General features: G+C 36.6%; 3 protein-coding genes across 3 annotated transcripts; 2 read left to right on the top strand and 1 right to left on the bottom strand.

Annotated features, from left to right (window-relative positions):
• The first annotated feature begins 1,751 nt into the window (after positions 1-1,751).
• On the top strand, positions 1,752-3,089 carry LOC121299947 (neuropeptide Y receptor type 5-like). The gene has a single exon (XM_041228258.1). The coding sequence runs from the start codon at positions 1,758-1,760 to the stop codon at positions 3,087-3,089; it is 1,332 nt and encodes a 443-aa protein (XP_041084192.1). The 5' UTR covers positions 1,752-1,757.
• A 13,623-nt stretch (positions 3,090-16,712) lies between these two features.
• On the top strand, positions 16,713-30,976 carry tma16 (translation machinery associated 16 homolog). Its single transcript, XM_041263272.1, has 7 exons — positions 16,713-16,812; positions 17,384-17,493; positions 21,822-21,859; positions 21,975-22,059; positions 24,937-25,085; positions 28,726-28,768; positions 29,725-30,976. Exons 1-7 carry the CDS (start codon positions 16,810-16,812, stop codon positions 29,927-29,929), a joined length of 633 nt encoding a protein of 210 aa, XP_041119206.1. The 5' UTR covers positions 16,713-16,809; the 3' UTR covers positions 29,930-30,976.
• A 2,146-nt stretch (positions 30,977-33,122) lies between these two features.
• Positions 33,123-62,754, bottom strand: LOC121322847 (E3 ubiquitin-protein ligase MARCHF1-like). Its single transcript, XM_041263257.1, has 6 exons — positions 62,589-62,754; positions 51,075-51,125; positions 46,777-46,856; positions 43,824-44,004; positions 35,786-35,933; positions 33,123-34,155 (listed from the first exon to the last, which is right to left on the bottom strand). Exons 1-6 carry the CDS (start codon positions 62,712-62,714, stop codon positions 33,854-33,856), a joined length of 888 nt encoding a protein of 295 aa, XP_041119191.1. The 5' UTR covers positions 62,715-62,754; the 3' UTR covers positions 33,123-33,853.
• Between the last annotated feature and the right edge of the window lie 4,605 nt (positions 62,755-67,359).

Here is a 67,359-nt window from a genome sequence, read left to right as displayed (position 1 = left end):
ATGAGAAAACCCACACAAATGATTAAAAAGGTAACTGTTAATCCCCATAAGGTCATACATGTAACACTTGGATGAAGGAACTAGATAATTGCAGCGCAAGATGAGACACTGGTTTGACAAGAGATTAGAGTTATGCTGAAAATAATTTACAATGACAAACAGGGAACCAAAATAACTAGGGTAGTTTGTAAGGTTAGCAAGAGACCCTTTATTTGAAAAGGACATTAATATTATGAGACAGATGAAGGTCAGAAGAGAAATGAATATACGCTTCACATGACATGATTTAAAGATAGAGAAGCATGCACTGCTTCATCAGCCAATGTATAACACATTAAGCTTAGTGAGGCACAGGGAATTAGTTGAACTGTTAGACTAGGACCAAAGATAAAATTGAGCCTAGAGAAAACTGAAAACTAGAACAGTGGTGTATCAGTGACATGGAAGAGAGTGAAAGAGAAACACATCATTTAAAATAAATAATTAATAAATAAAGATTTTATTGTGAGAAGCCTGTATTCTGGCTACAACATGCCTACAATTACTTTCATGATGCAGGCATCTGGTACGCTGATCGGATAAATATATACAAATAGAAGGAGAGTACATTTCTAAATACAATTATATGCTCTCTGCCATCTGCCATGTTGTGTCTTGCAACATACCATTAATTTCATGTATAACTTAGTAACTAAATACTAACAACGACATGTTTTTAACACAAACTGCACAATTGACTCTATGGGTTCCATTTAAAACATTTCTGATTAAAACATGATTTTTTTTTTTTTTGCAGACCTTATCACATTGCATTTTTATTGTATGTTCAAATGATATTAAGGGGCTGTGGCAAAGTGGTTACAGCGCACAGGTGACGGGGTGATGAAGTCCTCAAGACAATGACAGACAACAAAGTACTGGTGAAATGGATGTTTATTTTGTAATCCAAAGTCTAATGAGAAACAGTAATCAACAGCATACATACACAGCATTTGTGTATTGCTCTGTTTAGTCCACGGATTGACCCCGAAATAATAGTCATACTATGTAAACACCCACAGTTAACACAAACATGATCACAGTCCACAGTGAGTGCTAAAGTGCTTGTGGTGCAAATACAGTTTAATTGTAGCACAAGCACAGTGTTGTCCGGGTTTGGTGCTGGCCTTTAGCAACAGCTTCAGATTATGTTAGCCGTCTAATAACAACAAACAAACAGTTTTTAGACACAACAGAAACAAACAAAACACTCAAGATTAGAATACGGGTCTCCTTCCGGTTTAGCGTTAACCATAACAAAGGAACAGATCAGTTCGCTACGTCTCCTTATATACCGTCAATCATGACCCCTTGGTTAATGATTGCAATCACTCCTTCAATCCCTTCTGGGTTGATGATTTAGATTGCCGACTTCCGCCTAACCCTGGGAATTAATTGGTTCTAGTCCAGGGGGATCGGTTCCCTTTAGACAGCATCCTTACAGGTCGGGAGGGAGATCTATCACCAAGAATCATTCTATCTCTGTCACAGGCTCAAAAAATCACCCCTGGTGGGAAAATACCATCAGTATTAACATAGACTTAAAGAGTGGTGATATAAAGATCTGCCACTATTTAGATGATTTAAAAAAAATCTAACAACACATTAATGGATGTCAGTATTACTACATATAATATTAATTAAAAAAAAAAAAATCCTTTAAGATATTATTGACAATCTGCTATCTCGTTGACAGGAATCTCTGCAGGCAATCCAAAATGGATTTGGTGTACAGAAACAGAAGTGATGTGATGTCAGTGAATGAAAGCTCAGCTTTGTACAGATCAGATTTTCCTTCTTGGGAAGACTTCAACAGCAGTGTAGATGACATACGTTATTTTGTGATAGGGGTCTATACATTTGTAAGTCTTCTTGGGCTACTTGGAAATGTCCTCATATTAATGGCCTTGATCAGAAAATGGAAAGAGAAGACGTTCATGAACTTTCTGGTTGGTTACCTGGCCTTCTCAGACATTCTGGTTGTGTTGTTTTGTTCACCATTTACACTGACTTGTGTGTTACTGGACCACTGGATTTTTGGAGATATCATGTGCCATATTGTTCCGTTTCTTCAGTGTGTATCTGTTATGGTTTCAACACTTATGTTGATGTCAATTGCCATGGTTAGGCATCACATGATAAGCCACCCTTTGTCTAGACATTTAACAGTGAATACTGGATACCTGCTGCTTGGAATTATTTGGGCACTGAGCCTCTCCATTTGCTCTCCTTTATCTGTTTTTCACAAAACCATAGAGCTGAAGGAAACCTTTCACTTGGATTCTTTGAAAAACAAGTTCCTGTGCATTGAATCATGGCCGTCGGCTTCATACAGAATTGCGTTCACAATCAGCTTGCTATTTGTTCAGTATATTTTGCCAATAGTTTGCCTCATAGTTAGCCATGTAAGTGTTTGCAGAAGAGTCAGTTCCAGCATTCCAAACCAACAAGTCCAACCAGAAGAAAACAAGATCATTGATTTGACTCTCAATCAGTCAGACCGGCAGAGCCGCTCCCCGCCCCAGCTCTCCAACTCTGAAAGATGGAGGCTATCTATTGCAAGAAAGCAAAGGAAAAGATACAGCAGAAAGTGCACCAGTGTGATGCCAATCATGTATAACCATAATAATGACTCTGGAGAGCTCCTGCATCCAAAAAGCATGTATCAACATACACCATCCCCCAACATATGCCTGTCCAGTGTCCCTGTATGCTTTGAGATGAAAGCAGAGGAGAATACAGAATTGCAGAAAATGCTCCCAATTTCTAAATCTATTTCAAGAATGAAGAAGAGATCCAAAAGTGTTTTTTACAAGTTGACTATTGTGATCTTGGCTTTTGCCATCAGCTGGATGCCCCTTCACATTTTCCACCTTATCACCGACTTTGGTGCCAACCTCATCTCCAGCAAACATTTTAAGCTGGTGTATTGCATTTGCCATTTGCTAGGGATGCTGTCTTGCTGTTTAAATCCAATTCTGTATGGGTTCTTAAATAATGGGATCAAAGCTGATTTGATATCTTTGATTAAATGTTTTTACATATCTTGAATGTCATTAAGCAATGTTACATGCAAAGGTTGTGACTCAGCATTAACCTGCAGGCAGTCATATAAAAATTGATATAATCAAGGACAAAATGAGGAAGTAGGCACATCGTGTGCTCTAGACTTCAATGGACCTTTTAACTGACCATACAAGTATGGTTTTCTCAGTTTTGATTTTATTTAAATACTTTTGCTCACTGGGATACATACACTGTATATTGTTTCCAAGAGTGTCTAACATTTATAAATACACTTTGAAACCACATAAACCCATATAAAATGTACTTACTAATCTCAGTTATGTAATGATATATTGTGCAATATCAGAACTATTATTATGTATATATTGTTGTATTTAGACAGCAACCACAGTACACAACAAAAAATGAAATACTATTTAATTTGTGTATGTATATTGTTTGTCACACTTTTAAGGGTAACTGTCTTTCTTATTTCTGTACCACACATTACAAAAAAAAAAAAAAAAAAACTCTAGTGCATGAATAATAGGTGGATTTAAATTTAATTCCTTTCAATGTGTCAAGCTGTGTAAATAAAACCTAAATAAAGTCACCTGGTACTAAAAATCTTATAACAGGGTGTCTATAAAAAAAAAAAAAAAAAAGGTTTTAATGCAGTTGCTTCATATTTTTGCCTCTTTTCAATAATACATTTATATTATTTTCAAAAGATCAGTTATTCTTTTACAATTCTTTACTCTGTGTTACATTTATAATGATTTATTTGTACAGTGGACATAATTTGCATGTCTACCAGATTTATTCATGCAAAAACACTTGAACAACACCATAAAGTATATAATTGTGTCAGTGGTCTGTGTAATAATTGTACAATCATGTTTTTCTTTTATAAAAATGCCAATTTTTGTTTCTAAATCTATAGGTTTTTGGGGGACTGTAACAGGGGGGGAGATCTGTGCTGACTCTTCTGGTGCATTCATAGGCGATATGACACAGGCCACAATTTTTTGGGATGGAACCACATAATGTCTTGCATTTTGATTGGTCCATGTCTGTGTGGCAAAGTGCCCCGCCCCTTTGTGTATTTTGTGTAGTATGTTTTGTGTTAATGTTGGTGTATAGTCATTGGTACACGGAATATAAACGAGTCTGTGTAACACAAGTGTTTAAAATGTATATTTGTATTTAGGCACGAGGATTGCACAGCACTTCACTTGCAAGTAAAATGTAATAATATGTGAGCACGGGGAATTGCACTTTATTAAATAATGTGCAGTTCTACCGCGACTGATTGATTGATTAGCAATCGAGTCTTGGTACAGCTGCATAAAAGCAGCATGTTTTCACTCAGTTGGGGTTGAGTGTTCGGGAGTGGAGAACAGGGGAGAGAGAGAGGAGAAGCGTAATTATAAATATAAATTGCTACGAGTGCTGGAAGCACCAGCACCGTACTTGTTTTGTGTAGCGTTCATCCACCCTGTTTTGTTAGTGTCTACTCGTTTTGTTTGTCTATTTATTTTGGCCTTACGTGATGTGTGTTGTTTTTGTTATAAACCTTTTATTTTCTGTCTGTTTTATTATTAAACTGCGCATCAGCGCCTTCACCGTTCCAAAACCTGTGTTATGAGTCGGTTCCTGTTTCTGGTCTGACGTCACCCACTGCAGCCGTCTTTGTGACAGTCTGTCACATGACTATGTCGTCACATGAGTGGAAAAGCTTGCAGACATTTTTAACATTGCGATCAGAGGGAGAAAGAGTGAGAGATCTGCTTTCCACAACCTTTCAATAAAATATAATGTTGTATTTTGCTGTACAAATATAAAAAACTATGGGTTTTTACTTTATATGAATTGTAAGAATTGTTTTTTTTTCTGTAGTGGTGTACTTTTTAAAATGTATTTTAAAATCAAATATATACACTATTACAGTTTTGTTACAGGATACATTAGTTTATCTCTAATGTAATCACAGTTTTAAATATAGGCTGCCCCTGTTTGCATTTACATCCCAAGTTTTGGGCCGCTTTGCTTTTGATAATGTCTCAAATTCTGGGCCGATTTGGTTTGCAGATAACGTTCCAAATTCTGGGGTCACTTTGGTTTTTAGATAACATCCCAAATTCTGGGCTACTATAGTTTTCAGATAATGTCCCAAATTCTGGGCCGCTCTGATAATGTCCCAATTTCTGGGCTACTCTGGTTTTTAGATAATGTCCCAAATTCTGTATTTTCGAATTTCACCCAGTTTTTGGGATATTCTGCTTAGCTGACAGCCGAGTTTCTAAGTCATTGTCACAAAACACGGTGAGCTTCTATTTTTAACTATTATTATTACAATTACCTCCGTCTCCAATCCCGTTCTCCACTCACCGAACACACAACCCTGAGTGAGGGAAAACATGCAGCTTTTATGCAGGTGTACCAAGACTCGATTGCTAATCAGTCATTCAATTGGAGTCGCGGTACAACTGCACGTGAATTAATAAAGTGCAATTCCCCGTGCTCATATATTATTACTTTTTAGTTGCACATGAAGTGCTGTGCAATCCTCGTGCCTAAATACAAATATACATTTTAAACACTTGTGTTACACAGACCCATTTATATCCCGTGTACCAATGACTACACACCAACATAGAACACAAAATACACACAGGGGCTGGCACTTTGCCACATATACCCTCCCCTTGTGCAAAGCACACATGGCCGCAATGGTTACCTCCACCCTTAAAATCCCAAAAGTCTCACTCAAAGTCCTGGGCCAAGAACAGGGACTTTAAGGGGTTGATGGGCAGTAGTGGAAATTCTGCTAATGGTGCGGCTGTCAGCAGACATGCTCCCAGACTGACTCCTTCAGCCGGGGCAAGTCCAGCAGCGGAAAAACTGCTTGGGTTGGTGGTCTCCAGACCTCCCCCAAGATCTCCAGCAGTGAAACTGCTGCGGGGGAAGGTGGGTTCCTAACCTCTCCCCCCTTTTTCATAGCCGGTAGCTCCCTCTAGTGGGGCTTCGGCCACACTGACCCCTGCGGCTAAGCAGAGCTGACTGCAACCCCTGGCGAAGAAGTTCCAGCGACCCCAGGCAATGTGGAGCGGCTGGCAACCCCATGCAATGTGGAGCGGCAGGCAACCACGAGCGATGCGGAGCAGTTGGCAACCCCGGGCGATGCGGAGTGGCAGGCAACCCTGGGTGATGAGGAGTGGTAGGCATCCTTGGGTGAAGCGAGGCAGGCATCCTTGGGCGTAGCAAGGCAGGCATCCTTGGGTGAAGCGAGACAGGGAGTCAGGACAAGCTGGGGTGCGAGTTTTAGCCCACTTCTCGGCAACTGCGGCTGGGCGGTTCTACCCAGTGCTTCCCCCAGCAGCCTATGTACGGGCTGCTGAGGACCGCCAGCATCTAGTCCTGGTCCTTCTGGTGAAGGGAGAGGCAGTTCCTGCTCCTCATCCTCTGCTGGTGGGGGAAGTGATACAGCAGACATTCATCCTGTGCTGGTGGAAAGGGACCCTGCAGGCATTCACCCTCTGCTGGCGGACGGGGACCCAGCAGGCATTCACCCTCTGCTGGTGGAGGTGGCGGATGCAGAGGCAGCTCCTGCTGCTCTGCTTCTGGCAATGGAGGTAGCTGAGGCGTGTAGTCTCCTGGTGACGGTAGTGGAAGCGGTGTGTAGTCTCCTGGCAACGGAGGCTCTCCCTCACTTGCTAGGGACTGGTGCGGCTCTCCTTCACTTCCAGGGGACTGGTGCGGCTCTTCCTCACTTGCAGGGGACTGGTGTGTTGGTTCCTCTCCCGCTGGTCCTGGAGACAGCGTCAGGGCTTCTCCTGATGAGACCAGAAGCGGGACCCCTCCCAAGTCAGCAGCTAGGTAGTTGAACACCATGGCTGTGATGTCTCGGAGGGACACTGGGTGGCATTGCTGTTCCCAAGTTTCCCAACGCTCCCCATCTCGGGCCCACAGCAGGTTAATCACCTTCGGGAGGTCTCTTTCCAGGCCACCATCAGGGTCCATCAGCCAGTCCCAGATCTCCCTCGATGGTGGCCCTCGAGCAAGCAGGGCTTCTCCCACCGAAGCTGGAGACAGAACCAGCAGGCACTCTCCCTCTGCTGGTGGAGACAGGCTGTGGACACTCCGACTCCCCCTTTGCGGGCTGTGGTCGCACTGACTCCTTCCTTCTGGGCTGTGGATGTTCTGCCTCCTTCCACGCAGGCTGCAGAGGTGAAACCAGCAGGCATTCTTCCTCTGCTGGTGGAAACGGGCTGTGGATGCTCTGCCTTCCTCGTCCCCTTCTCTGCCTCCTTCTCCTCACCTTCCTCTCCTGGGCCAGTTCCTCCTCTCCCTCTTGGTAGTGGCAGACAACCACCATGTACCCGTACACCCCGCAGGCAAAGCATCAGCCTTGGTCCTCCAGACCACTGAGGAGCTCCTCAAGCTCCGTGCAGCCATCTCGCCAGCCTTCCATTTTTGGTGGGTTTTTTTTTCCAAAAAAAACACTGCGGTTCCCACTATGGTCTGCGTCTAGGAGGCACCAGTAATCCCACAATGACACCACGTGTCACAAAGATGGTTGCAGTGGATGACATCAGACCAGAAACAGGAACCAGGAAATAAATGACAGAGAGGTGGAGTTGGGTGGAGCTGAGCGATTGGTACCACTCAGCATTTAATAAATGAACAGTCAGAAAATAAAAGGTTGCAAGACAAACAAAAACAAAGGACACGGCACTCATCACCAAAACTAAAAGACAAACAAAACAGACTATACAGACAAAACACGATGAGCTTCTATTGTTTTTTAACTATTATTATTATTACAATTACCTCTGTCTCCAATCCCATTCTCCACTCACCGAACACACAACCCCGAGTGAGTGAAAACATGCAGTTTTTATGCAGCTGTACCGAGACTCGATTGCTAATCAATCATTCAATTGGAGTCGCGGTACAACTGCACGTGAATTAATAGAGTGCAATTCCCCGTGCTCACATATCATTATGTTTTACTTGCACGTGAAGTGCTGTGCAATCTTCGTGCCTAAAAAGAAATATACATTTTAAACACTTGTGTTACACAGACCCGTTTATATCCCGTGTACCAATGACTATACACCAACATTAACACACAACATACAACACAAAATACACACAGGGGCGGACACTTTGCCACAGTCATGCATGCACCGTTTATCATAAACTGGATCGTGAATTCATTTGAGAATAACCCTTACTACGTGAATCAGTAATGTATTTTTTACCCTTGTAAGAAAACTTTTTTTTTTTTAATGAAGAAACAGAAATAAAATGGAAATGTTAAAAAAAAAACGTATTTCTTATTATATGAAGAAACTTGAAATAGATATATGAAAATTAATTAAAGCAGTCATTTTCCTTTATAAAAGGCTAACATTAAAACACTTTTGAGAAGGAACATGGTATTCCAAAAAAAAAAAAAAAGAGACATTTCATTTGCTTATGTAATGTCTATCAATATATAATCATGTGTAGGGGTTTATCAGACCTTCTGGGTTTAAGAGACCAGTGTCCTTCAACAACTTCAAATAAATCTTATTGTATTGTATTAGTCAACATTTTCCTTATCTATTCCTGATAGTTTATATTGTAGGCCAGGGGTTTTCAATCTATTTATGAAACTGTATCATGGTGGTGCTTGCGTGCAGGGGGTGCATGGTGGTGTGAGTGTGCAGGGGATGTTTGTTGATGTGTGTTGGGGGAGTGCAGGTTTGGCGCAAAAGAGGGTGTGGGAGGCGAGGGCATATAAGGGGGTGCAGGGAAAAGACTGGGAAGGGTAGGGTAAAAGAAAAACTACTACAATCATTTATTTTCACTTTCGACTCCCAGTTCCCTTTTCTCACTTTATGATTTTATTTTGTGATTATTTAATTATTGTCAAAATAAACAGCTCATGGTTGATCTACTCATGGTTGCAGTCTCATTTCTGTCCCAAAAAGAACCTGAAATGCTACAATGTATTGCTGGACATTACATAAGCAAATGAGATGTCCTTTATTTGGAATATGATGTTCCTTCTGAAAAACATTAGCCTTTAATGAAGAAAAACGACTGCTTTAATTAATTTGCACGTATCTATTTCAGTGCATGTATTGTTTCAATTGTCTTTATAATATGTTTGTTTTTTTTTTAATTTACATTTTATTTCAGTTTTTTCAAAAAAAAGAATGTTTTCTGGGGAGAGTAAGAATACTCTCTTAACTTTTTTATGTCATGAAACGAAGTACATGTTCCCAATGAAAATTTAATTAAGTGTTTATGTCAAACTGTTTGCATGATTTAAAAATTTGGCTGAATTCTTAAGCTTTTAATTGAAACCAAAGGTTTCGCCGTATTTAACCATTATTTGAATAAGCAAAGTCGTTTCCCGAATCTTAAACCCCTGTATGAAACAAGTGTCGTGCACCTGATGTAAAGCCAGCGCGCATAGCAATTGTTAATTAATTCTTTAGTTTCGGTTCTTACTGTCTCGCTCTCTCGTTCCACTTCTGAACACACTAACTAACCCATTGCAGCCAGTTCTGCGGGTTTTTATTAATTAATCAATCTGGAGACGGTCACATTCTGCAAAAGTTTAGCATGGATGGGGAGTTAGATAATAATAATACATACAAATCATAATACAATACCAAATAATACAAAATACACACAGGGGCGGGGTGAACCTCGTCCCAGGGACACGTTTACTATATTTAGATCCATATTTTCTATTGATACCTTTTATCAAATATGTAAAACAGTGAATACTGTGCCAATTTTATTAACCAGCTGTTCAAATGCTTATAGAGAAATTATAGAGCTTAGTCTGGTACTGAATTCTCTGGGAACATCCACACATTGAACAGCATTCTGTTTGGGACAACAATCAGGGGGCAGTTTGCAAAATAAATATTGCATGAAATACATAAAAAATATATAGCCAGTGGCTCTAAGGTAAGCATTAGGTTAAATATTTGGGTATAGTGATTTAATATCAGAATTCGATTTGTGAGCAGATGATCCTAGAAACATTGATATTTGAATTTGTTTTATGGACAAGCAGCAATGCGCATTGTTTGCCAGTAATTGACTGATGCGTTAACCAAACAACATCAATGTTTTCTTTTTATATACGGTAACAGCACACAGTGGAAGGGGCTATTACTGGGTCCCCTTTATGGTTGTTGTGTGTTATAAATAAATCACGTAGAGCTACACAAATATATTTTTGAGATACAGTATACTTTTGTTGATAAATGTATACTGAATAATGTACTAGCAGTGGGAATAAGATGGCTGATGAGCTGTGACAGCTCTCTTGTGGCTTTAAATGGAATCTCAGTCAATTAGCTAGCTGTACCAGCTCTGTGGAACGATTTACCAGCTATTTTTATAATGGCACCAAATTCCCTGGACAGTTTATGTTTCTTACTCTGCCTGATCTTACATTCATTCTGTCAAAAAGACTTATTCGCTAATGTTCTGTCATCTGACCTTTTGGACTGGAATATCCAAATATAATGATATTAATGAGGAAAATTCCACTACACAACATTTTTATTTTAAAACCAAAAGCATCCCAAGCAACCTACCAGAAACAATTTTTCTTTTTTCCCATTAAAGCATTCCACATAAAACATTTTAATTAATCGCTGACTGTTAATTCATTTTTTTACATTGTGACTGTATGTCTAACATGACTTGTATTGCTTGCAAGGAGAGCATTTCTTAATTATATAATGAACATACAACTGCACATAATAAGGCAGTGATTTCATAAAAGGGTTCAGGGGACATGATAAACCATGAGAACAAAGATTGTCACCAGGACCCAGAAATGGAATCGTAGCCTAAATATATCTTTGCAGTAGTTATGTGCTTTAACATAGGGTTATGGGATACTTGTAGAATTACTGAGTCTGACACAAGAGTTATTTTTCAAAAGTAGAGCTTTATTCAGAATTGCATATTGTACTGGTTAACTGCTTTGAAATTAGACTTTTTAAAACAAAAGGATAGTTGGACGGCTTGTGTGCTAGATTGGTGGTTAGTTGAGGTATAACATCAGCTGGTGGATCAACTGATAAATCTTTTTCTTTATTTGTAGCGCACAGTACATAGTAGGTTTCAGTGTACTTATTATATTCTGTTATATGAGTGCTAAACTCCTTTACACATGTACACTCAGTGGCCAAGAGTTTCGTCGCATAATGAAGAACATATCTGAACCAGCAGAAAGGAGCAGCAACTGGCTGTGGTTGAGATGGAAGGATTCTGGATGGGGATCTCAAGCACAATAGAAAGAATCAACGCTGATGTACGGGTAAGTAAGCTGGGCTGACTTGGTTTGGGTACAGAGGGGGGTGATGATGGGTTGCCAGGATCACTGTCGAGCCCTCTTGAGGTGTTGTGAGCTAGTCGACGAAACACAGAGGATGGAAGGTGTTCACTTGAAGACACCGCACATTATTTGGAAACACCGCACAGATGCCCAGTTTTATTTTCTTTTTCAATTACTTATTTTAGCCCACAGAGGGGTAGACAGGACAGGACCACGGAGTTACCAATGTTGGTACACAGTCCAGTACACATACAAGTGCTCAAAAATAATAATGAAAACAAAAGGTGAAAGAAAAGGGGAAAGTAAACAGTAATAAAACTGCGAAATAAAGGTGCTGTACGCGGCAGCGTTACCCCGACCGTCGCTATCCGCACGGCTCGGGTCTCCATCCTATGCTCACCCATTCCCTCAACCTGCTGATACTGTTCAGGATTCTGCCAAGTTTTTCCCTGCTACTAAAAATTCCTGTTCTTTTTAATTAGTTTGTTGTTGTTCTTGTTCTTCTCCGGTCGTGATCGGTCCAGCAGCAGAGCCTCCGCCAGCTGTTTCGTTCTTCTTACAGGGGCAGGCTCAGGGAACAGCAGGACGTTATTTTGTAGGGCTAGCAATCCCACCCCCCACCAGGCCCACCTCTCAGCCATACAGAGAGAGGGAGAGCCCACACACCCTCTCACTCTCCACGTAACTGCCATGACCGACAGGTGGGTATTGTAAGGCTGCTGCCCTCCTGCAGCACTATGAAGGAGGTATGGCACAGGCCTGGTTTTTGGGATGGAACCGCATAACAGTCTGGCGTTTTGATTGGTCCATGTCTGTCACATGAATATGTCGATGTCACATGAGTGGAAAAGCTGGCAGGTATTTTTAACATTGCGATCAGAGAGAGAAAGAGAGCGAGAGATCTGCTTTCTACAACCTTTCAGTTAAAACATAACATATTCTGCTGTACTAATATAACAAACTATGGGTTATTACTTTATATGAATTATCATGTTGTGCACAAATGTAATAGTTGTTTTTTTTTCTGTAGTGGTGTACTTTTTTCTATAATCGCTTGCGCAATGTATTTTGATATCAAATATATACACTATTGCAGTTTTGTTACAGGATACACTGTTGTAATCACAGTTTTAAATATAGACTGCCCCTGTTTTCATTTAGGGGTCGCTTTGTTTTGTGTTTTGTCTGTTTATCTTTGCCAGTGTTTCAAAAGTGTTTTGTTTAAATAAATATTCTGTTTATTATTAAAACACGCGGCAGCACAATCGACCCCAGTACTGTGTGTTCGGTCTCTTCCTTGGCTGATGTCACCCACAAAGCCGTCTCTTTACAATCCCCTACAAATGCTCATCATGCCCAAGTCGATGTATTGTTTGGGTAACCCGAGCAAACATAAATTAAGAATTAAAGTTCAAACACATTTGAATTTGTTTGAAATGAATGTTCTGCATCTCTGCACTATATCATTATGTTTAATGAGGCAACAGAAAATAAATAAATGCTGTCTGAACTTGCAGACATAGTGATTCATCCAATACAAACCATTGGCATATGAAAATTAATACTGGCATGGAGTCATCTGGCGAAACGAGTACAACATTACAATTTGGCTAAAAATGCATAACTTATATTACAGATAAAAAATGAATCTACTTTTCGGTCCTGTATACTTTTCATTTCATTAAATACATAGAATAATCTGGAAATGCTGACAATGTTTATGCTTTACTATTTGCAACAATATAGTTTTGATCACACACTTTTTATGATGCCTGTTATTCGTTTCAGGTAGAAAATTCCTTTCTATTAGCACACCCGACCTAGTGTTATAAAATACACAAACTCTAGAGAATCAAATGATTAAAATAAGGTACATTGTCTCAGTTTAGAAATTGTAAAAAAAATGTTCTATTGTTGATTGCATAAATAGTGAAACTTGTGGCCCTCTGTCCATAGGTTAAACCAGTATTTTTATAATAATGTACTTTACCTCTAGTGCGAAATGTGTAAAAGGTAATATCAGGAAAATAAACACCATCTCCCTTAGAGGATATCACAACAGTTCTCATCTAGCACAGCCCTCAAAAAGTATCATGCTTTGAAGTGCCCAGCCTTGGGATTTCCTGATAATTTGAAAGAAGTCAGGTTGGTTTGCTGCTTATGTCAATCGGATAAAGCTACTAAAAAAGGCTTTCTCTTATTTCCCTTTTGAAACATTTCTGCTCTGTATTATTAGAAGGAATAGTATAATGACAATTTATGTTGCAATCTTATTTAATGATATTGTGCATAGATATGTTCTTTAATTGCCATGAAAAGTCTTCCCAGTTAATGACACCCACAGGCCTTAGACTAGAGACCATGTATAGCAAACCCAAACTTAATTTCCTATTTAGCAATGTGGTAAACAATGCTGTTTTGAAGATTGTATTCAGTCAAAATCTTAGAAAAAAAGAGATATGTCAGTTTTTACAAATCACATGGCTCAACACATTGTGGTTCTTGAGATCTTAATTCTCCCTGCGGCTAAAAAAAACAAAACATGACATCAGGTCCCAAAGAGTAGACATGTTCTTGGGTATATTCACCCTTAAAATGCAGTTGTATTGTAGCACAGGCAATAAAACAGGAATGTCAAGGAGAAGCAAACAAAATATTTTATTTGTGCTTGTCCCCCCCCTCCCCCCCATGTATAACAAGTGCAAAAAAATGTTTATAAAAGATGATGGGTATATCTTTAGTACTTTCCAGGAGTCAATAAACTTAATCACAACACTATTCACATCAAAATAAAATAAAAAGGAAGGAACCCATTTTATTCCTGGTTTAAACGGTTTGTGCTTTTATTCTGCAACAATTGTGATGACAATTGTGAATTGTCTTGAGACCATTTCACATCAATCAACTTTGAATCAATCACATCAATCAAAAATTTTTTTTTTCAAAGTCCAAAATGCTTTTGTTTATTTTTTCATGCTCACATAAAAAAAAAAAAAAAAAAAAAAAAAAAAAAACAGTTTTAACATACTGTTTGTACCAGCTGCCAGATTTGTATTAAACTAACTTTAGCTAACAAAATAATTCCATAAATATTGCTGTGTTAGGGATAGAGTTAAATCTATCCCTGCCTGCAATCACAGGTGTGGTCATTCCCAAACAAGGTAACTGGTGCTAATTCGGGTATAAAAAGGGAGGAAGAAAGGTGTGGGGTGGTGTCTGGAGATGGAAAGTCAGTGAAGAGGTAGCGCAGCCCGTCTTGTGAATGTTTTGTGTTTAATGCTTTATTTCAGCCCTTGTGCTGTATTTGGTTGTTTATTCAGTCTCCTTTCTACAGGTAACAGCTTGGGCCCAATATGTTACTGGCAAGGAGACTCAGAGTCTAGAAAGTTACAGTCTAACCACATGTCTATTAATGCCTTCTTACTGCTTTACTTCCCTATTCATTTCAAAGCCGCTTACTGGCTGAAACCATGTCAGTCAACAGAGGAAGCAGCTGATTTGTTATTAACAGGAAATAAGCCAGTTATTAAAATAATAAACTACACTGTGTCCACTGTATCCATTACATACATATCAGTAGGATTACAGACATAATACAAATCTAAAAGAAGGGTAAAACAGTATCATTCAAATCTAGTTACACACCCTTGAAACTGTTCTGGTGTTATAATTTGTCAATCACATGCTACAGCCAGCTAGTACTTCAAGCCTTTGTTCCTGCTGTTATCACCCTGCTGCATTGCTCAGGAAAAGTAGTATGCATTGTACAAAATCTATTAGGGGCAACACACAGAAAATATAGCGTGCATCAGTAGCACCTTTAATAAATGAACAATCAACTATACATACAGAATTATTCAAGAATACAGCTCTAAAGCTCTAAATGTGATGCTGTGGTGTTTCTAGAACGAGGTTAACCAGCTGTTCAAATCAATATCAATTTAATCTGCCAACCAGAAAACAATGACTCTGTCTCCACAACTTGTCAGTTGTCCAGATAACATCAGGCCAACACGCCAGGCACCTGTTTCCTTTTCAAAATATATGTTATGGCGCACGCACAAACACACACACACACACACACACACACACACACGTCATTAAAACAAATGACATTTTGTTGTGTTTTTTTTTGCATGTACACAAAATAATTAAATGACTGAAAAAATCATGTATTTCAGGATATCTCAGACAAAAGTCTTTTAGTATATAGTGCATTAAGGCAGTTGTTCTCAATCTTTTCTAGCCAATATCCCCTTAGTAGGGACTTGGGTCTGACCTGCAGAAAAGTAATTACCGGTACTAATATATTCTAGTAATACATTGAGATGTAGATTTTTACAGTGTGTATAAACACATGCAAAAACATTTGAAGTTATTGGTCTGAAAGACATTCATACTATTGCACAAATGATTCACTGCATTTGACTGAGCAGGTATTTAAAAAAAAAAAAAAAAAAGTCATCTGGTAATGTATTTGTTTTGCAAATCTGAAACCCCTTGTTTTTGGATCAATCTCTTTCAATCAGCATTTTTGGTGCCTGGTCAAAACAAAAACTTTTTACAACTATTATATAACAATCACTACTTGTGAAATCTTAAGTGTGTGAGTTATCAATTACCTGTAGCCCTACTTATGGATTAATTCCTCAGGATTCTATAGGGGGGGATTGTGACTCTAGAAAAAGCTTTCTGTGGATTTGGAAATCTGTCTACAGTGTTGCTGTTTCTCGACTCTTGTTCTAATCATATGGTCTCGGGTCCTGCTGTGATGTTCACATACCGGCAACAAAATCCACATTAGTTTGAGGTCTGGGGAGCGTAGGGACGGTGGACCTTGCTTTTGATTTAAAAACGGGGGAAAAAATCAATAACAAAAAAAAACTGCTATAGGTAATTTTGTTGTAACAAAATAATCGGCACAATTTCAAAGCAAGTAAGAGTTTGTTGTACCAGCTGAACCATTCAGATTTTGTAGGCTGTATGTATCTGCATATGTAAATATGAAGATGTAGAAAAAAACTAAAAAACGTACGAAAAGTAAATAATCTTGAACTGAAATGGTACATTTTATTACAATATAGACAGGACAATTGCAGTAAAGGTGAAGAAGTTCTAGAGAGAGAATCATATGACACATCCCATGATGGCTTCCCTTATGACTTCCCATGTAATCTTTCCACTTAAAATAAAACCTTCGTTGGTAGAGAAATTAGTTGTATTCCGCTTCAAGTAAATTGTTATTAATGTACGTTTCTTTCGACACTGTGTGCTCTAGATAAGTTATCCGGAACTGTATGTTTTACTATCCCAGTTTGTTGCACGGAACAAAAAAAATACCAGTGCAGCCTTTCCGGTTTGCTGTCTGTGATACGAACACGTGTTTGAGATATTTCCAAAGAATGGTAAGTTTTCTATAAGTTGTTATAGATATTCTTAATTAAAGCTGATAATGGTGAAACAAAAATACATAAATAATGAGTGGCAGTTCGGTTTAATCAAGCTTTAAACGTTTGGGACTCAACCTCCACTCAACGTGCGTTAAAACAGAATTTCTTGCAAGATACATATTGTTGATTCATATTTTCACAGTATGTTTAGTAAAAAATAATTTAAAAACTTATTTTGTTTCTGCTTGTTGACTTACGCCACTTCTGGTTCTGTATTCTGTGATTCTTGCCAAAGAAATTGCGACAACAGAGCGTGTAAACAGAAGCTAAGTTAGATTGCTAGTTGTTTTTATTGTTTACTAAGGAAAATCTGTTATTTACCAATGAAATACGCATGCAATATTATGTTTTACGTCAGTATCCCAAATACATATATATATATATTACAGACTTACCTTGTTGTGGGTGTATGGCACGTGTTGTATGCATTGCAGTTCTTGGTTACAACACGTTTCACCCCAATGCATGCAATGTTTGTTTTATTGCTCTGGATTATTTATTTTCCATGTAACGATTTTCTTCGAAGCCAAAAGCACTCAAAGGTAAAGGGGCGGTGGAGAAGAAAGTTGTGCACCCATACAGTAGAAAAGCTGCTCAGATGGCAAGAGGAGTAACCAAACAGGAAAAAAAAGAAAGGTAAGAAACATCTAGACTCCATTGGAACACGGGCTGTGTAAAGTACATATATTTTTTGCAGTATTTTCTGATTGTATATTGATCCAGTTATCTTGATTTAATTGTAATTCTAAATACACAAGTATTGACACCTTGTGCTGCTTGCACCATTCAAGTTATAATAAGCTTACTACATGTTAACCACTTTTCTGGTAAAACAACAAGCAAATACACAATTTTTAGGAATTTAACAAATCTTTTATTAAAAAAAGCAAACTTTATTTAATTTCAAGTATTAGTTAATGACACAAGTATTGGCATCTCTGCTTTTAGTATTTCATGTGTCCTCCTTTTGCTTTTGTTATGGCTTTCAAATGTTTACGATAATTCATAACCCGTGTGTCACATCTTGATGGTGAAATCTGGGCCCATTCTGTCGTTCAGCTCACAGATTGGACACACGCTTGGCTATAGCTTTTTTCAGCTCTAACATAATTTCTGTTGGATTGAGATCTGGTGATTGCAAAGGCTGTGGCAGAACTTTTGTCTTTGTCTTCAAGAATTCCATAGTTGACTTAGCCGTATGCTTTGGGTCATTGTCGTGTTGGAAGATAAACTGTATGCCAATCGGCCTTCGAGCAGACACTATCATTGTAGTTGTTAGAATGTTTTGATACATGGCTACATTAATTCGATCTTCAAATACATAAATGTCTTCAGTCCCTGAACTGCTGAAACACCCCCATAATCATGATTGAACCACCTCCATGTTTAACTGTAGGTACAAGGTTTTCTTAATTGAAGGCTTTCCCTTTTTATTCCCCCCAAAAATACTGTGTCCATTTTTGAGGAAGAGTTCTATTTTGGTCTCACTGGGCCAGATCATTTTGTTGAAGAATGCTTCAGATTCCTGTTAATATTTCGTGGTAGATTTTAGACTGTGTATGTGCGTACAATTCCTTGCCTTCATTGCCTTGTTACAGTTCTTTCGTACACTGGATTTCTTGTAGCTGCATGAATGATTCTCTTACCTACTGTACATGTAATTGTCTTTGGACATCCACTTATTTCAAGAGTTTGAATTTGTTCTGTAGTACTTGCTGATTATTGCTCAGATTCTGAAATTTGATATTCCATATTCCTTTCTTTGTCCTTTAGCCATTTTCTTTGTTGTAAGATGTTACAAGTGCTTTTCTCAAAAGGGAGTCCAATACTTTGTCTTGACCATCATCTGCTGTGTTACCAAAACATTCTTCAACAGATGTTGGAAATAGTGACCTCTTTTTCTGGGTATTGACTTAATAATGCAGCTTAGTTACTGTGTAATGGTTTTCAATTAATATGTTCGAATTAACGCCTCACTCGGAATCGGTTTTGTAATAGACGCCGCCCTCGAATAAACGTCGCTCTCAAAGAAATGTAAAGGTTTTTTTTTTTCTACCCCTGCTCAAAAGATAAGTAAGGAAATGCGCAACCCTGGCTGTGTACATGTGCCCCCCCCCCCCCCCCCCCCCCCCCCCCAAAGAGACTGCAGCCTCAATCCACCATGTAATACAGACTAATGTGCACACACCTTAGTAAGCACATTTTATTTTATGGTACAGTCCCAACAGACAACCCAAGATGAACTACTTACATCACAGAAGTTCTTCAAGTCGTTTTTTTTTGTTTTTGTGTGCGTCTCAGAAGAGTTCAGTGCCAACACAGCAGGGGATAAAACAAGGGCTCTCTGTTTACCTCATCCTCCACTTGGATGGTGAAAACTTACTAAGAGGAACTAAGCGCGATCCCAAAGCTAGCCGAAGATATCTTCTTATAGGGGGTTTAGTTGTTTTGTTTTTTATTCAGTTGGATTTTCTCAGTCCTATCTATCTGTGTGAATATACACACACACACACACAGTGCCTATAGTAAGTATTCACCCCTTTGGATGTTTTCAGTTTGTTGTGTTACAATCTGAAATCTTAATGCATTTAAAGAAGATCTATTTTCCTTTGATTTACACAATCTACTCAACAAGATAATGTTTTTTATTGTGAAACAACAGTTAATGAAAAATAATTTCATTAGTCAATACTTGGTATAACCACCTTTGGCAGCAATTACAGCTGTGAGTCTTTTGGGCTAAGTCTCTACCAGGTTTGCACATCTGGATCGTGCATTATTTGCCCATTCTTCTGGCGAAATTGTTCAAGTTCTGTCAAGTTGGATGGGGATCGTTGGTGGACAGCAATCTTCAAGTTGTGCCACAGATTCTCAATCAGATTCAAGTCCAGGCTTTGACTGGGCCACTCAAGGACATTCACGTTCTTGTTTTTAAGCCACTGCACATGGACAGTTTCTCCCATTTGAATGCTGTAGGTCCTTCAGAGTTGTCATTGATCTCTTGGTGGCTTCTCTGACCAATGCCGTTCTTACCCGGCTGCTCAGTTTGGGAAGACGGCCTGCTCCAAGAAAATTTTGTGTGGTGCCGTATACCTTCCACTTCTTAATGATTGTCTTGACTGTGCTCCAAGGGATTCAGTGCCTTTTGAAATCTTTTTATACTCCTCCCCTGATCCATGCCATAAATTTCTACAACTTTATCCCTGAGTTGTTTTGAAAGCTCCTTGGTCTTCATGGTAGTATCTTTGCTTTGAATGCACTACCCAATTGTGGGACCTTACGGAGACAGGTGTATTTAATCTGAAATCATGTGAACCACTTTTATTGCACACAGATGGACTCCACTTAACTTATTGTGTGAATTCTGAAGGCAATTGGTTACACCTGAGCGTATTTAGGAGTGTCATAGTAAAGGGGGTGAATACTTATCTACTTTTCTCACACATTGAAACTGTTGAGCAGGTTGTGTAAATCAAAGAGGGGGGAAAAAAATCCCATTTAAATGCATCAAGATTTCAGGTTGTAACACAACAAACTGTGAAAACATCCAAGAGGGGTAATACTTCCTATAGGCACTGTGTGTGTGTGTGTGTGTGTGTGTGTGTGTGTGAATGGGTGTGTATAATATATATATATATATATATATATATATATATATATAAAAAAAACATTAAAAAAAAAAACTTGCTTACTATCAACGAACGAATGATAGTTTTTGTTTTTTTGGTCTTCAGAAATTTTTTGTTTTTTTGTTTTGGTTTCTCTTACAGAGAAATTACTAACAAGCAGGTAAATTACAGTGAGAAAAAAAATAACCTTAGGATATATTTTAGTTTTAACAGAAATCAAACCGATATTCAGAGGTAATATTTACGTTAAGAAAAAGAACTGCATCACACTCAACTACTGTTCTATCTCTTCTTCTTGTCCTGCCCTATAACAACCAATACACACTTCTGATTCGCTGGTACAGTACTCCCCTGACCTCCCAACGCCCACCTACTAGGCTCTCGTTAACTGTCAGTAAATGTACTGTATTCAAGCCCCAGAAACAGACATGAGTATAGTGCTGGAGAGTGGAGCCTCTCACGCGCCGCTCTAAAATGCCTTGTAATAAAATATTGCAGCTTTTGTAAAGCAAAGTATTAGTAATAAAGGACTCCCCCGTTTAAGGGCCGCAGTCATTTTGATATAAATAAACGCCATGGCGCCAAATTGAAGTAATACGGTATATGTGTGTGTGTGTGTCTATGTGTGTGTTACGGTACCGCCAATTAATTAAAATTAATGTAACATGTGTGTGTGTGTGTGTGTATTATATATATATATATATATATATATATATATATATATATATATATATATATATATATATATGTGTGTGTGTGTGTATATATATATATATATACACACACACACACATATATATATATATAGATATATATATCATATATATATATATATATATAGTATAATATATAATTATTATTATAGTAAATGTTTGGTGCTATTCAGCAGACACATTCTGACAAGTCTAAAGAATATGATAATCTTGTTTCAACCCATACATCCCATGTGGACCAGTCCTATTTTTTCAGCTTGAAAGATTTGTGTCCACAAAGTTAGGGTACCCCTGGATTGCTTTCTGCAACAAAATATTCACTTACTATAGTTAGCCCATTCACAGAGTGAGCGACCTGGAAATATTGAATATGTTAATATCTGTGGAAACAGTCACAACATACTGTGCTAAGTGAGCACCTTGACTTGGAGTACATTTTGTTTTCTTATGCTGCCCAGCTGCTTCGCAACTGATAATTTATTTGATGCATGACAGAAAAAAAAAATCATTTTTCACTCTACACATAAAGATAATAAATGTGACAGTGTGTTATGCAATTTTCATAATCGCAAAATATTTTCCATGTTGATTTTTGTGATAAATGCATCTAATTTTTTTGCAGAAAAAAGAATGAGAAAGCTATACGTCTCAGTTCTACAGGTGAGTTAAGGAGACCAGACCCAAATGTATAGGTCCTGACTTTTTATTTACATTTGAACATTAAATATTTGACACAATATTTATATTAACTTTTTTTTGTTTGTTTGTTTAATAGGTGAAAAACTGCTTTGGTTTCAGAACCAACTTGATCCTAGCAAAACTGAGTATAGTAAGAAGGAAGCATGTGCAGTTATAGAAAGGTAAGCATTTAGTCAGTCCCATTTAATACCACTTGAAAAAAATGGAGATAAGCAGAGCTGACTATCACAAATTCATATAACACATATTCCTGCTTTTTTAGGTACTGAATGAAATCAATCACTGCAGTTTACTATATTGTACATGAAATGAGATAACCAATCTGGATTTTGGTTATATTATTCTGAGACATTTCAATGTAATTCTAGCAAGAGGAGGGTGTCATTACCCTGAGAGATATTTAACCATTTTTACTGCATGCTGTGATATAAAGAATAAAAATAGAGAAATTAATGCTTATTTTATCTAAAAAAAAAATCACTGTGAATGCATGCAAAGTACTCCACGTTTAAAGGGTAAGTCGATGTCTCTTAAATTTCTAGCCCTATTCTGCCTCCCACTTTCCATGGATTGGTCAAATTGCACCAGCATATGTTTGCTGTGTTCAGAATAAAAACATGGGAGATATGGCAGGATGTAGTGCAATCACTCTTGAGTTTGCACATTTTTTTTGTTTATCAAAATTGGGCCTCTGATCTTGTAAAATAGATTTGTTCAAACATTATAGCTATTAATTAAATTCTCTTGTAATGTCTAGGGTACCTCAAGTAATAAACTCAGTGGACAATATACCCCCTTTTGCAATTATAATATGTGAGTAACAGCAGGATATTGGCTATTGGTTTTCGAAACATTTGAAAAATACGGAGAAACTATTGGTGAAAAGGTCCAAAGACATCCTTTTGGTTACTATTGTGTTGGATAACGGATCTGGTAAACCATATGAATTGAGCAAAAAATTATAATTTGAGTCGCATTTCCCCCTTTGTCCATCGTTGAGGAGTCTGGGTCTTTTTACAGTATAGTTTCTCATCTTAAAGTGAACAGAGTTGCAGCAAATTGTTGCTCTCTACAATACAATGAAATGTACATTTAAAAATATCCCAAAAGTATACTAATGGATGGATGGGCAACAAACAATGTATCAAAGATTTTTCAAACGAACTTGTTTGATTTATTGTGCAGTTTCACCTTTCCAGTAAGCAAAGGACATTCAAAATGATCTAGACAAGATTCAGAACTGGGCAGACACATGGCAAATGACATTTAATAGAGGAAAGTGTTAGGTACTGCACGCAGGAAATAAAAATGTACATTATAAATATCATATGGGAGATACTGAAATTGGAGAAGAAATCTATGAAAAAGACCTAGGAGTTTTTGTTGACTCAGAAATGTCTTCATCTAGACAATGTGGGGAAGCTATAAAAAAGGCTAACAAGATGCTCGGATACATTGTGAAAAGTGTTGAATTTAAATCAAGGGAAGTAATGTTAAAACTGTACAATGCACTAGTAAGACCTCATCTTGAATATTGTGTGCAGTTCTGGTCACCTTGCTATAAAAAAGATATTGCGGCTCTAGAAAGAGTGCAGAGAAGAGCGACCAGAATTATTCCGGGCTTAAAAGGCATGTCATATGCAGACAGGCTAAAAGAATTGAATCTGTTCAATCTTGAACAAAGAAGACTACGTGGCGACCTAATACAAGCATTCAAAATTCTAAAAGTTATTGACAATGTTGAACCAAGGGACCTTTTCAACCTGAAAAAAGAAACAAGGACCAGGGGTCACAAATGGAGATTAGACAAAGGGGCATTCAGAACAGAAAATAGGAGGCACTTTTTTACACCGAGAATCGTGAGGGTCTGGAATCAACTCCCCAGTAATGTTGTTGAAGCTGACACCCTGGGATCCTTCAAGAAGCTGCTTGATGAGATTTTGGGATCAATAAGCTACTAACAACCAAACGAGCAAGATGGGCCGAATAGCCTCCTCTCGTTTGTAAACTTTCTTATGTTATGTTCTAACAGTTGGATCTGGCTGACGGAAGCATTAATAACACTATGTAACACAATTTTTGTTCCTGGGTAGTAAGTGTTATTTCCTAATTGCTTATGCCTCAAAAAAAAAAAACAACATATGAATGCAAATTAACATGTATTTATACTAAATCTCGAAAAACTACTCGCTTCTAAATCTTTTGTAGTCATTTTTGAATTACTTTAGTATAAATACATGTTAATTTGGATTCATATGTTGTTTTTTTCTGACTTTATGTGAACGAAAAGACACATTTGCCCGTTTTCCCATTGGAAATAGTGATATTTTGAAATATCACTGTCCTGGTCACAAAAGCAAAGTTTGTGGGGAATAATAGCCATTTTCTATACTTTTGAGGCATAAGCAATTAGGAAATAACACTTACTACCCAGGAACAAAAAAAAAAAAAAAAAAAAAAAAATTGTTACACGGTGTAATCAGTATGGAAGTGTGCAGCTTGTTATAACATTATGCTGACCATGTAGAATTATCGACTTGCTTTTCAGAAGAATAAAATGCGATTTAAATGGAATGTACACATTTATTTTATGTTAAGTCTAGTTAAAAGTGTGTATGTGTGTGTATATATATATATATATATATATATATATATATATATATATATATATATATATATATATATATATATATATGTGTGTATATATGTGTATATGTATATATATATATATATGTGTGTGTGTGTCTGTATATATATATATATATATATATATATATATATATATATGTGTATATGTGTGTGTGTGTGTGTATATATGTGTGTGTGTGTGTGTATATATATATATATATATATATATATATATATATATATGTATGTGTGTGTGTGTGTGTGTATATAATATATATATATACATTTTAATTAGACATGATATTTGTGTGACTCATAAACATGTTCCCTTTGAGAGCAAAGTATAAACCATATACATTTCTGCTTCCCATATGTAATTTTCTGTGGTTTTCCTCCTTCCTTTCCCACAGATATTTGCATCGATTTGACAGTGAGCTGGAACAGATAGAACTAGTGAATGGCATTAAAGGCAGGCAAGGAAGACAGCACAGCTCCCGAGAGAATGTCATCAAACAGACCATTGAACGGGAGAGAATGCAGTACGAGGGATATGGAATAGGTTTGACTTTCTTTCCTTCATTAATAATTGTTAGACATTTTAGTAATACTCTGCCTAAATGAAAGCAGGGGCATAAAAAACTTATAGAAACTAGGGAAATAATTTCAGTTCAACCCTTACTTCTCCTTTTGTTCTTTATTTACAATTAAAAATGAATAGTTCAACAGTCTTGATTCCAGGGTTGTTCAGAGAGTCCGAGAATTCTGAAAGGCATAAAATATTGAAACCATACTGCATTGGACAACAGTGAGAATGCACAATAAAAACTAAAGATATTGTAGGTACTACTACACCATGTTTGTTTTATATATATATATATATATATATATATATATATATATATATATATATATATATATATATATATGTGTCTGTCTGTCATCTCTGTTTCTAGAGCCAAACAAAATATTCCAATTGTTAGAATTCCATTTTTGTACCCATCGTTGTACCAGACTGTGTTACTCTAACAGCACTAGCAAAGCTTCTGTTGATGTGTGTGCTGTGGGAGAAATACAAACAAAAAGTGGGAACACCGTTATAGGAGAATTATTGTGGTGCTTTATTATGTATTCACTTCATATTTGGAGCCAAATCCATTATTCTAATGGTCGTTAATGAATGTTGTAGGGTTGATTTAATTAGCTTTACAAGGGTAAATATTGGTGGGGCCAGAAGAGTTGAAAGGTACATGGTTTGGGAGTCAGTCTGTTCAATCCCTGACAGTTGGGATTCTTCAAGCAAGCGCATAGCAAGGTAAAGATCCAGATAAAAATTATTACAAACATCATGCATGTTAAAATAGCATTTGAAGTGATTTACCATTTAAGAGTCAACAAATGTGATTTGAGGGCTTCTAGCATTGTTAAATTCCTTAACATAAGTGCATGTTCTAAAAGGCACATTTCATGAGCTCCATTGTAATAATCATGGTACCAGAAAACTGTGAATACAGTTGAACCAAATTTATTTTCTGGAATTCTTGCTAATTGAAGAAATGTTAAAAATGGTGGTTGAAGTGAATTCCACAGAGCTGAGGACTCATTTGTCATACAGTGTGGGAAGATGTTGTACCTGGAATTTATTTGAATCCATTTCACTGTATTACTGTGTCTCAGTTGTGGCTCTGGATATGACTAAATGCACAGAAGTATAAATATTGGGTGATTCAGGTCAAATAGCAACTGTTTGCTTGTTTATTTTAATGAAGTGACATTCTCACTGGTATTTCAACAATCAGGTAATCTCATCTCACTTAAATCCACGTGATTCTGGAATTGTGGATAAAGATCAACCGTTTCAAACAGTTTTTTTTTTTTCCAGAAATGTGAGAATGGAGGTTATTGGGGGCCCTAAAACACTTTAGTTTTAGTTGATAATGTACAGCTTTTTAATAATGTAAAGTTTTCTGTATAAAAATGCATTTGCTGGATGGATTTAGAATGATCCACACAGGAACTGTAACTTTTTTCCCCAGTGTGTTTGTTTTTTAGGAATATTTAAATGCTACTACTTTTCAGGACAGATTATATATATACACACACACACACACACACACACACACATCTCAAAGTACTGCATATGTTTTAGTATGGTAAAAAAAAAAAAAAAAAAAACTTGTCACGTCAACTTTGTTTTTGCAGTCTAAAGGTTTAAGCTGTCTGATTGTGAACTGTCAAAATAACTACTGTTAAGTGTAACAAGTATACAGTTCATATAAGGAAATCAGTCAATTGAAATAAATTCATTAGGCCCTAATCTATGGATTTCACATGACTGGGAATACAGATATGCATCTGTTGATCACAGATACCTTAGGAAAAAAAAAAAAAGGTAGGGGTGTGGATCAGAAAACCAGTCAGTAGCTGGTGTGACAACCATTTGCCTCATGCAGAGCGACACAGCTCCCAAACATGCTCAATGGGTGACATGTCTGGTGAGTATGCAGGCCATGGAAGAACTGGAACATTTTCAGCTTCCAAGAATTGTGTACAGATCCATGTGACATGGGGCCGTGCATTATCATGCTGAAACATGAGGTGATGGCGGCGGATGAATGGCATGACAATGGGCCTCGGGATCTTGTCACGGTATCTCTGTGCATTCAAATTGCCAACGATAAAATGTAATTGTTCGTTCCGTAGCTTATGCCTGCCCATACCATAACCCCACTGCCACCATGGTGCACTCTGTTCACAGCGTTGACATCAGCAAACTGCTCGCCCACACGACGCATTACACGCTGTCTGCCATCTGCCCGGTACAGTTGAAACCGGGATTCATCCATGAAGAGCACACTTCTCCAGAGTGCCAGTGGCCATCGAAGGTGAGCATTTGCCCACTGAAGTCGGTTATGACGCTGAACTGCAGTCAGGTAAAGAGCCTGGTGAGGACGACGAGCATGCAGATGAGCTTCCCTGAGACGATTTCTGACAGTTTGTGCAGAAATTCTTCGGTTGTGCAAACCCACAGTTTCATCAGTTGTCCGAGTGGCTGGTCTCAGATGATCCAGCTCCTGAAGAAGCCGAATGTGGAGGTCCTGGGCTGGCGTGGTTACACGTGGTCTGCAGTTGTGAGGCCGGTTGGACGTACTGCCAAATTCTCTAAAACGACGTTGGAGGAGGCTTATGGTAGAGAAATGAACATTCAATTCTCTCTCAACAGCTCTGGTGGACATTCCTGCAGTCAGCATGCCAATTGCACGCTCCCTCAAAACTTGAGATATCAGTGGCATTGTGTCGTGTGACAAAATTGCACATTTTAGAGTGATCTTTTATTGTCCCCAGCACAAGGTGTACCTGTGTAATGATCATGCTGTTTAATCAGCTTCTTGATATGCCACACCTGTCGGGTGGATGGATTATCTTGGCAAAGGAGGAATGCTCAATAACAGGGATGTAAACAAATTTGTTCACAAAATTTGAGAGAATTAAGCTTTTTGTTCGTATGGAACATTTCTGGGGTCTTTTATTTCAGCTCATGTAACATGGGACCAACACTTTACATGTTTTATATTTTTGTTCAGTGTATATACACTTGATATACAGGCAACTTTTTTTTAAATCTAACATGTTTGCATAAATACACGATGCAACAAATGTAATGTAAGTAAGCAGTCAAATGCAAGTCTTTCTGGTGTGTGGGTGTTTTTTTTTTTTTCTTTTAAATGTACATGAATGCCCTTTTTGTATGTTGCCAGTATCCTTTGTAGCCAGACTGTTGCCGTTTTTGGTTGTACCCCCCTCCAGGAGATGTATTCATATTTTCTTCAAAATGTGTCACTTGCAGCCATTTTAAAGATAAATTAAACATGCTAACAATTGTTTACAGACCACTCTAAGCCAGTATTGTTTTATGTAGCATCTGTTGGAGTTAGAACCACCTTCTTTTTTTTTTAAATTCATTTTTCTTGTACTGACTGAAATTATTATTTTTATACCTATAGTTCAGACTCTACCAAGTATGATAAATAAGCTAATCAAACTCGCTTGAGAATGAGCTCACGTTAAATTGCTGCCATCAGGCACCGCTGGTGTAGGGCAGTTAAAAAATAGCAAGAGGTATATTGTACTTGCCTGACCAGATGTCTGCGGAGAACCTGGTACTGTTAATATTAAACTTCTCATGCTTTTTTGTTTTACAGAAATTCCAGATATTATGAACGGTAAACATCTTAAAATGTTCAGGTGCGTATTATCTGATCAAATCAGGAGCTGGCCACATGGTTTTATAAGTGTTATACTAGCATAAATAACCATGTCACTGCTTTTAGAAAGATTAGTTCTTCCACAGGATATAATCTGAAAATATATTTTCGCAGTGTAATGTTCTCATTTCAAATACCGTAGAACACTTTCATGAATATTCAGCTTTAACCTCCTCCCTTTGGTTATATACATTTTTCCTATTGTATAGCAGCATATTTAATCAGTCAATGGAAAAGGAACCTGCACTGTGGGTTTATAATCACGATCTCCTGCCCCTTTACCCCCATACTTCTGCATGCAGATTCAGTTCACCTGTACACTCCACTGAGAATTCATAGCTGGGATTTATTGGAACATTTTTACAGGTGGTTGATGAATCCTCCAAGCTGTAAAGGTGTTAGACTAGTTTTTGTTTTTAGTTTTGCAATAAAATTGTTATTCATTTGTCAACTAGAAATAAACCACTTTTATTGAAGTGGATAAATGCTTTTGTAAATCAAGCTGTTTCTTTTTGTAGTTCTTTTATGGTGGATAATGTTGTGCAGCTGTGGTGCTGTGTTTTTTTTTTTTTTTTTTTTTATATTGGTGGTGTGTAGAGGTTTAATTTCTGTGAATCATAACCTGGTGATGTTTTTAACATCATTTTACATATTTATCTTTTATTGTCACACTATCAGCATCTTGTGTTGTTTTGTTTGGGAATGCTGCCAATATGCCAGTCAGTGACCTCAGGTTCAGGTTGAATGCCTGATTGATGGCCACTGTTATCAGACACAGTACAGTAGTTAATACTTTGCTGCTTCCACTAAATCAGTGCACATGTATATACATTACTTGTTTTAATACCCCATCAAAACTGCCTGCTGTACATTACATAATATTTGAAAGCATGCTTTAATTCTTTAAATCTATCTATCTCAATTGTTTTTGGACAGGGAATGGAACGGGGATCTGAAAAAGCTGCCAAATATTAAAATAAGGACACTTTCATCAAAGGGTTTGGATTCCACAAAGACAGACTGTAACAACAGAACTGAAGATGGGCTAAATGAGGACAAGGACAGTTTAACAGCACAGTCACATGAGGGTGATGATATGTGTAAAGAAGCTAAATCAGAGATGCTGGAGGATGTCAAGTGACCAGAAGTAATTTGCAGGGACATCTGTTCAAATAAATTTTCAACATCAAATGAAAATATATTGGAGAAACTTTCTAGAAACTGAAAGTGTTGCTGTGTACTGTATATGTGTTATTTGAAAGAAAAATAACTGCCTTGGTTTAAAAAAACAAAATAAAAAATTAAGCATCAAATGAAACTTGCATCACAATTAAAATAGATGTACCTTATGTTGTCTTAGTTCAGTTCAAACAGCACATTTTGGTTTATAAAGTTCTATTCCCACTCTATACTGCACTGTACAAGCCTCCAAAACATTTGAACTGAAGTGTCAATATCCATTGTTTCTATACTGTTGTTTGGTTCAAGAGCCGCATGCCAGCATGTAGTCCTGTTTTTCTCCAAGTTCAATAGCCTCTTGATGCGTTTTGAATTCAAGTCATTTTAAATCTGTAGGTGTTGCTTTTGTTTTCCAAAACCTCAAAAATAATCTATATTCAATTCATTGCTGGATGGTCAGACAGGGAGACTGCCTCCACCTCTGGATTGTGGTATAACGTTGAAGAACAAAGAACCAAACTGGAGTGTATAGAATTACCTACTGGAAACATGTCACTTGGAGGGATTCCATAACCATTGTTAATCTGGTCAGCTACTGGTTCTGCAATTGCATGGCAGCCACAATGTGCAGAAATCATTCACCCAGTTATCCAGCTGAAAGCAGAGACATCCTGAAGCGGGATAAATAGTAGCTGCTTTAGCTGCTCTTTCTTACCTGTACCAGCTGGATACAAGCAAGTTCAAAATTATGTTTGTGGGAACATGGCTAATCTATGAAATAATATTAAGAAAATAAATACATTTACATCTACGCTGATTATAAGATATTAACCTGACATTCACAAAAGCACTTGAAATATGTAGTGCATTCTGAAAACTGCAGTAACTAACATCTCCCTTGAGAAGCCATTTCTACTTAATGTAATTTACTGTAACTATTCAATGACTTTTGATATCATCTGATTTTACAGAAACCAGAAACAGCCGTGGTACATGTAGTAGCGCTTAATGCAACCTTTTAGGTTATTTATTGTAGTCTAAAAGTCAATGTTTTGCTTTCTTTTTAGAAAAAAATAATGGTTAATTTTTTGATGATTAATGCTGTGTGAATATCGCCTCTTAAACATCATCTAACAATAATAAATAAGTCACATACACTACTGGTCAAAAGTTTTAGAACACTCCAATTTTTCCAGTTTTTATTGAAATTTAAGCAGTTCAAGTCCAGTGAATAACCTGAAATGGTACAAAGGTAAGCGGTAAACTGACAGGTTAAAAAAAAAAAAAGTTTAGGTTACCAAAAACTGAAAAATAATGTGCATTTCAGAGTTATACAAAAAGATCTTTTTCAGGGAACAAGTAATGGGTTAACAACTTACAGCTGTTCTGCAGCAATGGAAGTAAATTAAGCCTTGAAAGTTGATGCTAACAATTCCTACAACTTTTGTTGATTACTTACAAACCCTATAAAAGCAGTGTTGGAACAGACTGTTACTACACCCTCTTAAGCATTATTTGGACAATATTGTACTGGAGGAAGTAGTATATTGCTATCATAATGGCGAGAAAAAGGCAATTAACAAAGGATGACATACCATTATAACCCTAAAAAGTGTAGGTCTTTCCTTTAGAGAAATTGCAAAGAAAACCAAGGTGTCAGTGAGTACAGTGTCCTACACCATCAAAAGGCTCTTGGAAAGTGGAGGAAGGAAGAGGTCTGGCAGACCCAAAGCCACAACAGAATCAGAAGACAAGTTTCTGAGAGTCAACAGCTTGCGTGATAGGCGGCTCACAGGACAACAGCTTCAAGCACAGATTTAACACTGGTCGAAGGAAGCAAGTCTCAGTTTCAACTATGAAGAGAAGACTTCGAGCTGCAGGTTTGACAGGTCAAGTGGCAGTAAGAATGCCATTGCTAAGATGGCAAAATAAGAAAAAGAGTCTTGCCTGGGCTATGAAGCACCGCCAGTGGACTACTGAAGACTGGAAGAAAGTCTTATAGACCAATGAATAAAAATTTGAAATCTTCGCTTCATCACACAGGGTTTTTGTATGCCGTCGAGTAGGAGAAAGGATGGTTCCTTGGTGTGTGACACCAACTGTCAAACATGGAGGAGGAAGCGTGATGCTCTGGGGCTCTTTTGCTGGATGCATAGTTGGCGACTTGCACAGAGTGGCACCTTGAATCAAAACGGCTACCACAGCATTTTGCAGCGCCATGCAATAGCCTCTGATATACGTCTAGTTGGTCAGGGGTTCATCCTACAGCAAGACAATGACCCAAAACATACATCCAGAGTATGTCAGAACTACCTTAGAAGAAAAGAACAAGACGGTAGGCTTCAAATCATGGAATGGCCAGCAAGTCCCCAGACTTAAAATGCATTGAGCTGGTTTGGGATGAACCAGATAGAAGGGTGAACACATTTGTGGGAACTTCTGCAACAGTGTTGGGAAGAACTTTCCGAACAATATTTGATTTTCATTGTAGAAAGAATGCCACGAGTGTGTTCGCCTGTTATATCTGCAAAAGGTGGCTACTTTGATGAGCCAAAAATTTCGTTAAACAAAACGATTCCATGATTTCTTTTTTATCTCCAATTGTTTATTTGTTTTATGCTTTAATTTCAAAGTACATTGAGACATTAAACTGTGTAAATTTCAATAAAAACTGGAAAAATTGAGGTGTTCTAAAACTTTTGACCGGTAGTGTACATTTTGAAATTACATAAGAAATTTAAGGACTAATACTAAGAGTGTCTTCACACTTCAGCGCTAGGATGTTGACTCATATAATGTGTTCCTTGTTGAACAGTAAACAGACAGACTACCAAAAATATATAAGGGGGTATAAGATTCCACTCTACTTGACGTACAAAAGAAATGCCACAGTTTGCTGATTAGAAATTATGGTTATTTTAGACAATGCAGAATGTATAGATTCACAAATTTATTGCACCATTGGTTAGTTGTTACAATTAACTTCACACCTTCATTTGTTGCTGCAGAGCTAAATAGTACCCTACAGCTTAGCTGAACACTAAACTGTGATTTGTTTGCTCCACAATAATGTGTCATACATATTCGGTGATTGTTCTATTAAGACGTCACAGCCATGGTCCATAACACTTCATGTATCTGTTTATTGTTAAAAAAAAAAAAAAAAAAAAAAAGAAGCATAGCAACCACAAACATATACTATAATATAGGCTGGGTCCTTGGTTTCTGTATCTCTTAAATGCCATAACATTTAGAATAGTAATGTTTTATTATCTCTTTGTTGGATTTGAGTTAGCCCAAATCACCATTGGAATGTCTGTGAAATAATTACAGAAGTCTTGCAATGTTTACTAGCCTCCTTTCTGTAATAAAATGTAATATTTAAAAAAGCAGTGCAAAGTTGAGTATTGTAGTGCAATGTACCTCTTCTGTAGTTTTTCAATTAACAGGTAGTCAATTTTAAAGCCATTGAGGAGTTTTCTTGATAGTTCATTGTAAATACGGGGTTATGTTTCTCTAATGGCTCAAAAACTAATTGAAACCTCTGCCGCTATAACGCATCACAAACTCAGAACCACAAGTAAAACATGAGAATGATTAATACTGTCCTTAATGTCCTCTTAAAAGTGCTCTGATCCGGACCTAGTACTTTTACCACTGCACTTTCCAACCATTGTAGAACTACCAGACTTTATATTCCTCAGACTATAAACATTTTTGTATAATTTTTCACCAAGTGTATCCTCGTTCAGAAGGTGCAGCGTTTAAACAGTTATAACATCACCATCACTGCTTTGTACTTTGTAGTGTTTGTGGGCGATGTTGTCCCACAAAGCCATGGGTAGTTCTTACAAAAGAAAAAAGGAAAAAAATATATTCAACATTGTCAAACAGTTGCAACTTCAGGTACAGCACCCCCACCTGGTCGCTGAGTGTCTGTTTCTGTTTGTGGCACTGGTATTGCCACAAAGTCTGTATTCCCGTTGCTCTGATTAATGGACGAGATCTTTTCCTCAGTCTTTTTAGAAGTGTCTGGGCAGTTCTGAACAAAGATGACCCGATTGTATGCTTTAAGCCTCCGCCATAGTTGAGCATAGACTTTGCACTGAACGTACATGAAGACAAGGCCTCCTGTAAATCCAATGGCTACAACAACCAGCTTGGTCCAAAATGGCCACTCAAGGATACCTGGAAAATGGATAAACACCAATAAAACCTTTACACTTTAGAATGTATATTTTGCTTAAACGTGAAGAATAATTTGCACAGGTTAAATTAAAACTTTAATACACCTTTACAATACTACATAGAATATCATTATACTTATACCCCAATGCATAAGTTTCAGTGCCTTAGAAAATGCTTCTATACAAAACTTTCTGGAAATTATGATGTGATTGTCATGGTGAATATATATATATATATATATATATATATATATATATATATATATATATATATATATATAGTTTTCTAAAAACTTCATCATAAGGCTCATAAAGTGTTTGTTTGTCATTATTACAATTTGTTAAAAACAGATGTTTCAGTTTCACCTTGTTGAATTACAAAAGCACAAATAAAAGTTAATTAAAGCGTTAAATGTGTCTTTCCTAATGAAAACATTTCATTGTGTACAATTACCCATGTTCTATGGCTAAACAAAATTTTCTCTGAGAGCGGTCATAAAACAGCATGTATTACTATGATATGCACCAAATTTCACCACCACAACAGGGCTTAAAATGAAGAGGACATCCTCATGAATATGTTAAGGCCTGTTGTGCTTTTCTGTATGGGGGGTGAATTAAATTCAGAATTTAGGCCCACATTATGAGATTCACCACTCACCTATTTCCTCTTTCCCTCCCTCCCCAAAGTGAAGAGAAAAGTAATATTAAGTTCAACTCATTATTAACTGTAATCTGTCAGTCCCCATTATGCTTTTCATACCTACCGTGAATATTAATTACAAAGGTATTGTTTAGTGAGAGAAATCCGTGTTAGTCATTTATATAAAGTAATTATATCTTCTCAAAATATTGCTAAAACGAGAGGCCAAAAAATGGGATGGCAATGTAGATTGAACTACTTCCACAACTCTAGGGTAGGCTTAAAGCAGTGTTCTTCATTGCAAGGCAATAAACAAACGTGAAAAAGGCGGTGCGGCGGCCCTCACACTGATGTCTTTTCGGCTAAAGTGGCCCCCCTCTGAAAATTAGTGAAGAACACTGGCTTAAAGTATACCTACATGTCAATGTACAGTATTTACTTCCTATTACCACATCTGCTATCCCTGACCTATACATAGTTTGACCATTTTGGTTATGGAATAGCACTCTATTTTTTTCCATAATTATCCCTGATAGCTTTTTCAAAAACATTTTCAACAGGGAAATAAGATAATTAATAAAATTATGCTTACAGTGACCCATTTCATGATACCATGGAAAAAATAGAGTGAAATCTTATAAAAGTTTCATTCTGTGATGTACGATTTGAAAATCTAGCAAACTTGACACAGTAAACAATGTGACAATTTTTTCTTTAAGTAGTTGGTTTAACACATTATGAAACTATCCTATATCATCAATATGTGGAATGAATTTTGACAAACCCTTGTAGGCAAATTCTACATCTAATCTGTCCTTGCAAGTACTCTCTTTACATTAATGGCAATCCAATACCTTTCATGAGTAACTTAAAAAGGTTTAATTTCCCCATGTGGAAGAAACTCCTGGCAGCACTGAATACAGTGAAGTACTCTGCCTATCCAAGTTCTGAAGCCAGATTCAGAAGCCGGTTACTGCAGAGTTCTTACCATTGTCTTTCCCTTGCTTGATCTCTTCAGCTGTGCGATCAATCAGCACATAAAGGGACCAGACGACACAAGAAATGGCAATGATGTGGAATGTGACTGAACATAGAATCTTTCTTTTCTCACTTGTTGTCATCTGAAGTTTCTCCCACTGCAATGACAAACGCAACATTGTAAAGCAACTTCCTTGAAATACACCCACACCCATCTGTTCTTAGTACAGGTGCTATTGGATTAATTGACAATCTGATTTAGTCATGTACTGTAGTCTTTGTTAGCCAATCTGCCACTGGTACCAAACACTGACACAACAGGTGAGGCAGCTTAGCAGTTGCTATATCATGTGATGAATAAACTTCTATTATGACCTATTGTCTAATATGATTTAACCACTCATTTTGCTTATGTAGGAAAAGTCTATGTTATCGAAGTGGGGTGAAGAAAACAGAAAAGGTGTTATTTTGTTAAAAAAAAAAAAAAAAAAAAAAAAAAACGAATAAACCATGTTCTTATTCCACAATGGCAGCCCAAAGCAAAACTTTGTTACAATATCAGTGCAAGTGAGCTGCCTAGCACAATATTAGTTCTGTATCATTGTGTTTCCATTGCTGGTTTGTTTATGGTATGGTAATTTTTTTTTTTTTTTTCAGGGAACATACTTATGTTCTAATAGTATCCCATTCGTACAGTATATTTAGATTATTTCTGCAAGGATAAAACAGTAAATGCTACAACATACGTTCATTAGTGTAGGCATAACGAGATTAAATTCAGTGTTTAAAAAATAGAATAGAATACCAAATTTGGTATAACTGCATAAAACATACACAAAATTGTCTACTTACTTTTTTCACTTTTAATATTAGTTTAACTGAAATGAAATAAAGGACCTTTAATGAATTTATTTGTGGGAGAACAAAATAGGTGGTACTGGCAACGACGGTAGACGGACTCTTGTTACGAATCCCTGAGGTAGATGCCATCATCTGCCTGCAGTTATGCTTAAGACTCCATCTATCCTTTGATGCTTATTTAAAGATGAACTTTATATATATATATATATATATATATATATATATATATATATATATATATATATATATATATATATAAAAGGCTATATTTTATTCATTTCTAATGTAGAAGATATTATAGTTACTACATCCACATTTAATTTCAATAAAACTGTTATTTATTATTATGTGTTTAGTATGTTAGACTAATATTCTTTTAGGGCCTTTTCTTCCCCAATTACCTATGTATATCATTTTAAATCTACTATATATTTACTCTTAAGTGACTAATTACATACAGGCAGGGGATCCCGTCGCACGCATTTTGGATAATATGATAACTGATACACTTGTTGTTGATTTCTCAGATGTTTGATTATACCTTATCTGGGATTACCTGATGTTACCTTTGGGAAAACTACAGGGCAGGCATAAAATAGCTTGGGCTATATCCACAAGTGCTATTGCTTATCAAACCAAAGTGGAAGGAACACAATGATGCAATAAAAACCATTGCTAGAATTCTGTAGTAAAAACCAAAGCACCCCTTGTAAGGAGAATGTCATCTCTCAATGGTTAGTTTGTTAACACAAAGAAAGAAAAAGGTATATATGAAAATGAAGATCTGTACAGTTGATTGAGCCAGTGTGTAAAATAATGTGGCAGTGACATTTGTACTAGTAATGGAACTTGATAGAGACAATAACAGAATATAGTTGTTTAACAAATTAGAAACATAAGGAGGTCAATATCATGATTACCAAACACATCTAGCGTAAAGCTTTGATATAACCCTACAAAGTAAAACCACAAATGGTCTCTGAAATATGAGGATTCGCAGTGCGGTATAGAAGGTGTTATAAAAAAAAATCTTGGATGCCACATACTTGAATTTGACCTAGAGTATCATAAAATACAAGTGTGTACCAAGAATGAATCCACCCAGATGGTCTTTATCATCCATAAACCAAAAAGTTGCATAACATTGAAAATATAGAAAAATATAAATATATCTTTTTTGTGCATCATTGTTCTTCACATAACTTGTATCAGTACCAAAATGTAGCACTTTAGGTTGACAAAAAAATGGCTGCAGCATGTGTGGATACACCCATGTGTACTGGAAGCCATGAGGCACAGGGTTGCAAGTGTGTTAGAGTTTGCATCATACCAGATCTCACCCTTTGGGCTTTTCTCCAAGAAATGCAATATCTCTTACCTAACAAACTGTAATCCAAAAATGCACTGCTGTAAGGCAAATCACACATATTGGAATCGTTTAAAGCTTTTTTTTAAAAAATTTATTTTATTTTATTTTTTTAAACAATTTCTGCAAAGGAAAATTCCTCTTTCAAGTAAATGGCCCTTGTTCACAAAACTTTAACTCATAAGTTATTCTAGTTAAAGCCATGTTTACATGTAATGACCATTTTATAGGAGATATTACCTGTAAACGGACTAATTAGTGGCAACCTACTTGATGGATTAAATAAAAAATAAATAAGACATTAAGCACAACATTGACTGTTCTGAAACACATGTGTTGATAGTAAAAGGGGTGTGTGCTCCAAACACAAATAAGTCCCTCTACTTTTTTGGGTAACATATATAAAGACTTTCACATGAACAAACTATATCTCAGAAATGCTGTTAATTTTACAAAAGCTAAGGATCTCATGACCTGAATTATTACCTTATATGGAAAGTGCAACACAGAATTCAGCTTGAAAAAAAGTACTTAGTTAAAAAGTAGCACGTTGCTCTCAAACTCCAAAAGCTCAAGGGTGCCGCTCCTTGACTGAAGGAAACCACAAAGTCAATCTCTGCTGCAGATGCTATACGAGGAAGAGGTGGTCACAGCTTGAGAGACTAAGGACCTTAGGGGAGAGAGGCCGGGAGACAACGTGCTAGGGTGAGAGTGATACCCTGCCATGTATCAAAAATGACTGTTAGGTCACATCCAAAAAAGATCCAAAAGACTGTGTTAGGCCACATTTGCGGTTGAAGAATTAAAGAGGAGGACGGCACATACAGACTGCGTTGATGATCTCGCCGTGGATTGAAGAATCATCATGGACCGTACTTCATCGCACAATTCAAATGATCAAGTTCTACAACCAGGAGGCTAGTGAGTCGATGTTGCCCTAGGACTGTTGAGTATAACTCCACATGAAACATAAATATAGTTACATAGTTTGTGAAAAGTAACTATTAATGGACCTTGATAAGTAACTTTAAGTTAGATTGCTTCATGCATGCACAAGAAGAGCTTTTAAAGTTGCTATTTGTAGACAGATAAGTTTAAAGTTTGATGCTAGTAATTATATTTCATTCATAACACACTTAAGATGTATTTCTGACTTTTGAGAGTTCTGTTCTTTAAAATTTCTGTATTCAGGGGCTCCAGAGTGGCGCCTCCGGTAAAGGCACTCTGTGTGGAGTGCAGGATGCTTCCCATAGCCTGGAGATCACTAGTTTAAGTCCAGGCTATTCCACTTCCGACTGTGGACAGGAGCCCCCAGGGGGCAGCACACAATTGGACCTTTTAGTATGTTATATCAGGTACTTTGGAAATGGTGTACTTAATGTATAGGGTAAATACATATTCATAGAAAACTTGCTATTGACAGATAATTTTCATAATGAATGACGCAATAATCAATAAATTAATGCAGTTCTAACCGCTAAATCATCAAAAACAACCAGTATATCCTGTAGTTGAAACTTTTTCCAGGTAGAAATCATAACAATGTATATAAGATGACAACTTCAGAATGTAAGTTGTAAATCATAGTCTGTCAGCCAAGGAAAGAATCACTTCTTTAACAGCTTTAAATAACACAGGTATGTATCTTAGATATTTGCTTGGAAAAAATAAACTGCAAAACAATACTTTGCAATGAAAAGCAGTCTTTTTTTCTGAAAATAACCACAAGAGAGCGCTATTGAATTACTTAATTACAAAACGATACTGTACATTTTTTTTTTTTTTTTACTTCATTAAATAAAGTTAAATAATGCTACATATTTGATGTTCCTATAGCATAACATTAAAGCAGAAATTCAGAAACACATTAGCCAGGAATAACACATTATAATTTTTTTTTTTAAATCACTTGTAAATCATAACATGCCAAAGCTACTCAACCTGTAGGTGTTTTTTATTTATTATTATTTTTTATTATTATTATTGTGTGAAATATGTTTTTACCAATAAGGTTGATGATCGACTGGAATAGCTGTAGGTCTTGTCTATGGAAGTTAGCCTCCACACAATACCTTACATGCAGCAGTGTTAATTGATGCAGTCAAGGTAAACATTCTCTCAACAGCTGGACTTGTATTTGTCAAATTGTCTGAATTTATTATCATGACTAGATATGGAACTTAGCAGACAGGGGGCAACAGTGTTTTTTGTTTTGTTTTGTTTTGTTTTTAAAGCAATGTATTTTAATACATCTAGGTTACTATTTTGAAGGAAGTGCAAAGGCGAACAGGGATTTGTCTTTATGAAAGGAAGAAAACAATAATTACATGTATTGTCCTTGTTTGTCTCTTGGTAGTTTAATATTCCTTATTCCTTCAGAAAATCATTTGCACTTACTGTACTTCAAAATAGGTCTAATGAATGGGGTTACACATATTCTGTAAACAAATTAGCATTTTTAATAACACTACAAGTCTTCACGTAGCTTAATACTATATAAACCCCCTTCAAAAATGTTCTTCTAAAATGTGTGACAAATCTGAAGCCCGCCATGCAACGTGTTTTGTTATTTTGAGAAATCTAATATCCGTGGTGTGAACTAATGAAATAGAACAGGCCGAGCTGTGTTTCCATGGAAACTGTGTACAACCGCATCAGAAATCAAAGAACAACATGATGCAATGCCAGGGACAGAAAGCAATGTTCTAAATTAGCTTAAAAGGGAAATCAATCCCTCAGCACGGGCACCTGACCCCTCCAGCATTAACTGTCACTTTTGATCATGTATCCTTTGGTGAATAATAGATGAGCAGGTGAGGTTATTCAGAGGTACTATCACAGGTACTGCAGCAGCACATGAATTCATCCTCAGACTTGATGCTGTTGGCATTATACTCACATATGGAAGCACACTGAAGCACTTGTATTAACATGTCAGTTAGCATTTACATTTTTGTTAATGTTTTGGTGACAAGTTAGCACTGAAAAGATCCTGTATGCAATCACAAAGTGCATTTGCCAGATCATGTGTACATTAGTGGGTGAAAATACATGTATTTTATGTGTTGTTTGGTTTGATAAGCTCTTTGGGTGGAATTGACCTAAAAGGTACATTTCTTGTATTATTATATAATACATGTAGGTGATGTATGAATTTAAAACACCCTTAGTTATGAATTATACTAAAATTGGGCTTCTTGTGGTATAATTCCAAATTATAATGTTTGTCTAATTTTGAAAGAAAAAAGAGAGAGCAATAAAGATGAAGCAAAATATTTGGCCAACAAAATTACCCTTATATAATATCTCTGGTAATAGCATTATAAAGCCCAAAGGGGTATGGCAAAGCATGGTAAACTACGGTAAATGCAAAGCATAACCATTGGAACTGCATGGAAAAAAAAAAAAAAATTACAGTGTAAATATACCGTGGTAAACCTCTATGAGGGATACATTACTGTTAATACACACCATGTAAAGTTAAAGATTCAAGAGAACACATGCTTGCACATTGAATCTGTCTCTTATTGTATTCCTCTAAAGGGAACTGGGAACAGTCTGCTCACCACAAAGGGTATTGCTTTTGCTTTCTGTACTTCTTGTGACAGTTTCATATTGTATTGCTAAAATATGAATACAAAATACTAGGTTAAACATACAGTAGCATTAACATAGCAATAGCAATTTGACAATAATACGAATTATTATCTTGTAACATGCCCCTCTCCCATTAAAACACATGAACCATAAAAGAAAAGAAAAACATTATAATAATAGTATTTTTCTTATTGAAAATAATTGTCTACACTATGAGGTTGATAATTAAGGCTGGGATTTTGTCATGGAAATTTGTACCAAAAGGCATGGAGTAGTCTGGACAAATGTGTTCGAAACCATGGAGGAAGAGGGAAATGGTGTGTTTAGTGACTGGGATGAAAATTCATTCAAGTCTTTTTAAATACAACATACCTACTGTAACAGGGCGAGACCTGAGCTGGCGATCTGACCTATGCATGATCCTGTAGGGGAGGGGTTGGGAGCCCTGCAAGATCTACCTGTCGATCATGGCGATGACACAGAGGGGTTGTGATCGGGTGTGTTCTCTCCCTCTCTCTGAGTGGTCAGGAGGCAGGCCTTGGGGGGTGCCTGACCCATATGAACTGTGTTTTGTTAATCCTCAACCCCGCCCATCTAAGAAGAACTACTGTGACGGCCCTGGTCGTGAGGGACTGGAGAAACAAACAATGCTGACAAAGATAGTCGAAGAAAAAAAAAGAAAACACGAAAAATAATTGTAATTACGTACCCGAATCGGGACGTGTGTAGGTCGCAGGGAAACCATGGCAACCCCAGAATATAGCAGGGGAGTAGCAAAGCGCAGGCTGAAGACCCAAGCCGTACGGGTAGCGACTGTGGGGGACCGTTGCAAGTGCAGCAACTTTTATTTGTAGTTTTGTTATTGTGCTTTATTTTCCTTTTTTCATTTGCCCTTTTGTTTTGTTATTCTGAGCACCTGTGTGTGCCCTGCGAGTGAACTGCCAGCCTTTTACTATTGCTGGTATTGGGTTGTGCTTTGACCACAGTGCCACACTGCCACCTTGTGGCAGAAATAAATCAGTGCTCGAGTGGCGTTTCAACAAAACAATTCTGTCTTGTGTCCAGGGAATTCTCATACTTAAATAAAAATATTAGTTTGTCTGTAGAAGTAGAAAAAAAATGAAAATGAATCGACATTTAAAACAAGCAAAAAAAAGTGTTGTGGTTTTCACATCATCAGTTGTGAACCGAAGTGATGGACTTCAAGTCTTTACTCCCGTAAATAGGTAAGCTTCTCAGCTTATACAAAACCAACATACAAAAATATTTGTTTTACATAACATTTGGTGGGTTTTCATCCCAGCATTACAAGGCAGCAAACAACAATGTAGGTTTTACATAACTTTAGAGAAAATAACTTGTAAAGTTAAAGAAATCTCTTTGTGTACTTCTGCTGTGGCCCAATTTGCAGCTATTTAAATTTTTTATTGTTTGGGGGTATCGTGCAGATCATGCTTTTGCCCTTTTTTTTTTTGCAAATTTTTTTTTTAATTTGCTTAAATTGTGGCAAAGTGTTAAGCTGAGGCATCAATGGCTAAATTGCAAAGCCAAGCTAGTTCAACTTCCTTCGCGCAAGTGTGAAAAAAATATTATTCTTTTTTTTTTGTTTTGTCTTGTTAAGGTGTAAAGTACAGCTGGTAAAGTTCAAAATTTAAAAATAAACAGTGAAGGTATGTGCGGGTTGCAATTGTAGAAAAAGCAAGGGACTTCGTACTTCGTGTTTGTTATAGGACGTATTTATGTTGCAGTTAGCATTTTTACAATAGTTTTCCACAATAAATGGATGCGTTAAATAGGTGCTTTCCTTGGTATTTAGAATATCATCAAATACCTTTAGAGACAGGTGTTCTATATGCACACACTTTTGTCCTCTTAATGAGATTCAAACCATTTCTACTCGTGATGGGATTGACTAGACTGAGATCAAGGAAAACCTGTCTGTGGGGCCTTCTTTATCAAATGACGATGATGCAATAGAGCAATGCCTTTAATCAGGATACCCCTATCAACTAAGTTTTGCAGTATTAAACACAGTCGCAAAGATTACTTTTAAAGTTTTTTCACAGAGAAGTCTTGACAAATATACCCAGATGCTCACATTTGCATAACTGCACACTTGTGTTCTGGTCACTGATTATATTTTTAAGACATGTTCTTCCCTACCTTTGCAGAAGAATGCGAGATAAAAGCTTGAATGTATTTTTAAAATGAATTTTATATTTACCTTGCGTAATGGTTTGAGCTTTGTCTCCATTATGAAGTCGTATTTGCACAGCTCACAGCAGCGGGTGTCTGAGCTCTTGATCCACTGGTGCAGGCAGGCCTGGTGCACAAAGTGCAGGGTCCCTGTACAGTGGCATGGCGTGATAAGGGGGCTCTCATTGTCTCCCTCGCAGTGACAGATCCTGACAGAACACACAACACCATAAACCGTTGAGCAAGCACAATACCGTTCCTTAACACCAAGCATGACTTATCCTGCAAAAGTGAAATGCTTTTCACATTTTAATATAGCCTGTTTAGCCTACATATGGTCTCGTCATTATAAGAGTAGTATTCAAACTACACAGCCTACAGTGGACCCTGCTAAAGAAGCTGGGCTGGAGCACAATCAGTATATTAAGTTCTAGTCAGAGACATGCATTGACATCTGAGTGACAAGCCATGGGGGATATTTTAGCGTATCACTATTTCAACTGATCATCTTCATCATGAATCAGACCTGAATACCAAACCAGTGAGTTAAGTTATTTTCTGACTGGCAATCTTCAGTTCCCTGAATGGAAGTATGAATCACATACCTTTATTTTTAGTGTAACCCTCTCCTTCTTTTGTACACCTGCACTCCTTCAAGATTCATCAAGTTACCTTTGTTTTTTTTTTATTTATTTTGTTTTTTTAATGATTCATAGACATTGTGGAATTAATGCAGTCACTTTGACTGAAAAGGTTTCTGTTGCTACTGCTGTGTATACACATACAGTATCATGTTAACAGCTTTTAATAGTTCTAATGATAATGGTATAATTATAGTTTTATAATAATGCTTTGATTTTAAAGAATACAGTGTATTTTCAGTAATCTACCTGGTAAAGTAAATGTACCTCAGTACACATTTTGATTACAAGGTTAATACACCATTGAAAACAATTGTGTGTTTTATATATACACACACATCGGTAAACAAAACACTGAGAATAAAATGATATGATCTTCATAGTTGTAATGCATGTAATGCACACCTTCTGCTCAGCGGTATGGAAAGTAAACCAACCTGCAAGCTTCTTCTAAATCATCATTCCAGTCATCATCTACTGATGGACGACAGGCTTCACCATTCTGGAAGGTGCTAGAGCAAGCAGGATACTTTTTCTCAGGCATGGCAAGGGTTTCACCACCCGAGTCTGTCTTCTCATAGGTGTTTGTGATGGCTTCTTCTTCTTCGGCCACAAATGATGTGTCTGGATGCTTAACTGTTTTAGTTTTGCTCTTGATGTTCTCTTCTTTCTGCTCCAAAGGCCCTTGGGCCTCCTGAGAAGACAAAAAAGTTGAGTGGCTTGTTTCCTTCTTCTTGGAAGTTTTCCTCCTATGGATCTTCATAGTCTGCTTTTCCAAATTCTGAGCTAAATTGTTCTCTTTCTTTTCACTTTCTTCAGAACCCAGCAAGTCCATCTCTATAGCATTGCGGTCTTGCTGCTGCTTGCTAAACTGATTGTGTCTTCTGATTTTCTTTGGGGCTTTGACTCTCCCCCGGCTCCAGCTTCTCGCTTGCCTCCACTGGTCGTCTTCTGAAGATGTGTCAGAATCAGGGTGGAACCCGTTCCCTCTTTGTCGGTGGTATTCTCTACGTGACTTGGAGAACTTCTCACTGCATTCCTTTTGGGCCTCAATGAACTCACAGTTCTGACTGTTCTCCTTGTTTCTCCTAAGCCTTTGTTTGACCTGTTTCTTACCAGTATCCCTACTTGTATTTGTCAGCACCATAACAGGGGTGTACTGCTCACACTCATTGTCTTGAACCTCAGGAAGAGTGTCAGGTCTTAGCAGAGCAGCAGTAGCAGCATGCAAAAATGGAAAATGGAGAGTGGAAAACAGAAAGTGGTGTGAAAGCGTGACAGACATGGCCAAACAGATAAGAAAATAATAATAAATGCTGAGATTAATTGTGTATGCATTATATTGTAGGTATCAAATGGTTATTTTTTGGCAACAAGTGAATACTTTCTTTAAATATGTATTCAAACTCTTTTACATTTTTATTGCCAGCCAACTGATACCATGACATTGTGTGTCTGTTGAATCAATAATACATTTTGGTTTATATAAATCATGCACGGAAATCTACTTAACTTACTGGCATTGTGTTGTGTCTGTAGTTATCTACATGTATGTAGAAGCAGCTGCCTGTGATTCTGGATGGCCTTGTGCAGAGCCATATGTTGCATAAGTATAAAAAAAAAACGTATATCTGGAAAGGTACACCCCCCACCTACCCACTGGACATGTTTGGTCACTGAACTTAAACTCAGGACTATGTATGGGCAAACAAATTAATGTTGTGAGGATGAGTTCTTGTTATACAATATAGAATATTCTTTATATATATATATCTATATATATATATATATATATATATATATATATATATATATATATATATATTTGTATATTAAAGCACAAAATGTCATAGCTACATTGCTTTACTATTTAAAAAGGGGTGGGTCGGTTTGCATCCATTGTATAAATTACTATTGTATAAATCTCCTGTGTCTATCAGTTGGGAACCATTCAGATCCCCCTGAAAAAAAAAAAAAAACATATTCTCTCTCCTCTGCTGATGACCTCCATTCAGCATTGATGAGAAAACTTCAAAAATCAACCCCCACCACCTTATAAGTAAAGCTAGGACAGTGGAAAACCCTAACGATCCTCTTAGAAATAAAATGTGCTTTTAAAATGGCCACCAGCTGTTATGAAATCTGGGCCTTTATGGGGATGTGTAGTTTGTAGCCCAGTCTGTAAGTAAACATTGTGTAAAAGGAACAGGGGAAAGATGTAAGCACAGCATAAATATTTGGCACAGACATAGTAATGCAGAATGATGATACAGAAGACAAGGCCAACAGGCAAGCGAATACATGAACTAGAATAGAACTGATTTATTTTCCTTCACATACCTGCATATATCCTGAGCAGAAGGGGAAACAGATGTCCATGATTCACTTCTAGGAGCTGTTCCTGTTGTAGGACTGCTTGCCTGCAAAGACCATTCATACAACTTTACCTTTTTCTTAAAGAAGGGCATATTGGGTATATCTTTATGTTGCTACTGCATTTCCACTGTGTTTAAATCTTCCATAGCCATGACCCAACAGCACACACTCGTTTCAGTAAATGAAAGAAAATACCTTTTAAAAAGATTACTAATAGTGAAACTAGTTTCAGGAAGTCTCAAGTGAAATAGTTGTATACTTAACCCTTAAGGCAGCAATGCTTTAGATGCTGTTAATACTGAATATGTAGATTTTTTTCTCTGTTTGATATAAATGCTATTAATTGGTATTTTACATTAACGCATATGCAAATTGTGATTCTTTTGAAGTTGTATATTAGGGAGAACTATCAGGAATGGATTGTAACAATCCTGATCCCTATAGAAACATGTAGCCAATCAATGTGGTAATTGGTTATACTATTCCCTGTCTTTTGAGCACCATTTTTCATCTATCAACTATATGTAATCTTTTGGGGGGTGTCCATTGGGGGTGTTTTATTATTGGGTTGCAGAGGGCACATGCGTTGAGCAAGGGGCTGACCATGTAAGTGGAAGGAGTTTAGGATATGAGTATGTGGCAGTGCGATTGCCCTGCACAGTGGTAAATTAGTGTTGGTGTGGTTTATATGTGGGAATGGGTTTATTTTGTGACGTTTTGGAACTTGATTAGTTTGATTGTATTATTGTTTACAGACGGTCGCTCGATTGAGATTTGCTGCCTGCTATGCTTGATTGAGGAAGGGCAGCAAGTGATTGGCTGTGCTGGTCCTCAATCAGCAGGTGGGCGGGTCTCGACCGAGTGTCCGTCAGTTTAAAAACATCTGCGGGAGATTGCTCGGGGCTGCTGCAAGGCCTGCCGTTTTCACGGCACCTTTTGAGTTATAGTTTGGGGTATTGTGTTTTATTTTGCACTTTTTTTGTACGGTTTACTGTATTTGTCCTCTGTGCGTTACCATCGCTGGTAACGTCACATGACCGCCTTTATTTTACTTTCGTTTTCTGTTTTTGTTGATAAATCCTGCGCGCCTGTGCCGGCTTTTCAACACCACCTCTGTCTCTCTGTATGCTTGAACAGCGGCTACCCACACGCGTGACTCGAGGAAGACCCTGTCACAGAGTAATACTTCAGTCTAGGAGGAACTAAAAAAAGTAATTAAGCATGGTCATCGAACTGTATTACACAGCCGGAGGGCGGGCGCGGAACCCAGGATCTCTCGTACTGAAGCATAGCTGGCTTTTTTGTACAGCTGTATCGGCGCTATGCTTTAGTGCGAGAAGTTCCGGGTCTGCGTTCAATTTAAGAATTAATCTTTTATGCAGGACTCTGTCAAAAGCTTTCTGGAAATCTAAATAAACCATGCCAAATGCTTTGCAATTATCCATTGTCAATTTTGCATCCTCAAATAAATCAAGCAGGTTAGTTCTCCTTTTCTTAAAACTATGATGATGCTAATTTTCACAGTGTTGCATTTGTTTAATATATTTCATGCTACACTTCCTTCTGGTTTGCATGTGTTTTGCAACAATTGCGACAGACGCAACACTTTAGTACATCTACTCTTAGTCTTTTTTTAACTTAAGAAGGTTAATATATCAAATCTTGATTGAGTCACTGTGATGGTATTGCAGGAGCATTACAAATTGATTTTTTTGGTGATAAATTTGGAGTTTGCAAGTCATCTTCACTGACAATCAAACCATCACTGTTACACCCAGTGTAACTAACTAAAAAGTAAGGACATGCATGAATCATTGATTCTGTAGTACTGTAGAAGAGAAGCATGAATGTTAATGATAACAAATAATAGCTCTAGTCTGTACTTGTCAAAGAAGTTATTTGTTGTGAAAGCAGGTAATTCATTGTAATGTCTACCCTCTATAATTGCTAGAAGACCATGTGTGACACAAAGGAATTAAAACATATTCTTCAATTTTACCATTCTCTTTGAACTGATACATTTCTAAGAACGTTTTCTTTTCAGCAGTAAGATTGAATGGACTTTTGAGTCAAGTTGTTCACTCATCTTTGCCCATGGTGATACAATATAGTACACAAAATATAAGACAGATCTATTTTACCAACATCCACTGCCTGCAATAAAAAAAATACATTTCTTTACACGCCCTTCAACCTTTTACTAATTTAAAGAAGTGCACAGAAAAGGAGTTTTTTTTTTCTACATACAACAGCCTACTATAAATGCCAGTGCGTGATCTAAGGCTTATGCTTTGTGATTTCAATTACCAGTAAGCACTCAGATCTTCAGTAACCATAGATCTACACAGCACATGAAGCAATAGTCTTTTATTTATTTACTGTAAACCCTGTTATTCATTTTAGCTAATGCTGATTATTTAAAGGGTTTCTCATATGCTCTACAACATCGCTAAAAATAGTGTTATTTTGAGTTTCCCAAGGCCATACATATTAGAATACATATTATTTGCAAGGTACAGTACATTAAAGATCATTTCGAAGACACAATAATAAAGATTAGGGTACTTTAAACAGCAGGCCCACAACACAAGGACTTCATATTCCAGACAATACAGATAATTCCTCACGGCCCTCTTTGTACTATCACAGCTTGGTAAAACAGTGCAGAAGGGCACAGTATTTGAAGTGAACGTGAACTGAATCATGTTCCTTTTTTTTTTTTTTTTTTTTAAAGACCTTACAACTTCTACACAAACTCTTGTAATTGTATTGGCTGTCTTCAGTTCAGTTTTGTTATTGCTGATTAATTGAAATCCTTCAAAGCAGTCTGCATGCTGTCCTACGATCAATTAGTTCTTACAAACCGGATACGCATCAATGGACCAAATAGCCGCTTTCTGTATTTCAGTATTTTTACACAAGGCAACACATTTATTGAGTAACAAACGTCTCCTAGCTACTGTCCTGTAGGCTGCTTCTCATATTACCTTATTCTTTTAAATCATTAAGCTACTTCGGAAGGCATAAAACATAAATGAGAAATTACTGGAAGTATGGATCTACTCAAGTATTTAAGAGCTTACTTTCAACACTATTGTACTGTACATGTTTAATGAGTATTTCCAAAGCATTAAAGTTATTAGATTTTAACAAATTTGGCTGATACATAATATAATGACACAGTAGTATTTTGTGCCTAGGGTGTTTATCATAGTAGATACAAGTACTGTATTTTCAGGGTCATGTAAAAAAAAAAAAAAAAAAAAAAAAACATAATATATGAATGTTGTTTAGTGCCTGAATGTTTAAGTGTACTTGTTTTAGAATGCATCGTTTTATCTATAAGTTAATGTGATAAAGTATTTTTGTATATTTAGATTTGTATACCAAGGCATAAAGCAAAACATGGTCGTAAAAAGAGCTAAATTGTAAGGGGGTGTTTCGATTAATCTAAACAGTGGCAAATCAAAATGAGGCCACTGGTTTGAGAAACAAGGTCCTGTTTTAATTATTTAAACAAAAGCAGTGTTTAAATCTGCCAATTTTAGATTAATTGAAATAAATGTCATGTACGGAATTATCCATTGTTTTACTGTTGGCTTTTTTGAAGTCCAGTATTTTCTCTTTTGATTCAATTTAATGAGCCACAACACTAGTTTATGCCCTGAGTTATAAGTAATAGGACCCTTCTATTTGTGTTCTTTGCTGACAATAGGCAATACAGAAGTTAATGGGTAAAAGAAAACATCCCTCAGACTTACAGCGTTAAAGTGAAAATTGTCTGGAAAACAAAAATGTCAACCGCAGAACAATAAGAATTAGAGAATGCTGTTATTGAGGTTAGAATATGTTAATAAAGTGAATAAACCTTTAAGGCACCAACGGGTTTGTGGTTTAAATGAGATTTAATATAAAGCATGATTGCAACAGAGTTAGTGGATAATTATTTATATCAATGCCATTATACTAGCAAGTGTAAAAGACAAACAAAAAGCTTCAAGCAGTGAATACAGAGCGAATATTTATTTTACCGAATCTCATGTTGGAATCCAGTGACAGTTTAACAAAGCAATGCATGTTGTGTTACTAAACAGATTCCAAGCTTGATCAGAGGAAAGTAATTCTACAGTACCAGCAGTTTATGGGTTTAAACATGTTTTATCATCCATATGTTTCACCTAGGTTTACAGAATACTCCATGAAAGTTGAGTGCTGTGTTTACCCTCATGAGGGAATGAAATATCCCCTATATCTTTACTTACTTTGGAGATGTTACTGGATCGGCTTGCTGAGCGCCCTGGTGATTTGTCATTCTGAAAAAAATAAAATAAGATGAATCTTCATAATCTATTGTTTGTAAGCAGTTACAATAGCAAAGGCCTAAACAAGCTTTTAGATTTGCTAATTGAAACCTATACCTATTCCATAGGTTTTAGAGTGTTCCTTTGCAGTCACCAAAGATGTCTATAGTTGCCATTAAAAGCTATTCATTGTTCAATATCCATTTTCAGTGTATTCATTCAATTCTTGTAATCCTATATTTTGTGATCGAAATTACCTAAAACAAACAAACAAAAAAGAAAAACAAAACCAAAAAAAAAAACAGATTTTGTAATCGTGATTATTTGTAATCTGGATAAATGTAATCCAGCAGTGACATTTTCTAAAAAGTGGATCAAAACGATCCAGATAAATGTAATCTCGATCACAAAATATAGGACAATAAAATCCGGGTCATTGCATAATTCATATTACAAGTTTTGAAAAACCGGCCCCCGAAGATTAATTTAATACCTCTACTTCTTCTAGAGATGAAGTATTTAGTGATGTGGAATTAGGGGCAGTGCTAATCTGGATTGCTAGTCATAATGGCAGTATGATCTAAGGTGCTGTATAACACTCTTATAAAACTGTTACAGAATTGGCCTGCAAATGGAGTGGACTTTTAAACACGGCCAATCGACTTTTAAACACAATCAACATCATATCTGTTGTCAACTCTCCAACATACAACATTGTAATTCTCTGAAACACAGCACCAGTCCACTGAAATTTAATTCTCACTTTTTGTCAACAACAATTAACATACCACAGTATTCAGGTATTATGGAGTTAATGTATTCAAAGTAATAGATTTCCAGCTGTCACTTCTCATCATATTTTGTAACAAGAAGGATTTTATTAAGCTTCTTTCACGGTATGACCTTTTTCTAATTCAAATTAATCCTATTACTGCACTTTCAAATATAAGGACCTATATAAAAGGACACCTGTCCTGAAATCAGTCAGTATATGTTTTCATGTAATGTGTGATTATGCTCAGCTGTGGAGATGAATAAATGATAACCACAGATGTTTACAGAGTAAACAACAAGACATGACTTCACTGTACTAGAAAATAATACGTGTTGTGCCTTTTTGTTCCGTATACTACTGTAGCCTTTGTGCAGGTGACTTTCTGTACTTACAGATGTCACTCTTTAGAGTTTTAAATGTATCAAGAGAGCCGCTTATCCATTATGATGAAACTTGCTTAGGGCATCCTTTATCAAAAGAGGCGGCTTATAATCGGATATACGGATGAACCAGTCCATCAGTCCATATGTTTACATGTGCAGTAATTATCTGAATATAACATACACCCTGCGTATAACACACATGGGTTACTTGCCTTAATCAATCAATCAATCTTTGTTTTATGTAGCGCTTTTCATAGTGTAACACAATCACAAAGCGCTTTACAAGATGCAGTTAATACAAGAAAGTCAATAATACTTCAAATACAGAGAAATGCAGAGATGACGCATAATGCACACATCTTGCATAATGCATACACATCTTGTATAAAATGCACCTGAAATATACAGTCCTATTAAAAACATCATAGTAAGCTATAGAAATTGCAACTGACTTGATAACCCATTCCACACACTCACCACTGTTTATGCTAAAATGATCTCATATCCTTTGTCTCCACAGAATTTCCAACTGTGTTCTCTAGTCACAATCCCTCGGTGCACTTGAAATAGTGTCTATTATTAACATTGTTAGCTCTTTTAAGGATTTAAAAAACTTTTGTTCCCTTAAAAGGTACATAAAGACCTTTTTATTTAATTGTGTTACATGTTCCCATGTGTTGCTACAACTGTTTACGTAAGGTGTGTGTATTGTTTTAATTATTATTTTTTTTTACATTGTGACCACTTTTTTAAACTTTTAAATTGCATTCCCTGCCTCAAGATGGCGTCACATGTACCTGCAAAGACCTCTCAGAACTACATTTCCCAGCATCCTCCTGCTCATTAGTAAAAATCCATTTGAGTTACATATGTGAGCAGGAGGACAATGGGAAATGTAGATCTGAGAGGTCCGTGCAGGTACATGGGCAGCCATCTTAAGTCAGGGAATGCAATTTAAAAGTTTAAAAAAGTGGTCACAATGTAAAAAAAAAAATTAAAACAATACACACACCTTACATAAACAGTTGTAGCAACACATGGGAACATGTAAAACAATAAAATAAAAAAAAGGTCTTATGTACCCTTTAACTCTTCTTTATTCCAAGCTAAATATGGTAATCTACATCCTCCTAGTACACGTTTCATACCTGGGATTAGCATGGGTGTATATGAGTCATATGAAGCTTGTTTAATGAAACAAAAAAGGATTTTATCTCAATCAAATTTGCCTTTGGTCTTTCTAAATGACTGCCAGTGCAGTGTGTTCATTATTCCTCACAGTAACCCACTGTAACAGAATAGGGATCTTGAAAGAGGAAGTGTTAACAGTTCCCACTAGGCTTTGTTTAAAGTTAAAATGAATGTGTCATAGTGACAGGAATAAGCAGAAACAGAGAATCAGCTGTAAATGAAATGTTATTTTAGAAAATTGAAAAGGGTCACATCACAGACCCTGTTTGTGGATCAAATAAAAAAGTAGCACACACTTGCAGGGAAAAACAATTTGACACAACATTAATAATTATGGGACAGTTTTTTTTTTCCCCCATTAGCTATGAGACATGAAACCAAAAACCTGTGTATAATATGCGTTTTTGTCAGATTCAAAAGTGGGACCTCAAACTTAAAATTGCTGACATCATAAGCTTAACCAAAAATCTGTTTAATGTGTATGTCTAATAATTAAAGAGATACGGCAGGGTTGTTTATTGTGTTTTTGTTTCCTTCCTGAGCTTTCATATTAATCATAGTAAGCAAATAGTTCAACTAACCAAATCATATGTATGCTTCCCTTTTTTTTCAACGTTATTTTCACAAAAGGTAGTAATGTATGAGATCGACAATTAAGATCTACAAATTCACCGGGATTTGAAAAGGATGAATACAGCTGGAGGGTAATGTGCAAACTCTGCCAATAACTCTTCCTTCAGACAATTAAACTTAATTCCCACACGGAACAAAACATTGTAACGCATAAAGTTTGGTCCCCTGCCAATAACCCCTTTTTTTTATAGGTACTTGCAATGGTAAACTTTTTGTATGTCCAGAGAGTTATACACATGTCAGGGACCCTAGTATATATATATATATATATATATATATATATATATATATATATAAAATATATATAAATAAATAATATATATATATATATATATATATATATATATATATATATATATATATATATATATATATATATATATATATATATATAGGCCTTATTTATTATAGCCTAATTTAACAACATAAATAAGATTATGGTAATAATGAGTAATACACAACTTTATTTATGTTGTTTTATATTATTATTTTTTTTAACAACTTTTAATGTTAGTCCACATAAACACATGCAAATAATGGTTATTTTATTTATGCCTACTTGGCAGAAATTAAATAACAAAATCATAATTGAATAAAAATAAAACTTTTCATAATAGGATATGTGTTTTGACATCTTCTTCATCTTTCGATGGTCGGGAGTCCAGCATCTCAGACGAGCTTTAAGTAGACGTATTTGAAGGTGTATACGTATGCTTTTTTAAAAATTTTTATTAAAGCCATACCACTAAATATGTGTTTTCCTTTTTGTTGGCATGAATACAAAACTTAAATATGTAAATATTATAACATTCGATTTTGATATATAGTTTGTGTTTGCTATGACAATTCAAACAAAATATTGATGTTGTGTGATCATTTAAAAGATACATCCACCTCTAGAGTAGGATCACAACAATCCTGGTATTTTGGATGATAGTAATCGTGATCTCCTCAATTGCAGCATTTAATCGTGATTAAAAGTGCGATCAGATTACCAAAATGAAATCCGGATCACAGTAATCCTGATTGCATTTGGATGTTTTGAAAAACCCAATTGCATAATAGAATCCAGATCAGATGCGGAAAACCGATTGCCAACATTTTTTAAAACCGGCCTCTGGTTAAGATATGCATACTAACAATCTGAAAACTCTACACTCCTTATATAATAAGCCTTTGCACTGCTTTCACTTCCCCTAGAATACTTTTTAATATCTTGAATTGGGGCCATTCCTACACAAGAAAGTGGATTAGTTATATGTATTTGTAGTGTCTCTGTGTTTACAAACTAAAAACTTGACACAAAAATGTTAATGTATAATATAATTATTCTAACAACATTGGTCTATTTAGAACCACCAGTGAAGTTATAACTGGCATCACTGATACATTTAATTGACACATTTCAACATAGACGATTGCTCAAAGGAGCACATGGCATTCTGTATCTATTAATTAATATCCATATTGGCATGTGGATGATCCATGAAAATGGATGATGCTCAATTTTACAACTGGGTGTAAAAAGGAATTGACTCCAGCACTATGATTTACTGATAGGTAATACTGTGGGAAAATAATGATATTTTGACACACACACACACACATATATATATATATATATATATATATATATATATATATATATATATATATATATATATACAGTTGTAGTCAAAAGTTTACAAACCTCCAATGGAAATTTATAATTTCTAGAATTTTTTTTAAAACAAATAATTATAGAAAAAATGTTTTATAGCAAAAGTTTTACTTTCATGGATGAGGTAAAAAAAAAAAAGTAACAAGAAATAGAAGTCTGCAATTATTTATTTATGGAATTTTTTTTGCAAAACTTCTACTTCATTCTACTTCAAAAGTATTCATACCCTGAAAAGAAAAATTTAATTAACAACTAGTTGAGGCATCTTTAGCAATAATAACCTCTTTTAAATGATTAGGATATTTGTCAATGCGCTTTTGGTGTGATCCTTTTGTGATTTTTGACCATTCTTCAAAGCAAAATTGTTCCAATTCATTTAAATTCCGAAGACTTCTCTTGTGCGCAGCCTTCTTGAACTCATACCAAAGATCAAGACTTTGACTAGGCCATTCGAACCTTGATTTTATTCTTCTTTAACCTTTCTGATGTAGATTTTAATGTGTGCTTTGGATCTTTGTCATGTTGAAATGTCCAGTTGTGCTTTAAACCAAGTTTTGTAGCAGAGAGTTTCAGATGATTGGCCAATGTCTTTTGGTATGGAACTAAAGTTCCTGTGCCATTAGAGGAGAAACAGCCCCATAGAAGAATATTACCACCTCCATGCTTTACAGTAGGTATGGTGTTCTTTTCTCTGTTCGCCTCACCAGATATTCTCCAAACATAATGACTAGAAGTATGACCAAACAGCTCGATTTAAATAATTTTCTGCCTGAGGTCTTCAGATAGCTCTTTACTTTTCCCCATATTGACTTATTGGTAATGACAGCAATCATCCTGTGCCTAATGCTTTTATACTCTCTAAGAATGTTCACCTACAATCCAGCATTTTGTAGACTTTTATAGAACTAGGTTCTGTAATACTAGGTACTGTATTTACAGTATAATTGTAAATCTCAAAAAACTATTCACTTCTAAATCTTTGTAGTCATTTTTGTATTACTTTAGTATAAATACATGTTAATTTGGATTCATATGTTGTTTTTTTCGGACTTTATGTGAACGAAAAGACACACGTTTGCCCATTTTCCCATTGGAAATAGTGATATTTTGAAATATCACTGTCCTGGTCACAAAAGCAAAGTTTGTGGGGAATAATAGCCATTTTCTATACTTTTGAGGCATAAGCAATTAGGAAATAACACTTACTACCCAGGAACAAAAATTGTGTTACATAGTGTTATTGTTTATTTATTTTTAGAATGGAGTCTTCCCCTAGACCCCTGTGTTATTTTGTATTTGTTTATTATGATTTATTTATGTGTAAATAGGACGAGGACAGCATTTTGTTTTGTTATTGTTTTGACAGCGTAGCAATATGTTTTGTAGCGTGGATGGGAAACCCCATCCACATTAAAAACCTGTGCAGAAGGTGGTCATCTCCCGAATTAAGTGATTAATTTGTTGCTAATTGGGAGATGGTCACCTGTATAAATACCTGCAGTTTTCCCTGCCTGTTGTGGGAATTCAGAGGAGAACCAGAGGAGAACAACATGGCTCTCACCATCATATTTACACATAAATAAGTCATAAACAAATACAAAATAGCACAAGTGGAGGGGGAGACCCCGTCCTAAAAATAAACAATAATGTACAGGACTCCTCTCCCTGTCACAAACCCATTTTAAAATGTTGTGCTTTTCCCATTTAATATAGCATACTCGCACAGACCTGAACAAGATAAAGTCACTTTAATAAACAATTCTGGAGGAAACTATAAGGTCTATAAACATACTATGGAACTAAAATGTTATTGAGGGGTAGAGATTGATGTTCAACAGTGATACATTGTACACACTGCTATGCACCTTCATTGCTATGCTGATGATTCCCAGATATATTTGACATTAAAGCAAGGAATTTCATCTGCCTGGGTGATATTAGCTACTTGCCTTACTATAGACGTCAAGCATTGGGGGTCACGCAATTTTATAATGTTGAATTCAAATAAAACAGAGGATACGCTTGTGGGCTCACAGAACAAAGTAAAAGGAAATGTGGGAATACACGAGCTTGACCCTTGCAGTCTTTCATCAAAACAAACTAGAAATTAAGAGTTTGGGGGTCATCTTTGATCCTGATCTATCATTTGAGACTCGTACTAGGGAAGTTACTGAAGTATCTTTTTATCATTTGAGAAATATAGCCAAACTTAGGTCAATTATTTCCATATCTGATGCCGAGCATGCCTTTGTTTCATGTAGATTATTGTAATGCACTTTTTTCTTGTATCCCAAAGCATGTGGTATCCCACTTGCAGCTTGTTCAGAATACCGCTGCTAGAATTCTGACTAAAACCACTGGCTCCCTGTGCAGTATAGAATTGATTTTAAGATTTTGCTGTTAACTTACAAGGCCCTGAATGGATTAGCACCTAGTTATTTGAAGAAGTTACTGACCCCGTTTCTTCCAAACCACACTCTTAGATCACAGGATGCGGGGCTGCTGGTTATTCCTAGGGTCAACAAAGCAACACAGGAGGTAGGGCTTTTTTCTTGTAGATCACCTAAATTATGGAAAGCTCTGTCTTCGTTTGTCAGGTAAGCTTGAACCGTTACAGTTTTCAAGTCAAGACAGTAGCATATAGTACTGTTGCTGTCCTCAAGAGGGTGTCTGCTCAAGCAGCAACGTCGCTGTACAGTAATGCAACAGGGCAGACTCTGTATAGACCAGGGCACCCGCAAGACTGCAGTGGCCCTCTTGATCAATGGCATAAGCTCTGCTGTTATAGGGAGAGCTTAACCACCGGGGATGCGCTATGTGACTCCACATTCTTAGACGGGAATGCCAGCTCCTTGGTAGGCAGAGCGCTCTGTAAAGCTGCAGGAGGACGTTTCTTTAGCATACACTTGGAGAAATGTGCACAAAACTTGCAGAAAAGCTGTTTGATAAAGACAGCAACTGGGCTGTCAACAAGGCATGCTTGGTACCAGACAGGCAGGCAGGCCTTGCATGCGTCACAGGGATAACTCAGGCATTATGCAAATAACAAGCAATGTACAATAAAAATGTAAAATGCTGCCTCAGCTTGCTAAAAAAGTAATTGGACTGTCAACAAGGCCGTGTTGCAGTGTACGGTACTGTAAAAACTGCTGCCTCAGCAACAACAAACCCGCTGTCTCAGACAGCACAAGCTGCAACGCCGCAGTACAGTCTGTTACAGGCAGAAGTACTGTAAAAAAAGATTAAAACAGGGCGAGTCAAGACTCGAACCAAGTCTGCTGGTAATTGGATCAGGGATGGTACCACAGTTTAAACAGAGCAGGTGTCTTTTTAATCGAGTCTGAACAGTGATGAACTGAAGCTTGATTCATGCCAAAGCTGCCCGATTCCAGCCTTGCTGAAGCATCCCCAGATCATCACCGATCCTCCACCACATTTCACAGTGGGTGCGAGACACTGTGGCTTGTAGGCCTCTCCAGGTCTCCGTCTAACCATTAGATGACCAGGGGTTGGGCAAAGCTGAAAATTGGACTCATCTGGGGGTGCTTCAGCAAGGTTGGAATTGGGCAGATTTGTCTTTGTAAAGGACGCATGAATCAAGACATGTCCACGGTTGTCCTGGAAGAAAACTTGCTTCCTTCTGCTCTGACTATGTTCCCCAACTCTGAGGATTGGTTTTTCCAGCAGGACAATGCTCCATGCCACACAGCCAGGTCAATCAAGGTGTGGATGGAGGACCACCAGATCAAGACCCTGTCATGGCCAGCCCAATCTCCAGACCTGAACCCCATTGAAAACCTTTGGAATGTGATCAAGAGGAAGACGGATGGTCACAAGCCATCAAACAAAGCCGAGCTGCTTGAATTTTTGCGCCAGGAGTGGCATAAAGTCACTCAACATCAATGTGAAAGACTGGTGGAGAGCATTCCAAGACGCATGTAAGCTGTGCTTGAAAATCAGGGTTATTTCACCAAATATTGATTTCTGAACTCTTCCTAAGTTAAAACATTAGTATTGTGTTGTTTAAAAATGAATATGAACTTATTTTCTTTGCATTATTCAAGGTCTGACAACACTGCATCTTTTTTGTTATTTTGACCAGTTTTCATTTTCTGCAAATAAATGCTCTAAATGACAATATTTTTATTTGGAATTTGGGAGAAATGTTGTCAGTAGTTTATAGAATAAAACAAAAATGTTCACTTTACCCAAACACATACCTATAAATAGTAAAACCAGAGAAACTGATAATTTTGCAGTGGTCTCTTAATTTTTTCCAGAGCTGTATATATATATATATATATATATATATATATATATATATATATATATATATATATATATATATACACACACACACACACACAGTACTGTGCAAAAGTTTTAGGCAGGTGTGAAAAAATGTTGTAAAGTAAGAATGCTTTCAAAAATAGACATGTTAATAGTTTATATTTATCAATTAACAAAATGCAAAGTGAGTGAACAGAAGAAAAATCTACATCAAATCAATATTTGGTGTGACCACCCTTTGCCTTCAAAACAGCATAAATTCTTCTAGGTACACTTGCACAAAGTCAGGGATTTTGTAGGCATATAGTCAGGTGTGTGATTAAACAATTATACCAAACATGTGCTAATGATCATCAATTCAATGTGTAGGTTGAAACACAATCATTAACTGAAACAGAAACAGCTGTGTAGGAGGAATAAAACTGGGTGAGGTACAGCCAAACTCAGCTAACAAGGTGAGGTTGCTGAAGAAAGTTTACTGTCAAAAGTCATACACCATGGCAAGACTGAGCACAGCAACAAGACACAAGGTAGCCATACTGCATGAGCAAGGTCTCTCCCAGGCAGAAATTTCAAGGCAGACAGGGGTTTCCAGATGTGCTGTCCAAGCTCGTTTGAAGAAGCACAAAGAAACAGGCAATGTTGAGGACCGTAGACACAGTGGTCAGCCAAGGAAACTTACTGCAGCAGATGAAAGACACATTATGCTTACTTCCCTTCGAAATCAGAAGATGTCCAGCAAAGCCATCAGCTCAGAATTGGCAGCAAACAGTGGCACCTTGGTACACCCGTCTACTGTCGGGAGAATTCTGGTCAGAAGTGGCCTTCATGGAAGACTTGCGGCCAAAAAGCCATACCTCCGACGTGGAAACAAGGCCAATCGACTCAACTATGCATGAAAACACAGGAACTGGGGTGCAGAAAAATGGCAGCAGGTGCTCTGGACTGATGGTCAAAATTTGAAATATTTGGCTGTAGCAGAAGGCAATTTGTTCACCGAAGGGCTGTAGAGTGGTACACGAATGAATGTCTGCAGGCAACAATGAAGCATGGTGGAGGTTCCTTGCAAGTTTGGGGCTGCATTTCTGCAAATGGAGTTGGGGATTTGGTCAGAATTAATGGTCTCCTCAATGCTGAGAAGTACAGGAAGATACTTATCCATCATGCAATACCATCAGGGAGGCATCTGATTGGCCCCAAATTTATTCTGCAGCATGACAACGACCCCAAACATACAGCGAAAGTCATTAAGAACTATCTTCAGCGTAAAGAAGAACAAGGAGTCCTGGAAGTGATGGTATGGCACCCACAGAACCCTGATCTCAACATCTTTGAGTCTGTCTGGGATTACATGAAGAGAGAGAAGCAACTGAGGCTGCCTAAATCCACAGAAGAACTGTGGTTCGTTCTCCAAGATGTTTGGGCCAACCTACCTGCCGAGTTCCTTCAGAAACTGTGTGCAAGTGTACCTAGAAGAATTGGTGCTGTTTTGAAGGCAGAGGGTGGTCACACCAAATATTGATTTGATGTAGATTTTTCTTCTGTTCACTCACTTTGCATTTTGTTAATTGAAAAATCTAAACTATTAACATGTCTATTTTTGAAAGCATTCTTACTTTACAGCATTTTTTCACACCTGCCTAAAACTTTTGCACAGTACTATATATATATATATATATATATATATATATATATATATATATAATATAATATATATATGTGTGTGTGTTATGTCATATTATTAGAAGCCTATTAGAAACATCATCATCAAAAAATCTTGACCATGCGTTATTCGGTTATTATTTGTTGTGGTGAGAACAATTAAAGGTAAAAGGTTTTGGTTAATTTTCTCGATTAAAAAAATAAAAGTTATATGTAGCCTGTAAAAGCAAAGCAGCCCCATAATATCAGCGAGGAGCTGATATTACCTGTCTCAGTATGGACATCATTGAAGATAATGCTAGGTAAGAAAGCTGTACAAGAAACCCAGTGTGTCCTGCTGTTGAATAATACTGTGCAGTGCCAACGACTTGAAGACATACAAAAATGATGAGGTTTGCAGCTGAATGAATGGTTTTATTCTGCAAATTGATTGTGAACAATGGTATGTATTTTTGATAGGTACTGTAACTTTACTGTTTTTTTTGCATTTGTATGGCTGAACTTAAACATTAAAGCAGTAGTATTAGATTAGGTGTTCATCAGTTTTCAAACAACAGCAAATAGTTTGTGTAACCACAGAGACCCATTGTAAGCATGATTTTTGTTAGCAATTCATTTATTAAGTGTTCTGTATGTTCTGAAGCCGCCCCCCCCCCCCCAGTCACTTTTACTAAAATGTAGCAATCGCTAAAAAAACCCACTTCAGTTTCAGTTGCTGTGAATTTGTTATCACCCCCCGTCGCAAAAACACAATCCAAAAAACACGGTAAAAAGAGGCTATATTCATACAGTATTACCTAATATTACCTGAAGGCAGCATCTGTTAGCAGCAGCACCTGTTGAAAGGTATATAAGAAGAATGATGTATATTAATGTTTCACCTGCAGGCTTAGATCCAGGTCCCCAATTCCTTCAATTTGCACTTCATCATTCGTTTTCGGCCTGCATACAGACCCTTCTGTGTTACAGATGTATACCATTATACACTCTCCAGGATTTAATCCCATCCATTAAACCTTCTCACATCTTCTGTCAATTGGTTTCATTTGGAAATCAGCTCACCAGATAAAATTATGTGACTAGTCCAGTTCATGGCTTGACAGGGTGTGTTACCAGTTTATTTCCAGGGTATCACATAAACTGTAGCGTTCTGCATAATTAATGAAGGCAGATGAAAAGCCAGCTTGCTTTCTAAATACAGCACAGAACGTATGCATTCACAGGGCGAGACAACACTCAAGATAGGTATTGTGGACTCAATATGGGAATGAATAACAGTTTGAATTGGGGGAGTGATTTAGTTTTGGCCCAGAAATCCACCCTCAAGGTTTACAAAGGCTAGATGATGGAACATCCAGTCCTTTGTAAGTGACTCTGCAGCAGCAGCAGTAGTTGTAGTACCAGTTGTGGTCCAGTGGTTAAAGTCCAGGACTTGTAACCAGAAGGTCAGCAGTTCAAATCTCTCCTCTGCCACTGACTCACTCCCTGTGTGACCCTAAGCAAATTTCTTAACCTCCTTGTGTTCCATCCTGTGGGTGAAATTGTTCCTATTGTAAGTGACTCTGCATATAATGCACAGTTCACAGCCTACATCTGTAAAGTGCTTTGTGATGGTGGTCAACTATGAAAGGCACTATATAAAGATATTATTACTATTGTAATCAATGATGGTAACAAAGCAAAATTATAGCTTCACCCCTAGAATTGTGGCATGCCTTTAGTTTATTTAGAAACCTTCCACAATTATCAGTACAGTTCTGGTAGCTTTCCCTTTACTTACATACATGCAAACTTACCAAACAGTATAATTTCTGCTTATTTAGCTTAACTTACTGTTCTTGAATCTATTCATTGGCACACTGTATGTGTTCTTATTTGCCTAGTGTTTATTTAATACAGTTGAAACAGTCTCTGTCGTTGCTAGAGTCCAACAATGATTTAAATGTGCTAATTATTTAATATGCAATTAAAAACATATTGAAAAACGATATTGATAAATAGTGCCAGAAAGTGGAAGAATAAAGTTATTGTCAAATGATCTTTCTATTGGTCTATTCATTTTTATATTCCTGTATTTTCTGATACTTTTTGAGGTTTCAGGCAAGTTGGAGTTCCATAACTGTATTACAGTACAGTAGTTTATGGAACATACAACCGATGCAGAGCACAAGACGATTATTGTCTACAAATCAACTAGTCTCAACAGTGCCACCAGATGGTCTTGTACAGCAGGTCCTGGTCAAGCCCCATATGAAAAAGAATAAACACTGTGAAGTAGTAAAACCTAATATTACTACAGTAGTTAAAGGTTTAAAAACCAATGCAAAACTTCACAATGAAATCTGTTGTGAGCACATACTGTATACAGGGTGATTCATAATTTGTGCTACGCTGTCAGAGAATCGTAAAAACTGGAGGGGACGTCAAGGAAGATCTACAACAGATCTACAAAAAGACATGCATAGAAAAAGATCTACAACAGAGATCTACAATGCAAACCAACAATGTTGTCAGAATTATAAATCACCATGTATAGTAACATTTTTCTATAAATTTACCAGCAGTTCAACAGATTTTACACTCCCTCTTTAATATTTCTTATGCTGGCTGTTGTTTTCTCAATACTGATCTGTAAAAAACAAAAAAACAAAAACAACATTCCATTCATTTTAAACCAGTAAAAAAGATTATTTCTATACACTTACATACCTAAAAAATATGTACATGCATGTTATATAATGTGCAGTCTGAAACCATCATTGCTTTATGAATTTCCTCCTGGTAGTATACTGTACATGCTGTGTGCATAATTACAGTTAAATTGTATATGTTTTTAGTTTTGGACAATATGACAATATGACCGACTTCATCTACAATTAATTCTACATACTTGAACAAACACTGGTAAGAACTGTACATACAATTAACTGAGCTATATATATATATATATATATATATATATATATATATATATATATATTTATATATATATATATATATAAAGTTATAGTCTTGAAGGGAGACATTTACATGTACTCATAGAACCAAGTCTACAAAATGAGTCCAGTAATGGCATTTTTTAATTGGAATTGCTTTGTTATCTTGTCAGCGTAAAATATTTAGAAATCAATGGTAAAGTAACATATAACAATTCAAGTTTATATAAATGGTCTAATATAGTTTAAAGGCTAGGGCTTGATCTGTCAGCAGTGGGCTTTTAAAGATACTCAGCTATATATGAACTTCAGTAATGCAATCTCAAGTGACACAAAACTCCACACAATTGTAGAAAGAAAAAAAAAAAACATTTTCTTACAGAGTTCACTGATATTAATTTGTTATAAAAGAGATTAAGTATATTCATGAATATATCTTATTTTTCTTCTGGCAATAGAGACTTAGTAACTATATAAACTTATGTCTATCTAGCCTCCTTCTAATGTAAAAGGATTTCCCACAAATTAACACATACATGACTGGGTTGAGTATGCCAGCTGTACTCGCTTTAACTACTACAAAGGTTTTAATTGTTCAGGAGGAATGCATCATGATTCCTCAATGAATATCTAAATTATTCAGGGCAAGTATATTCAGGTATATCAATGATCTTTTGTTGAAAACACGAAAGCTAGAAATTAAATGATGTAATTAAATACAAAACAAAAATGTCTTCACCAAGCAGTGTGCTCTCTTTTGCTAATACTTTTAATAGTTTATAAATAGCAACCTGGGGAGACAGCAGCATGTCCATTTGCTATAAAAAAATCAATAGGCAACATAATGATGAACTCAGAGGGAAAATAAGTTTTCCCAAACTGAAACAAGTGCATTCACAGAGGTAATTTACTGAGCAACAAAAGCAAATTTTGTGTGTGAAGATGATTACACTCTTTATTCATTGTTTGGCAAAAGAAAGTAATCTAACCCATGAGATGTCACCAAATCAGCGAGTTTAATAGACATTTTTTTTTCTTTATTACACCTTATTGAAGCAAGTTTTAGAATGTATAAATCTGAAAAACCCAGTGGAGCCAAACGTATTGGTTAAGCCCTTTGACTATGCATACAACTCCTGCGCCTGTTTTCCCCAAGAAATACAAAGCAACAACAGTAATAAAAATAATATAAAAGACCCTTAATTGTGCAATACATGGTTTACTGCCTGGTAGTTGATTGCATCAGGTAGGTAATAGCTTAGCTTACAGACAAGGCAAAATAGCAAGGTAATGCACTCTAATCAGGCTAACAGACTGGTAAACAGTGTCTTTATTGCTTTTAATTAAGTCTGTATATACCTTTTGAAATATTTACTTTTCTTCTGTTTTGTTCTGAGATTTCTTATGATTACAACCCAAATATTGTTTTAAAGAGCTACTAAAGTGTAAGTTGTGTGAAAGATCTGAAAAAAAACAAATGGTAAGCAAAAGAGAAAGTTAGATTCTGTATAATAATAGTATTTTACAGAACAAATTACAGTGAGGAGGAGATAGAGCAGTTGCAGCCATCTAGTAAAGGTTTTTTTTAGTATAATAGTTTAGAATAGAAAATCAGAAAACAATATTTCAATAATATGCACTAAGAAATAATAGATTAATAAATAATCTATTATGACAAATAAAACTATATAATAATAATAATAATAATAATAAATATAATAATAATAATAATAATAATAATAATAAATACATTTTAAATCATAGGAACATAAGAAAAGATAATGAGGTGGTGTGGCAATGTGCCCCACCCCTCTGTGTATTTGTGCATTGTATGTTAAATGTTTTTGTTAATGTTGGTGTGTAAATATTGGTACACGGGATATAAATGGGTCTGTGTAGCACGAATGATTTAAAAATGTATAACTGCATTTAGACATGAGGGTGGCACAAATCCCAACTCAATTGGTGTTGTGTGTTCGGTGGGTGAAGAATGGGTGTGGAGAAGTAGATTAAAATAAAGAAAAATGTAAGTGTTATGTTTGTTTGTCTGTGGAAGTAAAACTGTTTGTTATTTCTGGACTACTAACACAATCTGGAGCTGTCGCTATTCAGCCAGCATCAAACCTGGACACTAGCACTTTCCCTTTGTTCATGGAAAACTGTCCACACCATCAGCACTAATATTACTGACTGTAAACTGTGTGTGTTTTGTGTTACGTTTCGGTGTGCTGGACTGGACTTTTGGTTAAGGGTCAAACCCGGGGATTAGCGAGTAATACACAGTGCTGTATCACTGCATCATTATTATTTACAGTTGTTTACCGTCAGGCTCTGGACATCGTTCCTTCAATAAACACCCTTGCACCTGCAAATCGTTGTCTGTCTGTTCACTCTACCCTGCAACATTGCCTTCACTTCAACTCACTCACCACTCTGTGTTACATTTCCTGGTTCTGACACCACCACCATTACCACCAGTCTGTGTTTTATCAAAAACAAATGTATCTATTTAGGCAGCTGTGATCAACCTGCCCCCTCTGCTGGTCCTTCTCTAGTAACAAAAGGGCCTCAGACCCGAAGAAAGGCTAACAATATTTTACTCCCCGTTGAAAATGAAGACCTTCCAGTGCCAGTGAACACTCAAAATGGAAAGAGAGCCTCCAACTCGGTTACGGTGAAATAAGATATTCTGCTTTTCACAGCCACAGAACATGTA

The sequence above is a fragment of the Polyodon spathula genome, chromosome 1 (genome assembly GCF_017654505.1).
Source record: "Polyodon spathula isolate WHYD16114869_AA chromosome 1, ASM1765450v1, whole genome shotgun sequence".
Classification (NCBI taxonomy): Eukaryota; Metazoa; Chordata; class Actinopteri; order Acipenseriformes; family Polyodontidae; genus Polyodon; species Polyodon spathula.
This window is presented reverse-complemented; position numbering and strand designations above follow the sequence as displayed.

Coding starts and splice junctions, on each gene's coding strand:
- LOC121299947 (XM_041228258.1), top strand. CDS start 1,758: ATGGATTTGGTGTACAGAAACAGAAGTGATGTGATGTCAGTGAATGAA.
- tma16 (XM_041263272.1), top strand. Junction 17,494..21,821: donor AAACAGGAAAAAAAAGAAAG/GTAAGAAACATC, acceptor ATTTTTTTGCAG/AAAAAAGAATGAGAAAGCTA. Junction 22,060..24,936: donor GCATGTGCAGTTATAGAAAG/GTAAGCATTTAG, acceptor CCTTTCCCACAG/ATATTTGCATCGATTTGACA.
- LOC121322847 (XM_041263257.1), bottom strand. CDS start 62,714: ATGGGATTAAATCCTGGAGAGTGTATAATGGTATACATCTGTAACACA. Junction 44,005..46,776: donor TCTGCTCAGGATATATGCAG/GTATGTGAAGGA, acceptor GTGTTCTGTCAG/GATCTGTCACTGCGAGGGAG. Junction 35,934..43,823: donor AGCTCAAACCATTACGCAAG/GTAAATATAAAA, acceptor TTGTCATTGCAG/TGGGAGAAACTTCAGATGAC.